The sequence below is a fragment of the Myxine glutinosa genome, chromosome 11 (assembly GCF_964187855.1).
Source record: "Myxine glutinosa chromosome 11, kmMyxGlut1.1, whole genome shotgun sequence".
Lineage (NCBI taxonomy): Eukaryota > Metazoa > Chordata > Myxini > Myxiniformes > Myxinidae > Myxine > Myxine glutinosa.
The window spans coordinates 5,237,289-5,309,377 of record NC_136271.1 but is presented as its reverse complement, the minus strand read 5'-3'; the positions used below and the strand labels follow the sequence as shown (position 1 = coordinate 5,309,377).

Here is a 72,089-nt window from a genome sequence, read left to right as displayed (position 1 = left end):
ACCGATCTGGGCTTTATGGCAGAGTGACCAGACGGAAGACTCTCCTCAGTGAAAGACACATGAAAGCCCACAGAATCTTGTTTCTCACAGTCTGAGAGTCCTTTAGGTGCTTTTTTGCAAACTCCTAGTGGGCTTTCATGTGTCTTTCACTGAGGAGAGGCTAGGAAGAGTCCTGGTTGTTCCAAACTTCTTCCATTTAAGAATTATGGAGGCCACTGTGCTCTTTGGAACCTTCAATGCAGCAGAGATTTTTTTGTAGGCTTCCCCAGATCGGTGCCTCGACACAATGCTGTCTCTGAGCTCTGCAGGCAGTTCCTTCGACCTCATGGATTGGTTTTTGCTCTGATATGCATTGTCAGCTGTGAGACCTTGTATAGACAGGTGTGTGCCTTTCCAAATCATGTCCAATCAATTGAATTTACCACAGGTGGACTCCAATCAAGGTGTAGAAACATCTCAAAGATGATCAAGAGAAATGGGAGGCACCTGAGCTAAATTTCAAGTGTCATAGCAAAGGGTCTGAATACTTATGTCAATGTGATATTTCATTTTTTTCTTTTTCATAAATTTGCAAAACTTTCTAAAATCCTGTTTTCTCTTTGTCATTATGGGGTATTGAGTGCAGATTGATGAGGGAAAAAATGAATTTAAACGATTTCAGCATAAGGCTGCAACATAACAAAATGTGAAAAAAGTGAAGGGGTCTGAATACTTTCTGAATGCACGGTATATGTATATATATATATATATATATATATATATATATATATATATATATATATATATATATATATATATATATATATGTATATATTCTATCTTCTATCTATTTTATCTTCTTCTTCTATCTATCTATATATATTTTTATTTTATTATATATATTATCTCTTCTCTTCTCTTCTCTCTTCTCTCTTCTCTCTTCTATTCTCTCGATATTATAAAAGAAAGTTTATAGTTTGTTTGTCTGCGCAAGCTAATCTCCTGAACGGTGAAAGATAGGAGGAAACCTCCAATACAAAAAATGTCGGGACGGGCCCCGGGAAGGTTTTAGGCTAGGTGGCGAGACCGGTCGAGGCCCACATCGGCCAGACTGGGCCCATTTCGCAATTGAAAGCTGAGCTGAATGAAAGTAGTCAATCTTCCACGGCTGTGAGTGAAAGCTGAATTATGGTAGTAAATTCATTCAAAAATAACTTAAAATGTCGGGACGGGTCCCGGGAAGGTTATAGGTGAGGTGGCAAGGCCGGTCGAGGCCGCTTCGGCCGGGCTGGGCCCATTTCACAATTAAAAGCTGAGCTGAATGAAAGTAGTCAATCTTCCACGGCTGCGAGTAAAAGCTGAATTATGGTAGTAAATTCATTCAAAAATAACTAAAAATGTTGGGACGGGTCCCGGGAAGGTTATAGGTGAGGTGGCAAGGCCGGTCGAGGCCGCTTTGACCGGGCTGGGCCCATTTCACAATTAAAAGCTGAGCTGAATTGTAGTACTCGATCTTCTACGGCCGCGAGTAAAAGCTGAATTATAGCAGTAAATTCATTCAAAAAGAACCCGGGCAACGCCGGGTGCTTTCGGCTAGTCTCTTCTCTTCTCTTCTCTTCTCTTCTCTTCTCTTCTCCTCTCTTTTTTTTTATAATATAAAAGAAAGTTTTTGTCTTTGTCTGCGCAAGCTAATCTCCTAAACCGTGAAAGATAGGAGGAAACTTCCAAGACAAAAAATTTTTAGGACGGGCCCCGGGAAGGTTATAGGCTAGGTATTGAGGCCGCTTCGGCCGGGCTGGCCCTATTTCGCAAATGAAAGCTCAGCTGTTTGAAAGTAGTCAATCTTCCACGGCCGCGAGTAAAAGCTGAATTATGGTAGTAAATTCATTCAAAAAACTAAAAATGTCGGGATGGGTCCCGGGAAGGTCATAGGCGAGGTGGTGAGGCCGGGCGAGGCCGCTTCGGCTGGGCTGAGCCCATTTCACAATTAAAAGCTGAGCTGAATTATAGTAGTCAATCTTATATGGCCGCGAGCAAATGCTGAATTATAGTAGTAAATTCATTCAAAAAGAACCCGGGCAACGCCGGTGCTTTCGGCTAGTATATATATATATATATATATATATATACATATTGTTACGGACACGGCTAAAGATGTTGCTTGACCGAGCGGAATGGCCGCCGTGTTCGTACAGTTTACCCGATTACCCCCAACTCACCCGATTCGCCCAGACGTTGGCCAAATCGCGCTACGCTAAATCAATGATTGGAAAGGACACAACGACTGGGATAAATGAAACGACGCAAGGGGTACAGTTCTCAGGACCTCCGGAGGAGGATATAATTAGTGGTGGAGAAAAGGGGTAGATTACAAGGTAGAGTGAGGTAAAAGACACAGAAGAGATAGGCACTTAGATACAATCTTATCTATCCCAGACAGACCACAGACAAACGGAACAAGGCTGACTTACACAGGGATTGATGGCAGGGAAGGACAGGTCGGTTGATAGCACAAGGTGCACCTTGGCTCGGGGACAGGATCAAGCACGGTCCAAAAGATGCAGGGAGGCCTCACAGCGCTCGGAGGTGGCGTCTTTCTTCTCCGAGCTCAGCGCGCATCTGACGTCACCTCTCCCTCTTCCTGCGCATGCTCAGCGGGGAGTCACACGCCCTCGGCTGGTTGGCTCCGCCCCAGATGGGACCGGTCCGCCGCTTCTATTGGGTGCGGGGGTTACCGGGCTCCGCCCTTGACGAGGAGCTGACAGCGAGCCCCTACTTGGTAACCCCGTCGAGCACATGTTCGATGGCGGCTCGTTGGAAAGGCCTGGTGCCCTCCCAACACCCCCTACCCCCCAAGCCGGAGTGAGGACGCGCACTCCCCGCGCCGCCGCCGTTGTTGTTGTTGTTGTTGTTGTTGCTGAACCATGAGGAAGAGCTGCGGGGAGGTATTGGGAGGTCCTAAACTTCCTAACGGTGCCATACAATCACATTCTGGTGCAACGAAGAGTCAGAATTAATGGAAACGAGTCCTTCACTGACATAGACTAAGAATAACTAGCAAGATGTCCTATAGTTGTCTACGTGAGATGCGGTGAACTTGGGAGCGACATTTAATGGGGGAAATAGGGGGAGGTCGGGTCTACAGAGTGTTGTTTACAGAAAATGGGACTAGGGAATGGGGGATTGGGGATAGTTGGGAAGTATTGAGGAAATAGGGGAATATTTACAAGCGGATATGGATGGATGCAAATCCCATATCCGCAACATTGCACCCTTCTCTATCTCGGGTCGTCGCGACCCGATAAATTTTTACCTACTTTAGTGTGGCACTCAGATGTAGTTCCCTCTACTATTAACTCAACCCTGAGTGCGACAGTTTTACAGATGTTCACAAATGAGTAAATATGTCCCCCTGCGACGTTGCACCCTTCTCCAAACAGAAACACACCCACAGGATAACCGAATCGCGGAAAGCATCCTCAAACTAAACATACAGCCGGTAGGGAGCATCATTTACACAAGACTACACTGATATTTACACTACGATCCAGGACCTGTTCTTTGAGGAACACATGCAGATGTTATGCATAGAGAGAGAGCACGCATGCCAGCATCGATACACCAACCCACGAGTGCCCTGTGGCCCTACGGCCTTTAATAATGTGCAGAGCACCCCGTCCAAGCACCAAAAGCACCACCACAGTGACGCACAGAGTCAGCACCATCCGGTGCACCAATAAAGTGTTCAATAAAAATGCACAATTAAGTGTCCATGGTCACCGGTGGTGTCGCAGCCGGCCGATGTTCTGCCGCTGGGCTTGCCTTCTTGGAGTGCACTTGGCCTTCTGGCTTCTTTAGAAATAAAGAAAGGCGCCAACCGCGTCCATTTCTAAATTGTGGCCGTCAGGGGGGCCAACTAAAAGTGGTTCACCTGTATGGCATAGGTGCCACGTTGACCCAGAGGTCCATCCACGGGTGGTGCTTGACCGCCAAAGAACTGCGGTCCATTGTGGGCGGCCACCAAAATTGCGGTCCATATGGTGTATCGATCCAGGCAGCAAGCAGCGGAAGTACAGGCCCACAACTGCGGAGCCAGCACCTCTCTCTCCTCTCTCTCTGCCCCAAAGCCAGATCCTCGGAGGTGGGAGACAAAAGAAGACAAGTGAGTAAGGTGGTAAGGGCGCAAAAGCACATGCAATTCAAGGTAATGCACACTGGGGGCACATGGGAACCAGGTGAGACAGGTACGTTCCTACCGTACGCCCCCCCCCCCCAACAGGTAACCTACATTGCCCCTCCCTTACCCCTTACTGTATCCACAAAACACAACACTACCCATAAACATCTACTTTACACATCAACAATGTCCCTACTGTCTTCCCCGTTCCTCCCATAAACCAAATTCGTCTTCTCTCCCTCCTAACCAATCAAATTTGCCATTTCCAACTCTCATCAAAATTTGCCATCTCCAACTCAACATCAAAATTTGCCATCACCAATTCATCATCAGTCCCTCCTAAGGAGGGAGAGATGGAATCACCCCAATGTCTCATCCACGTCGTGATGCGTCTCACAAATCCAACAGCAATTCTCATTTCCTGCAACACAGAACAAAGGAACACAGGTGTGGAGTCATCATCATCACCTCAGGTAAGTGGCTGTGTATGGTGCGACAGGTTCATCAATCCTAACTATTTCCTAAATGACTTTAACAACTTTACATTACCCGGGGTCTTTCCCTGCCAATCCATTGGCCAACTTACACTATGGGTTCTAAAAACCAATTCCCATTGACCAAACTGTGGTGCTTCTCAATTTGGGGTCTCACTCCCCCGAATCAACACTCGGTGCCCCCGCACAATTTTGGTGGCTGGGTCGTGTGCCGCTCCCAGCTGGTCTACCCACCGGCACACCTCCACCACTGTTGTTGCCTACCGAGCTCACCTGCTCCTCACCCTAACCTAACTAACTGGGGAAGGCCCTCTCGCACTCTCACCCCCTCAGTGCCCTCTCTGGCACGGGCTGCCCGATCCACACCCGGGATCCTCAGGCACCCACTGACACTAACGGCTCCCAGAGCCCACCTGCGCCCTCACCTGGCCGACATCTAACAGTGGCGGAGTGCCCAACCATTCACACTCATACTAACAGGCCACACGACCAGCCAATTTCACCACACCAATGCACCCATCCACAATACCATTCTGCATCCGCACCACAAATGCCAATATCCAACCACAATTTACCTATACCTTCTAACTATTCTTTAAACTACCCTCCCCGGGTACTCGTGAAAAGGGGTCCACTCTTCCCCCATCCACACCTTCGCACCATGCACACCACTCCATACCACTTACTCCAACTCTCTCCACACCACTCATTCTCTGCTCCATATATTCCACACACCTGTACTTGCACACCTGTGCTCTCATACTTGGTGCCGCCTGCACCCTTCTCTCCCCCAAGCGCATTCGCGCTGATCCACAACACTCACTACTCATACACTGCTCCACACACCTGTCCAGTTCTCACACAGCATCATCTCATCTAACTACTCCCCTCTGAAACTTGCGCTTCCCAGTCGTCCCTTTAAACTATTGCGCTCCCACGTCATTATCAAACACACTAAACTACCTGCGTCCCCACTACAGGTATCAGTCACTATCTAAACCTTAACGTTACATAATGTCATCTTCGCTAGATCCCTACACACAATATCCTAACCCACCCGGGCTAGTTTTCACTGCCATAAACCCCATAAACCTAGTGCATCTGCCCCCAGTTTGTGAGGGATGACAGAGTTGCCATCCAAACCACATCGGGCATCTCCCACTACCAATTTTGCACATCAAATTTCAACAAATCAAAAATTTGCCAATCACTACCCATCATCTGCCAATCATTACTGCCAATCCTTTGCCAATCATCAAATTTTGTTTTTCTAATTTCGGGGCCAAAACACTATCCTCGTCATTACAGTCTACTTACTAATGCCTCTCGGTGCGCCAATTAACTTCTAAAGCTCGGCTTCGTACAGCCAAGCCATGAATGCGGGTTGTTTGGTGCCAGCGGCTGGATACGTCCCGCATTCGGTGCAGGGAAGGAGGTTTACCCGGGCCGAGGTCCCACGCACCATCTCGGCACAGAGCCATCCCATGGCCCGATCTCGACCTGCCGGAATGCCTCAACAAAAAGTGGTCGCCATGACGACCCTTCCTATCGGGCTGCCCGCTCCGCCTAGTGGAGCACGGACGCGGCCGTTCAAAGCGAGGCCCAGCGTGGATCGCGTACGGCGGTCCTTTCGAACCCGCCGTGGCTCGGATCCCCGCTGGTTCTCGCGGTACGCGAAGCCCGGCACGCACCGAGGGCCCGATTCGGCTATAAGTCGCTCTAACCACTAACCCGGTTACCGTCGATGCCTCACCTGCATGCTCACACGCATACGCTACCCCTTTTTTTTTTTTTTTTTTTTTTTTTTTTTTGTTGTTGTTGTCGTATACAAGATCGAGGCTCGTGAAAGAGCGAACATTAATCACACAGAAGACAAACCGACACATAAAACATATAACATAGGGAGCGGTAGACAAGATGGGGAGAGAGGGGGAAGGACACAAACACAACATTTGAGAGCAGGGACCGAGAGACATGGAGACATCGAGAGATCTGAGAGAGGGCGAGGGCTTTGGGGGGGGGGGCGTGGGAAGGGGGCAGTGGGAGAGGTATAAAACATATGGACACTGCCAGGACTTCCAGGAAAGAAGTTGGAATTTCAAACAAGGTGGATCTGGGGTGAATTAGCGGGGGTAGAAAAGATCAAGGTTTTGGATGGGGGAAGATAAGAGATGGTGGTGAACAGCTGTTTTAAAGACCTGGAGGGAGGAGTGGGATTGAAGGGAGTGAGGGAGTTTGTTCCAGAGGCGGGAGAAAAGAGGAATGAAAGAGTGAAGGTGAGCGGAGAGCCGAGATTTCGGCAGTTTAACCATCAGAGGGTTGCTGGCAGATCTTGTGCGACCTGTAGGAATATTTGGGGGACAGAGCACAGAGAGAGCTGGGGGTGCAAGGCCGGAGAGGAGTCGGTAGAAGACAGAAAGACCACCTACCTGCCTGCGGTGAGTGAGTGAAAGGCCCTCAGAGATAGCTTCATCGCGGGAGATTCCAATAATTCTGAAAGCTTTGGTTTCAACAGCGTGAAGCCGAGCTAGGTGTGAGGCAGGAGCACCGGCCCATAGGGGAGAACAGTATTCCATTGAGCTGCGGATGAAAGCCTTGTATGTGGTGAGGAGCTCAGGTGTGCCGAGGAAGGACTTCGCACGACGGAGGATGCCCAGTCGGCGACTGGCTTTGGAGGCCAGCTTGGAAATGTGGTTTTCCCAAGAAAGATCATGGCAGATAGTGAGACCCAAAATCTTGAGCGACAGAACTTCTTGGAGAGGATTGTTGAGAAAGTAGATGGGAGGGTTGTCCAGTCGATCTTTTCGGAGAGACATAGTAAGAGTGTGAGATTTGTCAGGATTGAAAGACCCTTTCTTGCTCATACGACATACATCCAGCCGTTTCCCTGCTCTTGGTCATTGCACCTTCTCTTACACACCCAGGTACACTCATTCCACTCACAGACTTGGTCACACACCTGACCACCGAACACCTTGGCACACATTCGTCGCTCACACACTTCACCAACACACCTCTTCGCGCCCCCTCCTCGGTCACCTCCTCTGTGACGATCACAGGTGTGCTCTCACTCGCACACCCAACCACGTGCCTCACTACCAATTCCAGCGTGCATTCCCACACACGCTCTACCATTCCAGGTGGGCTTCCTTTCTCACCTGTCACAACCAACTCACGCTCCGTGTCACTCTTACTACTCTCACCTCCACTCTTGACAGCGCACTCACCCTTACTCTCGACAGCGCACTCTTTCCTCATGCACCCGTCCGTTACACACGTTTCTCGCGCACCCTCTCCCGTTACATCCTCTGTAACACTCACCACAGGCGTGCATTCTCCCTTTACACCCTCCGTAACACTCCTCACTACGCGCTTCCATGTGCTCCCTCGCACACGCGCTACGACCGACTCACTCTCGACAGCACCCTCACTCCTTGGCACGCACTTTTTCCTCGCACACCCCAGAGTCGGACTTTCTCGCACACCTCCTTTTTCGCACACCAGACCTGTCGCACACTTCACCAACGGCCTCTCACGAACACCCGGGTCCATCTCGACCCCCAAGCTTATTAAATCACCTGGCGCATCATACGCACGACCATATTGGTCACCACTTACACCGGGTCCTCTTTCTCTTCGCTTCTCCTCCATCACCTGCGAATTCCTCATCCGGTTAATGAGCACATCATCACGATCCGAACACAGACTTTGGACCAATTCTTTTACTTCCTCCTATATCTCTTTCTTATCCTCTCTCCGTCGCTTCTTAATTTCGCTCACCCCTTCTTCCACTTCTTCTAATTTCTGCTTCACCTCCTTCATCTCCTCGTGCGCCCCCTTAAGTTCTTCCTCTAACTCCACCTTATTTTTTTCTATGTGCTCCCGCACCTCCCGCTCTTTAACCTCCATCACCTCTACCACCTTGTTCATTTCCCTCGTCAGGTCCTCATGTACCGTCTGACACTCTTTTTTAATTACCCCTACGTCCTTTTTCATCTCCTTCTGTGTCGATTTTAAACCCTCTATTACCGCTGTGTTCTTCTTTACCTGGTCCCCCAACTCCTTTTGTCCCACTGTCAGTTGTTCTACTCCCAGCGTCAACTCCTCTATACCACCTTGCAATTTTACAGTCCCCTTTCTCACCTCCTTCTCCATGCGCTCCTTACAGTGCCTCACCTCCTCGCGCACTCCTCCGACCTCCTCACTCACACCTCTTCTGATCTCCTCTCCCATCACTTGCATCTCCTGCCCAGATGCCACCCTCATCTGCTCCATTTCCTCCCTGTGAGCATCCAATTTAGTTTCTACCCCCATTCTGACCCCCTCTATCTGCTGCCCCATTTTTTTAACTTCCCTTTCCGCTTGGTCCCTCATGTCCCTCAATTTGCCTTCCATACTGTTTTCTAACCCCTCTAACCCATTTTTCACTCCCTCTATCTGATTCTCCTGGGCAGCCATTCTATTTTCCACCCCCGTTAACCCCTCCTGTATTTCCCCTAATCTATTGTCTAATCCCTCTATTCTACTCCCTAACCCTCCGATCTGGGCCCCCATCCTTTGTTCTAACCGTTGGCTATTGGCCCCCATGTCCTCCCTCAATTTCTCGCTATTGGACCCCATCCTTTGTTCTAACCGTTCGCTATTCTGGGCCATAAGGGCCTTCATTTGTATTAAAAAAAGGTTCAAATCTACCAGCGGCGCTGCTACGGTCGCGGGCGCGGTCGCCGTAGCCATCTGCGAGGCGCCATTTTTGCGCGCCCGTAACCGTGCGCGAGGACGCCATTTTGCGAACCTGCCGCCCTCACTGCTTCGCTCTCCTCTTGTCCCTCAATTTGGTCCTGGATCGACCCTGCCTCACTCTCCTCTACCGGAACCCAGCCGTCTTGATCTGCCATAGCGCGACTTTCAAAATTCGGGTTTTTATTTTAAAACAAAACAAATTTCACAGTTAATAATTTCGAGCGCGTGAAGCGCGCTTCGGGTCCATTCTCACTTCCTGACACCATTTGTTACGGACACGGCTAAAGATGTTGCTTGACCGAGCGGAATGGCCGCCGTGTTCGTACAGTTTACCCGATTACCCCCAACTCACCCGATTCGCCCAGACGTTGGCCAAATCGCGCTACGCTAAATCAATGATTGGAAAGGACACAACGACTGGGATAAATGAAACGACGCAAGGGGTACAGTTCTCAAGACCTCCGGAGGAGGATATAATTAGTGGTGGAGAAAAGGGGTAGATTACAAGGTAGAGTGAGGTAAAAGACACAGAAGAGATAGGCACTTAGATACAATCTTATCTATCCCAGACAGACCACAGACAAACGGAACAAGGCTGACTTACACAGGGATTGATGGCAGGGAAGGACAGGTCGGTTGATAGCACAAGGTGCACCTTGGCTCGGGGACAGGATCAAGCACGGTCCAAAAGATGCAGGGAGGCCTCACAGCGCTCGGAGGTGGCGTCTTTCTTCTCCGAGCTCAGCGCGCATCTGACGTCACCTCTCCCTCTTCCTGCGCATGCTCAGCGGGGAGTCACACGCCCTCGGCTGGTTGGCTCCGCCCCAGATGGGACCGGTCCGCCACTTCTATTGGGTGTGGGGGTTACCGGGCTCCGCCCTTGACGAGGAGCTGACAGCGAGCCCCTACTTGGTAACCCCGTCGAGCACATGTTCGATGGCGGCTCGTTGGAAAGGCCTGGTGCCCTCCCAACACCCCCTACCCCCCAAGCCGGAGTGAGGACGCGCACTCCCCGCGCCGCCGCCGTTGTTGTTGTTGTTGTTGTTGCTGAACCGTGAGGAAGAGCTGTGGGGAGGTATTGGGAGGTCCTAAACTTCCTAACGGTGCCATACAATCACATTCTGGTGCAACGAAGAGTCCTTAACTGACATAGACTAAGAATAACTAGCAAGATGTCCTATAGTTGTCTACGTGAGATGCGGTGAACCTGGGTGCGACATTTAATGGGGGAAATAGGGGGAGGTCGGGTCTACAGAGTGTTGTTTACAGAAAATGGGACTGGGGAATGGGGGATTGGGGATAGTTGGGAAGTATTGAGGAAATAGGGGAATATTTACAAGCGGATATGGATGGATGCAAATCCCATATCCGCAACAATATATTGTTACGGATCTCAATGTCGGCCTCTTCCCCCTTATCAAGGGGGGATTAATCCCCTCGTCTTATGACTGACCGATGTGGTCCCGGGGGTATGACGCCACGCCCGGTCGGCGCTGGGTAGGGTATTAGGCCCAACCGTCCTATGACCTAATTACCAGTGCCTCCCGGCACGCAAGGAAATACTCCCGCTCACGGCCGCAGCGTAATGGATTGTTTGCGCCGAGCGAAGCGAACTGCGGCGTGAGCCGTTTATCACAACGAACCCCGATTCCTGTGCGTCGGCCGAATCGTGCCACGTACACTCAATTTGGAAACCTCGAAAGCGACCGAGCGAGCATGAAGAAGAGGAAGAAGGCAAAGTAGGGAATAACAGGGTTTATTATTAATTATATACAAATCATCAAAAGAACCAAGGAGGAGGAAGGATAAGAAAATAACTGGACAGAAAGAAGCAAGGAGACACAGTGCAAATATTAACTTAACTATACAAGCTTACTTAGTAAACCCCAAGACAATATGAAAGACGGACAACCGGGCAGACACATGATGGGGAAATTGCAGATGGGATTGAATGCCGGCAGGACGGGGCACGGTCCAGAGAGGTTGCTTCGAGAAGGTGTCGGGGCCGGTGGCGTGATGCTGGTTTCTCCCGCGTCGATTCCGCAGTCAGCTGGGCCCAAGACGACACGAGGCGGCGCAAGCTCCAGAGCAAGGGGGCAGCACGGCGAGGCAGTATGCGCACGTAACCATTCGCGTCCGCATCTCTCGTGTCGGGGGCGTCGTCGCACGTTTTATGCCACGCCTTCCCAAGCCATACCCACCGAGCCTGTCGTTGATCGTTCGGGGCTCCACCCTTGATGACGAGGTGCGGGCTATGCCCATAAGGTGGCTCCTCCCCCTTCTTCTCCGAGATTACCTCGTGGCTAATGGAGGGCGAATGCAGCAAACCTGGCATTTTGAAGATGCCATGGGGTCGTCAGAGGGACCTATCTTATTTAATTGATGCAACGCAATGAATTAGTGGACCACAGAGCCTTATACTGACATATATTAAGGACATAACTACCGAGGGGAAATCTATGATTTGCTACGTGTGTGCGATGGATTAACTAAGGGCGACCTTTGACCTTGATACTACAGAGGGTGATATTTACAACAGGTTTTACATCAAATTACACACACAATTCCCAAATCCTCAACACTGCACCCTCCTTCCTTACGGGACGTCCCGGCCCGAAAATTTTAACTTTAGTGTGACACGCAGGTGTAGTAACCCTCTACAATTAACCTGACCCTGAGTGCGACAATCCTAAAACACGAATAAATGTCCCGCTAATTGTGTTGCACCCTGCCTAACAGTTTCACACCCACAGCTAACCGAATTGCGGAATTATTTTCAAACTAAACATTTACGGTGGGGGAGCATTATTTACATTGACATTATTTTGACTATTTACAAAACGCAACCCAGGACCTGTGATTTTTCTTTTAGTCGGGTTCACTATGTTTTTTCGTTCAAAATCATGGTAGATTAGCAAACCTATACATTTTTGGAAACGTTATTACATGGAAAATCTGAAAATCAATGTTTACATTTGCCAATTCCGACCAATTCGATTCGACCAATTCGATTCGACCATTCGACCAATCGCTTCGATCGACCAATTCGATCGATTCGATTCGATTCGATTCATCGAATTCGATTCGATCGACCATTCGACCAATTCGATTTGCCAATCAATTTGACCGACCTTTGCTTGTGTGGAACGGACTGTGAAAACGATGCGGACTATATTGTCGGATACGACACACAGGACAGTGATGACGAACTCTAAATGGCATATTCTGTAATCGTGTATGTTTGATGCCATTGACTGCCTGTGTATATTTTGTCATTGACTGCCTGTGTAGATGTGAAGTTATACTAACTGCATGTGTATATATGATTTTGCTGACTGCCTGTGTATGTTTGGTGATATGAATTATTGTGACACATTTTGATGTTATTAACTGCCTGTACAAAATGATAACATGTATTTGATTATGCAACTTATCGCGAATATAAAGACAGTATTTTGCAATTCAAAACCTTTGATTCGTGTCTTACCATTCCCCATAGCACTAATTTGATACTTTCATTGGATTCCTTGTCCCTGAAAATATAGGTTTAGTATATTTTTAAAAGTTTTTAGGGTAATAGGAGGCAGAAATAGAACAAAATATGTATTTTACAGTGGCCATTTTGAAAATCCAAAATGGCCGCCATACGGGTATCTCTCCAAATGTAAACATTGATTTTTAGTTTCCTTATGCTATAACCTTTCCAAAAATGTATAGGTTTGCTAATCTACCATGATTTTGAACGAAATATAATTTATTGACATTGTGAACCTGACTATTTCAGGGAAACAAAAAGAAATTCCTGTTGGGAGGGAGGAGACAGCACGCATTGCATCGACGCACCAGTACTATAAGGAGCACCAATAAATACCAAAACTGCACCAAAAGCACCATTCGGTGCAACAGTCACCAGTTCATAATAATGATACACACAAAAAAAAAACTGGTGGTGGTCTTCCTCTTCTCTGCTGGGCCGATGGTCTTCCTGATGTTTCCTTTCTTCATGCGGCCTATTTGGCAATAATAAACAGCACAGAACGTGTCCCTTTTTATTTAGGGCCACAGGGGCAACTAAGGGTGGTCCACCTGTTTGGCATAGGTGCCACCTTACCGAGGTCCGCAAGCAAGACCCCGGGCCATCGTGGCCGGTTCCAGCAGAGGTGCCAGGCCCCAAAACGTGGGGTCCATAAAGTGGTGCTTGGCCGCAGAACGGCGGTCCATAAGTGGTGCATCAATGCAATGCATGCTGGTTGCGGGAGTTCTGGCACACAATGGCGGACTCCCGCATGCTCCCCTCAGTGCCCAGATAGCACAGTCCTCGGGTGGGAGACAGGGGAACAGAAGACAGGTGAGCGAGGGGTAAGGTCACAAGGGTACACATCAATTAAGGCAATGCAAGGTGTGGTGCGTCTGGAGACTGAGCGGAGAAAAGCGCATCCCTGATCGTACGTCACCCCCCTGTTACCTACTCTACCCTTGCCCTTACCCCATATTTACAAAAATCTACACATTTACAAATTCGTCGCTACCGTCACGTCTTTCCCATATTTCCCCTAATGCCAAATTCGTCACCACAATCCTTCTAACCAAATTTGCCATCACCAATTCATCATCAATCCTCATAAGGAGGGAGAGATGGAACAACAAAGCACAATGTCTCACCCACGTCATGATGCGTCTCACATTCCAAACATTTGCACAGAAAAATAACAAAAACAACCATGGCATGGTGTGGAGTTTTGTCACCTCAGGTGAGTGGATGTAGATGGTGCGAGGAGATTCTTAATCCTAACTATCCTCTAAATGACTTTAACACACTTTACACTACCCGGGGTCTTTCCCTGCCAATCCATTGGCCATCTTACTCTATGCGGTTTTAAGAACCAATTCCCATTGCCCAAACTGTGGTGCTTATCAATTTGGGGTCTCACTCCCCCAATTCAACTCCCTGTGCCTTTGCACAATTTCCGGGCTGAGTCATGTGGCTCTCCCAGCAGGTCTACCCACCTGCACACCTCCACCACTGTAGTTGCCTCCGAGCTTACCTGCTCCTTAACCTAACCTATCTAACTGGGGAAGGCCCTCCTTGGCGCTTACCCCACTCGGTGCCCTCTCTGGCACTGGGCTACCCGGGTCCGTCCTCTGGATCCTTGGGCCCCATCCACAACAACTCTACCGGCTCCCAGAGCCCACCTGCGGCCTCACCTGGCCGACATCCTAATAGTGGCGGAGTGTCCATTCAACTACACACACTAACAGGCCACACGCCCAGCCATTTCCACGTCACTAATGCACCCATCCAAACATCATTCTTCCACACGCACCACAGATGCCAATATCCAACCACAATTTACCTGTACCCTCTACCTAACACTTAAACTACCCTCCCCGGGTATTCGTGGTGGGGTCCATCCTCCCCATCCACACCTTCGCACCATCCACATCACTTCACAGTTTCCACACCATCCATTCCATACTCCGTATATTCCATACAACCATTCTCCATACACCTGCATTTGCACACCTGTGCCATTACTCGTACACCTGGTGCTGCCTGCACCCTCCTTCCTCCAAAGCCATTTGCTCAACACAACACTCAATCACCACAACTCAGTCATACACTTGTTCACTTGCACACCTGTGCAATCACACACCTGGTGGCACTTGCACCCTCCTTCCTCCCAGGCTCCCTCAATCATTCAATACAATGCACAATCAATTATTCTTCATACGCTGCTTCATACACTTCCACGCTCAATACAACTCACAATCACCTTTTCACAATACACTTCTGAGTACACTTCTAAACACACACACGGCATCATCTGACCTACCTGGTGCCCTGCTAAAACTCGCGCTTCCCCGTCGCCCCTTTAATTATTGCGCTCCCTCGTCATTATCATCCAACTACCCTCTCTATGTCCCCACTATCTGTCCAATGTCGCTTCTTACCTTACCGTTACCTATGGTAATCTCTTCTCTAGATCCCTATCATTATCCTAACCCTCCCGGGCTAGTTTTCACTGCCAAACCCCATAGCTATTGCTCCTTTGTGAGGGATGGCAGAGTTGCCATCCCCTCACATCGGGTATCTCCCACTATCAATTTGGCTCATCCAATTGCAACCAATCAAAAATTTTCCAATTACAAATTCCCTATCCCTACCAAATGTCCTTTAACTCGAGCCTCGGTGCGTCTTTACATGCTCAGAACTTGGCTTCGCCAAGTCGTGCAATGAATGCGGGTGGTTCGTTGCCGGCGGTTGGATCCGTCCGGCATTCGGTGCAGGGAAGGGGGTTCGCTCAGGCCGAGATCCCAAGGTCCACCTCAGCTCGGAGCCTTTCGGTCTCCCGCCTGATGACCCGATCTCGCCCTGCCGGAACGCCGCAACCAAAAGGGGTCGCCATGACGACCCTTCCGACCGGGCCGCCCTCTCCGCCTAGCGGAGCACGGACGCGACCGTTCGGAGCTAGGCCCGGCGTGGATCCCGTACGGCGGTTCCTTTGAAACCGCCATGGTTACGATCCCCGCTGGTTCCCGCGGCGCACAACGCCCGGCACGAACCGAGGGCTCGCTTCGGCTACAAGTCGATCTAACCGCTAACCCGGTTAACGTCGATGCTCCACTTGCATGCTCACACCCCGCGTTCCGTTCCTTGCTCACACATCCAGCTGTCTCCTTGCTCTTCGTCATTGCACCTTCTCTTATACAACACCCAGGTACACTCATTCCGCTCACAGACTTTGTCACACACCTGACCACCGCACACCTTAGCACACACTCGTCGTTCGCACACCTCACCAACACCTCTTCGTGCCCACTCCTCGGTCACATCCTCTGTGACAACCACGGGTGTGCTCTCCTCCGCACTCCCAATCACGTGCTCCACTACCAACTCAAGCGTGCATTCCCACACGTGCTCGTCCATTCCAGGTGTGCATCCTTTCATTCCAGGTGTTCATCCTTCCATTCCAGGTGTGCATCGTCTCTCACCTGCTACAACCAACACGTGCTCCGTGTCACTCTCACTACTCTCACCACCACACTCGATCGCGCATTCACCCTTACTCTCGACAGCGCACTCTGTAATCATGCACTCCTCTGTTACACACCTTTTTCGCGCATCCTCTTGCGCACACTCTCCTGTTGCGTCCTCCGTAACACTCACCACAGGTGTGCACTCTTTTGTTACATCCCCCGTAACACTCCCCATCCCGCGCTTCCATGTGCCCCCCCCCCCCCCCGCACATACGCTGCGACCACCTCACTCTCGACAGCACACTCACTCCTCGGCGCGCACTTTTTCCTCACACACCCCATAGTCGGACATCCTCGCACACCTCCTCCTTCACACTCTGTACCTGTCGCACACCTTACCAGCGGCCTCTCACGAACGCCTGGGTCTAAACCAACACCCAAGCCGACTGAATCTCCCCTCACACCATATACATTTCTGAGTATATCGCCACTCACCTCGGCACCTCGTCGTCTCTCCTCCTCCGCCACCTGCAAACTCTTTATTTGGTCAGTAAGCACATCATCACGATTTGAGCACAGACCTTGTACCAATTCCATCATCTCTTCCTTTATCTCCCTCTGAGTTTCCCTCCGTCTCTTCTTAATTTCACTCACCCCCTCTTCCACATCCTCTAATTTTTTCTTCACCTCTTTCGTTTCCCGGTGCGCCCCCTCAATTTCTTCCTCTAATGCCACCTTAGTCGTCTCTATGTGCGTCCTCACCTCCCGTTCTTTCGTCTCCATTGCCTCCGTTACCTCGTCCAACCTCTTTGTCAACCCCTCATGTACCATCCGACATTCCCTCTTTGTCGCTATGAGTTCGTTCTTTATCTCCTTCTGCGTCACCTTTAACCCCCCGATTATTGCAGTGTTCTTTTCCACTTGTTCCACGAATTCCTTTTGTCCCACTGTCAGCTGTTCTACTCCCTGTGTCAGGTCCTCTATGCCCCCCTGTAACCTAGCCGTATTATTCCTCACCTCTTTCTCCATACGCTCCTCACCTCGCTTTACCTCCTCGCGTACCCCCACGAACTCCTCGCTCACACCTCGTCTGATTTCCTCCCCCATTTCTTTGGTAGATGCTACCCTCATCTGCTCCAAATCATTCCTCTGGGCATCCAATTTAGTTTCCAACCCGATTTTCACCTCTTCTATCTGATCTCCCATTTGTTTAATTTCCCGGGCGGATTGTTCCCCTATTTCCCGCAATTTGCCTTCCATTGTATTTTCTAACCCCCCTAACCCATTCTTCACCCCTTCCATTTGGTTCTCCTGGGCAGCCATTCTATTTTCCAACCCCGTTAACCCCTCTATCATTTCCCCGATTTGGTTACCCACGTCATTCAGTTGGCCCCCCAATTTACCTGCTAGCCCTTCCAACCTGTTGTCTATCCCCTCGAATTTATTGTCTAGCCCCTCAAATTTGTTGTCTAAACCCTCAAATTTGTTGTCTAAACCCTCAAATTTAGCTTCTAGCCCCCCCGATTTGATTTTCCAATCGCTCACTGGTACCCCTTGCTTCGTTCCTCATTGACCCCCAATTGCTCACTGGTACCCCTTGCTTCGTCCCTCATTGCCCCCAATCGCTCACTGGTACCCCTTGCTTCATCCCTCATTGCCCCCAATTGCTCACTGGTACCCCTTGCTTCGTCCCTCATTGCCCCCAATTGCTCACTGGTACCCCTTGCTTCATCCCTCATTGCCCCCAATTGGTTTTCCAATCCTACATTCCCCATTTGGATGATTGCCTGTATTTGCGCCATGAGGCCCTGCATGTCAAAGCCCGCTGGTAGCGCGGGCTCGGCTACCGCACCCACGTGTGAGGCGCCATTTTGCGTCTCTACAACCACGTGCGTGAGGGCGCCATCTTGTGCACCTGATACCCCCACAACCACATCCTCATTTCTCTCCTCCTCCATTTCCTCCCTGTGGTCCTGGGTTACCCCTAACCCCTCTTCTAATTCCCCCACCGGCATCCGGTCGCCTTGATCATCCATGGCGCGATTTTCAAATTTGGAATATTAAAATTAAATTTCGGCCCATCGAAATTTTGAGCGCACTTCAGGTCCGAATCTCGCTCCTGGCACCAATTGTTACGGATCCCAACATCGGCCTCTTCCCCCTTATCGAGGGGGGATTAATCCCCTCGTCTTATGACTGACCGACGTGGTCCCGGGGGTATGACGCCACGCCCGGTCGGCGCTGGGTAAGGTATTAGGCCCAACCGTCCTATGACCTAATTACCAGCGCCTCCCGGCACGCGAGGAAATACTCCCGCTCACGGCCACAGCGTAATGGATTGTTTGCGCCGAGCGAAGCGAACTGCGGCGTGAGACGTTTATCACAACTAAACCCGATTCCTGTGCGTCGGCCGAATCGCGCCACGTACAATCAATTTGGATACCTGTAAAGCGACCGAACGAGCATGAAGAAGAAGAAGAAGAAGGCAAAGTAGGGAATAACAGGGTTTATTATTAATTATATACAAATCATCAAAAGAACCAAGGAGGAGGAAGGATAAGAAAATAACTGGACAGAAAGAAGCAAGGAGACACAGTGCAAATATTAACTTAACTATACAAGCTGACTTAGTAAACCCCAAGACAACATGAAAGACGGACAAACGGGCAGACTCACACGATGGGGAAATTGCAGGTGGGATTGAATGCCGGCAGGACGGGGCACGGTCCAGAGAGGTTGCTTCGAGAAGGTGTCGGGGCCGGTGGCGTGATGCTGGTTTCTCCCGCGTCGATTCCGCAGTCAGCAGGGCCCAAGACGACACGAGGCAGCGCAAGCTCCAGAGCAAGGGGGCAGCACGGCGAGGCAGTCCGCGCACGTAACCATTCACGTCCGCATCTCCCTTGTCGGGGGCGTCGTCGCGGGTTTTATGCCACGCCTTCCCAAGCCATACCCACCGAGCCTGTCGTTGGTCGTTCGGGGCCCCACCCTTGATGACGAGGTGCGGGCTATGCCCTTAGGGTGGCTCCTCCCCCTTCTTCTCCGAGATTACCTCGTGGCTAATGGAGGGCGAATGCAGCAAACCCAGCAAACCTGGCACTTTGAAGATGCCATGGGGGTGTCGGAGGGACCTATCTTATTTAATTGATGCAACGCAATGAATTAGTGGACCACAGAGCCTTATACTGACATATATTAAGGACATAACTACCGAGGGGAAATCTATTATTTGCTACGTGTGTGCGATGGATTAACTAAGGGCGACCTTTGACCTTGATACTACAGAGGGTGATATTTACAAGTTTTACATCAAATTACACACACAATTCCCAAATCCTCAACAATATATATATATATATATATATATATATATATATATATATATATATATATATATATATATATATATATATATATACAGTATATATATATATAATTTCAAAACACACCGGGTCCTTAGTTGAGGTCCTCGGCATCATCCAGTTTCGGCCCTTCAACCTCGATAGTCAGCCAAGGTGGGCCAGCAGGGGCACATACGCCTCCACATGCAGCAGCTACACCGGGATGCCTACATACCCCCACCCACAGCCAGTAAGGACACAGATTATAACAACAAAACCGCCTTCACTCCCAGAATCCACAGCACCCCACTCACACACTCTCACACACCAATTATTTTTATGCGTTACACACATATATACATATTGTGTCGTATACACACATGTTATATGTGGCATGTTGTATGTATAGTGGTATGTTGTGTACACTAATTTTGTGCATGACGTATTGCACATAATTTATGAACACACGCGCGTGCGCACACACACACACGCATGTTCGCACGCCCTTATGCACAAACGTGCACATGCACACAAACACATACACACCATACACCCACACATACACTCTAACGGAGGTGGATACTTTGAGACCTGGTAGATCTCAGTTCCATCTCCTCAGTCCCACCCACGTGTGGGGATAGCGGGCAAAAACAACTTGAATGCATACACACACACACACACACACACACACACACACACACACACACACACACACACACACACACACACACACACACACACACGTGTTGTGTCAAATCAAAATGCAAAACATGTCAAGTCCCCCCGAGAAAGATAAACTTGAAAATAATCTGTAAAGGAACCCAAAATAACACAACAAAGAGGCGGATTGGATCCAAAACTTGGAAGAAAAAAAAAACTATCTAAAGGAAATGTCTCCAGTGATATTTAAAAATATAAAGATATAAAAAAACAACTGGCAAAATGCCAAACTTTAGAAGCCCAGGCCCAGATGGAATTCCAAACTTCTGGTTAAAGATACTTGATTACTAGATGCTCTCCACAATCACTTCGCTTGAGCATTCAACAACAAACTTATTCAAGGGGAGGAGACCTTGGATGAGCGGCTCATAGTCGGTAACACCTTCATCCAAAGTCTGAAAAGACCCAACCAACTACCTCACAAATATAGACCAATAACCTGTCTGCAAACAAGGTGCAAACTTCTGATAGGAATCATCACAGAAATGATAGACGATCAGCTAACAAAAGAGGCACAACAGAAGGGATGTGAAAGAGGATGCTATGGAACGGTAGATCACCTCCTACTAAACAAGGCGAGACTCGAAAATTGCAATAAAAGAAGAACAAATTTATCCACAGCATGGATAGACTACAAAAAACCTTTTAATAGTGTCCGACATTCATGGATGATAAAATGAATGCAAATGTACAAGATCAACCCCCAAATGATCAGACTGATAGAGAATGCAATGGAGCTTTGGAATACCACATAATATTACACCACTCAGAAGAAAAATGCAAGTAGTGAAATAGCAGGAGAAATAATTAAAAACACGAAATTAAAATAAGGAATTAAATTAAATTTAGAAAAAAACGAAATACTGAAATACCCGGAGTGAAGATACATTGAGGAATCTTCCAGAGAGACAGCCTATCACCCTGCCTGTTTTGCCTGGCCCTGGAACCCACGAAGCAACCTAAATTAGAGCAAGGACCTGGATGCACCCAAACATCAAATAAGAGAACGTCCAGAGGCAAAAAGGTGAATCAAATAAGAGAACGTCCAGAGACAAAAAGGTGACACATCTACGTCACATGGATAATTTAAAACTCTTATAACCAAACGACAAAAAAGTGGCAACAAAACAACAACAACAACATCATGCATTTTAAGGCCATTTTCCCTGCTAGAGCGGGGGTTAGCCTTGCGGTTCCCATGACAATCTTCTCTATTTTGCCCTATTTTCTGCATCTCTCCTTGTTAACCCCCCTTTTCTTTTTTTCTTTTTTTTTGTATACAAGATCGAGGCTCGTGAAAGAGCTAACATTAATCACACAGAAAGACAAACCGACACATAAAACATATAACATCGGGAGCGGTAGACAAGATGGGGCGAGAGGGGGAAGGACACAAACACAACATTTGAGAGCAGGGACATCGAGAGATCTGTGGGAGGGAGAGGGCTTTGGGGGGGAGGCATGGGAAGGGGGGGGGGGTGGGAGAGGTATAGAACATATGGACACTGCCAAGACTTCCAGGAAAGAAGTTGGAATTTCAAACAAGGTGGATCTGGGGTGAATTAGTGGGGGTAGAAAAGATCAAAGTTTTGGATGGGGAAAGATAAGAGATGGTGGTGAACAGCTGTTTTAAAGACCTGGAGGGAGGAGTGGGATTGAAGGGAGTGTGCGAGTTTGTTCCAGAGGCGGGAGAAAAGAGGAATGAAATGGTGAAGGTGAGCAGAGAGCCAAGATTTCGGCAGTTTAACCATCAGAGGGTTGCTGGGAGATCTTGTGCGACCTGTATGGATATTTGGGGGACAAAGCACAAAGAGAGCTGGGGGAGCAAGGCCGGAGAGGAATCGGTAGAAGACAGAAAGACCAGCTACCTGTCTGCGGTGAGTGAGTGAAAGGCCCTCGGAGATAGCTTCATCACGGGAGATTCCATTGATTCTGAAAGCTTTGGTTTCAACAGCGTGAAGCCGAGCTGGGTGTGAGGCAGGAGCACCGGCCCATAGGGGAGAACAGTATTCCATTGAGCTGCGGATGAAAGCCTTGTATGTGGTGACGAGCTCAGGTGTGCAGAGGAAGGACTTCGCACGACGGAGGATGCCCAGTCGGCGACTGGCTTTGGAAGCCAGCTTGGAAATGGCATTGTTCACATTCCCCTTGCCCGCATTTCTTCTTCCACCATCTTTAGCCAAGTCTTTCTCGGTCTTCCCCGTCCTCTACTTCCTTCTACATTCATTTCTATCACTCTTCTCAACCAGTCACTTTCATCCTTCCTCAACACATGACCAAACCATCTCAACCTGTTCCTCTTCACATCATCAATCACAGGCTCTATTCCCATCATCTTTTGCAATTCATCATTTGTCTTCCTCTCTCTCAACGATACTCCGCACATCCATCGAACCATTGGCATTTCCACCCTTTCCAGCCTTCGTTGCTGCTCTACGTTCATGACCCATGTCTCACTCCCATAAATCATAACACTTCTCACACATGCAGCATTCACCTTTCCCTTCAGTTTCAACGAAACCCCCCTCCTCACGCCACTCAGTTCCCGAAACTTCTTCCATGCACATCTCACTCTCGCAAACATTGCCAAGTCTGATCCACCTTCTCCAATCAGAATGTCTCCGAGGTAGCAAAATGTTTTCACACCTTCCAGCTTCATGCCATCTCCAAGATCCAACTCAACATTTCCTCCATCTACAGCTCCCTCTGTGCACACCTTACACTTGAATGTAGCTGCCACACTGGTTAATGACCCTCTCAGACCACTACATTTTTGATGAACCCACTCAGCGCACATTGTACATTGAATGGAGTTCACTCCGACACCCTTCCTGCACACAGCACATGGCCACTTCCCAGTTCTTTCCACCTCACCACATGCTTTACCACTTGCCATCACCTACGTCTTTCCGATATTCACCTTCAGACCTTTTGTCTCCATACATTCCTTCCACCTGTTCATCTTTTCCTTCAGTCCATCCATACTTTCCGCAATCAACACCAGATCATCTGCATACACCAACTCCCACGGTAAACCCTCCTTTACGTTCTGAGCCAGCACCTCCATCACAGCTACAAATAGTAGTGGACTTAGTACCGACCCCTGATGCACTCCCACCTTCACCTCAAACTCACCACTCTTCCCGTCCTTCGTCCTTACAGCTGTGCGCGCTCTTTTGTACATTGCCATCGCGACTCTGATCAACCATTCCTCCACTCCTAACTTCCTCAATGCCCATGTCAATACTTTGTGTGGAACCCTATCGAATGCTTTCTCCAGATCAACAAACCCAAGAAACAACTTCTTCCTCTTCTCCATGTACTTCTCCTGCAACTGCCTCACAATAAAGAGCGCGTCTGTCGTTCCTCTTCCTGGCATAAATCCAAACTGCATTTCATCGATCTTCACCTTCTTCCTTATCCTCCTCTCCAGCACCCTTTCCAATACCTTCATTCCATGCTCCAATAACTTTATCGCTCGGTACGAGCCACACTCCAGAGGGTCACCTTTCCCCTTGTATAGAGCGATGAGGGTACTCAGTTCCCAATCCACTGGAATGCGGCCTTCTTTCACCGCCAGATTACAGATCTCTGTCATTCTCTTCACATCCCAACTCCCTGCTGCCTTCAACATATCTCCCACAACTCCCGTCGGCCCTCCCGCTTTTCTACTCTTCATTGCTTTTATAGCTTCCTCAACTTCCTTCTCAGTTATCTTCTCTGCCGGTCCGAAAACTGGGTTACTCTCTATGTTGCCATCCCATTCATTCTCTGTATTCAACAGCATTTCCCTATATCTTTTCCATCTTCCTTTAATTCCATCTGGGTCCACAACGATTTGTCCCACTTCATCCTTCAAGCAACTCACCCCCATCACATCACACCTCTCTTTCGCTATCTGCTTTGTAATCCTGAATACGGCTCTCTGACCCTCTTCCGAATACAAGCGTTCTCCGAACATTTTCCTACATGCCTCCTGCGCCTTTGCTACCTCTTTCTTTGCAGCCTTCTTGGCTGCCTTATAACTTTCATGCTCTGCTTTTTCTGCTCCCGTACCCTTAGCCTTCTGCCACTCCTTTAACTTCTTCCTCTTCTCGGCAATCCTCTTTCCAACTTCATCATCCCACCACCATATTTCCGAGTGCCTCGGTGGTCCTTTTGTCCATCCACATACCTCACCAACGGCTCCCAACAGACTATCTTTCATTGACATCCAACCACTTTCAAGCTCAACCACATCATCCGCTACCCTACTCAGCCTGTCTTTTAATGCCTCCCTTACTGTCACCTCTTTCAACCTCCACACCTTCATTCTCGGTTGGTACTTCACCCGCCGAGCTCTCCTCGCACCTTTTACGCTTATGTCGCAGACAACCAAGTGGTGCTGTGAAACAGCCTCCTCCCCGGGATCACCTTTGTGTCCTGGAGGTGCCGCCTATCTTGCCTACGCACCATCAGGTAGTCAACGGTTGTTGTCGACCTACCTGACGTGTATGTAACAAGCTTATTATCCTCTTTCTGGAACTGAGTATTACAAATCAGCTCCATCAGCAAACTCCAAAATCCTTTCACCTTCTCCATTTCTCACACCATATCCGTAACCCCCATGAACTCCCTCAAAACCGTCCATACTCATTCCCACATGTCCATTAGGTCTCCTCCTACCACAACAACTTCCTTATCTTTCACGTATTCCATCAGCTTCTCTATCGCACACCAGAACCTGTCCTTCTCTTCATTGCTCCGACCAACCTGCGGAGCATATCCCGAGATGACGTTCACCAAGAGCTTTCCAATCATCATTTTCACCATCGTCAACCTATCACTCACTCTAGTCACACTCACCACACTGTCAACAAACTCCTCAGAAAACAGGACACCAACACCATTCACGCCCTCCAGGCACCCTTGCCACACAAACTTGTATTTCTGTCCCTGCCTACCCTTCACCATTCTCACACCACTTCCCTTCCCTCTCGTCTCTTGCACACAACATATGTCCACTCTTCTTCTGACCAATACTTCCACCACTTCTCCTGATCTCCCTGTCATTGTCCCTACATTCCATGTCCCAAACCTCAGAAACCGATCTCCACTTCGGGCTGTACCCTGCCCATATGTAGTTGTAATGGTCATGTTTCTCTTTTTGAGGCAATGTTTTGAAGCTGGCTGGAAACTCACCTTCATTCCATGGAAACAATATCTCTCTACTCTCAAGACTGAACTATCAAACCTGTCTACCTCCAAATCCTGGTGGCGTCTGGTCAAATCCGTTTCTGGTGTTTGTTTCCCCCTCCATCCCCTCCCTTGCCTCAAACGGCTACACAGTTGACACCGCACGTGAAAAAGCCGAATGCCTCAACTCTGTGTTTGTTTCAAAATCTTGTGACCCAAACCCATCTCTCTCTGTTCCCACCTTACCCAGTCGAACCCAGCTGCTCCTGCACTCTGTCTTTCTCTCCTGACAAGGTGGAGAAGTTTTTGTCAAACCTCAACTCTGATTCTGCAACTGGACCTGACGGCATCAGCACACAGGTCCTAAAATCCTGCTCTGCTGCTCTTTCACACCCTCTCTCTGTTCTCTTCACCCTCTCTTTTGCTCAAGGTCATCTGCCATCAGATAGAAAATCAGCCAATATTACCGCTTTACACAAGAAAGGTGCAAAAACAGATCCTTGCAACTACAGACCAATCAGCCTGCTCCCAATAATCAGCAAGGACATGGAATCAATCATCGCTTCTGACATCAAATCCTTCCTCTTCTCCAATAGCTTTATCTCTGATCATCAATTTGGATTCAGACCAGGTCATTCTACTCTAGACATGCTGCTTCTGCTGTCTCAACAATGGATGGAGGTCCTCAATGCCAAACAGGAAATCAGATCTGTGTCCCTTGACAGTTGACATATCACGTGCCTTGGATACGGTCTAGCACCCTGCCCTGCTCATCAAACTCTCCTCTTATGGTATCCATGGTAACCTCCACGCATGACTCACGGACTTCTTCTCCTGTCATAGTCAACGTGCTGCCCTGAATGGAATTCTCTCATGTCCCCCTTCCTGTTCAGGCTGGAGTTCCTCATGGCAGTGTTGTGGGCCCTGTGTTTTTTGTAGTCTTCATTAATGATCTCTCCGACGCTCTCTAGAAAATCCTCTCTATCTTTTTGATGATGACTCCACTCTCTGCTACTCCATATCCCAACCCTCACATCGGCAGGCAGCAGGCTCCTTACTCTCTGCAGACCTGGACAATATCACAAGCTGGTCATCAAGTGGAACATGTCTTTCAATCCTGACAAATCTCACACTCTCACTATGTCTCTCCGAAAAGACCGACTGGACAACCCTCCCATCCACTTTCTCAACAATCCTCGCGAAGAAGTTCTGTCACTCAAGCTTTTGGGTCTCACTATCTGCCATGATCTTTCCAGGGAAAACCACATTTCCAAGCTGGCCTCCAAGGGCAGCGTCCAAAGTTTTCCTTTCCTGGGAAAACCTGCCCAACTGGGCATTCTCCGTTGTGTGAAGTCTTTCTTTGGCACTTTTGAGCTCCTCACCACGTACAAAGCTTTCATCCGCAGCTTGATGGAATACTGCTCTCCCCTCCGGGCTGGTGCTCCTGCCTCGCACCTAGCTCGGCTTCATGCAGTTGAAACCAAAGCGTGCAGAATCATTGGAATCTCCCGCGATGAAGCTGATTCTGAGGGCCTTTCACTCTCTCACCGCATGCAGGTAGGTGGACTTTGTCTTCTACAGACTCCTCTCCGGCCTAGCTTCCTCTGCTCTGTCTATGCTCTGTCCCTCAAATATTACTGTGGGATGCACAGCAACCCTCTTCTGGTGAAACTGCTAAAATCAAGACTCTCTATTCACCTTCACTCTTTCATTCCTCTTTTCTCCTGCCTCTGGAACAAACTCCCACACTCTTCAATCCCTCTCCTCCCTCCAAGTATTCAAAACAGCTGTTCACCACCACTCTCTTATCTTCCCCCATCGAAAACCTTGATCTTTTCTACCCCCCGTTAATGCACCCCAAATCCACCTCCTTTGAATTCCTTGTTTTCTTTCCTTATAGCCACTGAAGTGTCCATTATGTTTTTCCCGTGTACTCCGCCCCAGCCCTCTCTCTCCCTCTTGTCTCCTGCTCTCTTTATTGTATGTTCTATGTGTTAGCTCTCATTTGAGCCTAGACTATGTATACAAAAACTATGTATATTGTTATGAATTTCGGGTAGGGGGGGGGGGGGAATATCTAGATCCAGGTAGATCTGCATAGGTCGGTGCTCCGATGATCATGATAGAAGAACCATCTTGATGCACAGTAAGTCATGGAACTGTAGCCCGGATGTCGAATAAGTTGGATATTTGTCCCTGTTACGAGGGGGCAGGGTATGCTAATTAGTTTGGGGATTGTGGGTAAAATTCCCTTGTATGTCATCCCCCCTGTCGCTATCCAATTGTCCCTTTTGACACCACACCATAGACAATCAGCTAGGCCCTTAGCTGCACACGTTAATTCTTTTCGTTCCACCACAATAAGACTTACAGGAAGAACAGGCAGGAAGCCAGATCGGGGCACCGCCGATGGGGCCGCAGCCAGCCACATCACCAGCTGGCCACTGATTGTTGGAAGGAAGGTGGAATGAAGCAGCAGAACTGATTGGCGAGTTGTGGCATGAGACAGACCGTGACACGTCCATTGGTGGAGAGAGCGCTGATGTCACACCGCGAGTGACAAAACGACTTGCTCGCCGGCATTTTCTTCTTCTCGTTTTGGCCTCCTTCCTGCCCGGACCCCTTTTCCCTTTGCTGCCTCGTGATTCCGCTCCCTCGACCGCTTACCATTTTTCGCCACCTTTGCCCTCGACTCTCTCTCTTCCCTGTTGAAAACATTGGGTGCATTGCGGTTCCGGGCCGAGTCCAGGAAGATGTGGACGGATCCAGGCAAGGCCGGAGGAGCGAGCTGACATGACCTGTTTGAGTCGCGCGGAAGGCCTGTGGCACGCCGGCAGACGAGACCGGGGCAAACGGGTGGCTCATTGGGGCCTGGCAGCGCGCGAACAAGGTGACTGAGGCCTCCTTCCCGCCAAGCACGGAGCCGTGTCCGGACGGCGTGTTTGGGGCCTGGACGACTGCAGACAGAGATAACTCGCATTCACAAAAATAACAGTTCCTTCAATTTATTCTCTTTCCTCGTCCGTGTGCAAATCTGTGTGTAGGAGCGCTCATTCGGGAATTTAGTTATCGTCGCGTCCTTTGTTATCGGGTTTCGTTAATAAATATTCTTTTTGTACAATCTAAATTCCGTGTTCGTGTGAGTTTAATTGTTTGCAGGGGTGAAGACGCCTGCAGCCGTGAAGGTAAGTTGGCATTCTTCATTCCATCTCGCATATGATCAGCCATCAATGGGAAACGCCTCCAAGTAAGCTCAAATCCATCTGTGGATGCTCTGTCTTAACTGAGAGCCGTCCACACGACAATATATGTAATTAGCCTGGTGTTGGCTTAGCGGTTAGGGTGCTGATCCTGATGTTCAAATGCCGGTCGATCGTTGAATTAACACCAGGGGGGTTCACTCAGCCTGTCATCCTTCCGAGGTCAGCAAATTGAGTACCAGTTTGCTGGGATGAATGAGCAATTTGGGTATCTTGCATCGGAGTGGCGACCCATCCAGGATTGTCCCCAATGGCCAAGAAAACTGCTTCGGCAGCCATATGCATCTTCACGGTGCAAAAAGGAATGGTCATCATCATCATATATATTTTTGGTGCCCCTTTATGTGAACTTTTCATTACTTGGTTCCTCCTAAGAACACAAGGGTAGTCCAGTATGCACACGAGATTTTTTTGAATGCCCCTTATTTTCTATCATCTGGCATCTTCCACAAGCTATGGAATGTCCCTTATTTTCTAGAGTTTGTCACATCACACATACCATTATAAAGAGGCCTTTTCTATGGCCCTGGCATTTTTCCCAAGAATAAACATGAAGGGTGCACCCGAGCACATGCTTGCAGTCTGTAAGTATGCCCACTAATATACAAGTATAAAATATCACTTTTTTCTCTGTGGGTGTGAAAGGTAATGTTTCAATGTAATTGAAAGCGATTTTTAGTATATCACGCACACAGTGGAAGGATATTAATGTTTATGTCCCCAATGAGTCACTGATCAATGTTGTTTATTGCACTCCAAGGTTGATCTATCCTCTTTTTCCACCCAGATGGGCTTTTCCCCCCAGGTCCCAGGTTCCTATATAAACGAGCCGTCCTCACCTCCTCTGTTATTGTGACGAGACGTCATCACGATCACAGTGTGCACGTGAGTAATAAAATAAACACTTGTACATTTATTTATAATGTTTACAATATTTATGTATTTCAGAAAATAATCTCCGGTCTGAAGGACATGAAATAAATTATAGATTTTGGATCAACTTTGTGTCCTGTTTGGTGTTCCCATCTGAGTCAATGACTTGTGATGCTGGGATTCCAGGCTCACATTCCATGTACTATGAGGTTGTGTCCTGTTTGGTGTTCCCATCTGAGTGCATAACTCGTGATGCTGGGATTCCAGGCTCAAATTCCATGTACTGTGAGGTTGTGTCCTGTTTGGTGTTCCCATCTAAAGACATGACTAGTGTAATGCAGGCTCAAATTCCATGCACTGTGAGGTTTTGTCGTGTTTGGTGTTCCCATCTGAGTACATGACTCGTGATTCTGGGATTCCAGGCTCAAATTCCATGTACTGTGAGGTTTTGTCGTGTTTGGTGTTCCCATGTGAGTACATGACTCGTGATTCTGGGATTCCAGGCTCAAATTCCATGCACTGTGAGGTTTTGTCGTGTTTGGTGTTCCCATCTGAGTACATGACTCGTGATTCTGGGATTCCAGGCTCAAATTCCATGTACTGTGAGATTTTGTACTGTTTGGTGTTCCCATCTGAGTACATGACTCGTGATGCTGGAATTCCAGGCTCAAATTCCATGTACTGTGAGGTTTTGTCATGTTTGGTGTTCCCATCTGAGTACATAACTCGTGATGCTGGCTCACATTCCATGTACTGTGAGGTTGTGTCCTGTTTGGTGTTCCCATCTGAGTGCATAACTCGTGATGCTGGGATTCCAGGCTCAAATTCCATGTACTGTGAGGTTGTGTCCTGTTTGGTGTTCCCATCTGAGTACATGACTCGTGATGCTGGTATTCCAGGCTCACATTCCATGTACTGTGAGTTTGTGTCCTGTTTGGTGTTCCCATCTGAGTACATGACTCGTGATGCTGGGATTCCAGGCTCACATTCCATGTACTGTGAGGTTGTGTCCTGTTTGGTGTTCCCATCTGAGTACATGACTCGTGATGCTGGAAATCCAGGCTCAAATTCCATGTACTGTGAGGTTGTGTCCTGTTTGGTGTTCCCATCTGAGTACATGACTCGTGATGCTGGGATTCCAGGCTCACATTCCATGTACTGTGAGGTTTTGACCTGTTTGGTGTTCCCATCTGAGTACATGACTCGTGATGCTGGGATTCCAGGCTCACATTCCATGTACTGTGAGGTTTTGACCTGTTTGGTGTTCCCATCTGAGTACATGACTCGTGATGCTGGGGTTCCAGGCTCAAATTCCATGTACTTGTCCAAGTACAGTTGCTCACAATGTCGTTTTTTTTCAGTTCGATTTATGCATAATTTCCACCATTCGCCTAAACTCGTTCGAAAAATTAGTGGTTGCTGTTCTGTAAATACCGTATTTTATTTCAAGTATTGAAGGGTCTCATTAGGCCATGGTACACACCACACAACACACACACACACACACACACACACACACATGCTTTGAAATGGCTAAGAAGAGGTCAGCTCAAATGGGATCGAGCACAATTCATTATTAATTCTCAAGACCAAGGACACGACACCAATGGCTTTAAAAAGATGGCAGGACTGAGTCAATCGGACAAGTGTAGGTTCCGCAAGGTAGAAACAGAAAGTACGAGTCGCCTCCTATCGGGATGTAAGAAAAACTCATGTCAGAGCAGCTGTACATCCAAAGGCACAACAAAGTATGTAGAGTAATCCACTTACACATTCAATGCAGCGATACTCTAAAATCAGATAACATTTTGAAATGACAACTTCTCACATGTTTCTTTACATTCGATCTTCAGATGGAACATGTAATGTAACTTAAAGGATTAAAGCATATAACCTGTCCAATTATAATATCAATATAATATCAATAATATCACTTATTTAATATACCTGTGCATTATATCAATAAAGTATTAATAAATAAATGTATTATCAATAAATATTTGATAATAAATTATTATTAATATAAAGCGCGGCGTTATGCGCGCTGCTCGCGAGCAAGGAGGAAGTGGACAAGCGGTAACTTATAAGCGTCTTTATTTCAGGAGCTCACTGTAACACTGGCGCGCTCCGGGCTGCGCGCCTGGTGTATATCATGAGGCCACGCCTACCCCTCGGGCGTGGCCACCGCCCACTTGGTGCGCGGAATGATGTCACCACGCCAGTGGGCTTTTGTGTCCGCCACACGCGCCCCCCCAGAATTCCCGCGCACCTGGAGGGCCAGTTTGCGGGGCAGACGAATGACCCGGCTGAAGCGCCCCCTGGCGATCGGCGGCGTCCGGGGTGCAGGGATGCCAGGTGGGATGCCCCTGGCTGCCCCTGGGATGGGTGCAGGACCGGGGGGCGGCGTGGCGGCGGGGCTGGGCGGTGCCGGGGGTCCGCCCGCAGGGGGGCGGCCCCGACGTGGGGGTCGGGCCACTGGCGGTGGATGGTCCACGTCGAGGTGGGCCGACTTGAGGCGGTCCACCGAAACGCGGTCAGGAGTACCGCCGATGTCCAGGGTGAAGTGCTTCGCCCCGGTCTCCAGCACGCGGAAAGGCCCGTCGTACGGGGGCCGCAGTGGTGTCCGGTGGGCATCGTGGCGGACGAAGACGTACTCCGCCGTGCGAAGCTCCGGGGTGACGTGCGTCGGTGGGTGCCCGTGGCATGCCGTTGGCACCGGGGCGAACCTCTGGGCGGTCTCTTGCAGAGCGGAGCGCTGCTGTGCCGCGGACCATGGTGCCGTGGAGTCGGGGAGGAACTCGCCCGGCACCCGCAGCGGTTGCCCGAAGACAAACTCCGCCGCGGATGCGCGCAGGTCCTCCTTGGGCGCCGTCCGGAGGCCCAGCAGGACCCAGGGGAGCCTTTCGACCCAGCCGCCGTCGCGGAGGGTGGCCCGGAGCGCGGCCTTCAATGAGCGGTGAAATTGCTCACACAGGCCGTTAGCCTGGGGGTGGTAGGCCGTGGTTCGGTGCAGCCGGACCCCGAGCCCCTGCGCGACCGCCCCCCAGAGCTCCGAGGTGAACTGGGGGCCGCGGTCGGACGAGATGTCTGAGGGGGTGCCGAACCGGGCGACCCAGGTGGCGATGAAAGCCTGCGCGACATCGGCCGCCATTGTCGACGCCAAGGGCACGGCCTCCGGCCACCAGGTGGTGCGGTCCACCATGGTGAGGACGTAGGTGAAACCCCGTGAGGGGGGCAGAGGTCCCACCAGGTCCACGTGGACGTGGTCAAACCGGCGTTCCGGCACCGTGAACGGGGCCAATGGGGCCTGGGTGTGCCGGTGCACCTTGGCGCGCTGGCACGCGAGGCACATCCTGGCCCAGCCGCGGACGGCCTTCCGGAGGCCATGCCAGACGAACTTGTCGGCGATCAGCCTTTGGGAGGCCCTCACGCCCGGGTGGGACAGGCCGTGGATGGCGTCAAACACCTGGCGCTGCCAGCCCGTGGGCACGATGTGGCGAGGACGCCCGAGGGAGACGTCGCACAAGAGGGCCGCGCCCGCGCCGTCGAACGGCACCTCGGTGACGCGGAGGCCCGTAACGGCGGTCCGCAAGGCCTGGACGTCGGGGTCAGCGGCCTGGTCCGCTGCCATCCGGGCATAGTCGATGCCGAGGTGGACTGCATGGGCGATGGCCCGGGAAAGGCAATCCGCCACCGGGGTTGTCCTTCCCCGCGACGTGCTGGATGTCCGTCGTGTACTCGGACACGGCCGAGAGGTGACGCTGCTGCCGGGCCAACCATGGCTCGGTGACCTTGCCCATCGCGAAGATCAGCGGCTTGTGGTCGACGTAGGCAGTGAACGCACGGCCCTCGAGCAGATGGCGGAAGTGCCTGACCGCCAAGTGAAGCCCGAGCAACTCGCGGTCGAAGGTACTGTAATGGCGTTTCGGGCGGGCGAAGCTGCCGGCTAAAGAACGCCAGCGGTTGCCAAGGTCCACGCACCCATTGCTCGTGCACCGCGCCCACCGCGTAGTCCGAGGCATCGGTGGTGAGGGCGATCGGTGCATCGGGCGCCGGGTGCGCGAGCATGGTGGCGTTAGCCAAGGCGAGCTTCACGCCCGTGAACGCCGTGTCCATCTGCTCGGTCCAGGTAACGTCACCTTTGCCCGGCTTACCTCGGAGAGCTTCGTGCAGGGGGCGCAGGAGCTGGGCGATACGGGGCAGGAACCGATGGTAAAAGTTCACCATGCCCAGGAACTCCTGCAGCCCTCTGATCGTGCGGGGGCGCGGAAACCCCTTCACCGCCTCCACCTTGGCCGGCAGGGGGACGGCTCCATGCCTGGTGACACGGTGCCCCAGAAAATCGATTATGGCGGCGCCGAACCGGCACTTTGCGGGGTTCACAATCAGGCCATGCTGGCCCAGGCGTTCGAAGAGTGTGCGGAGGTGGCGTAGGTGCTCTTCGCGGGATGCACTGACGACGAGGATATCGTCCAGGTAGACGTAGACAAAATCCAAGTCGCGCAGGATGCTGTCCATCAGTCGCTGGAACGCCTGAGCCGCATTCTTCAGACCGAAGGGCATGCGCAGGAACTCGAAGAGTCCGAATGGCGTGATGACCGCCGTCTTCGGGACGTCCTCCGGCCTGATGGGGACCTGATGGTAGCCGCGTATGAGGTCCACCTTCGAGAAGAAGGACATGCCCGCCAAACGGGCGGAAAAGTCCTGAATGTGGGGGACGTGGTAGCGGTCGGGAGTCGTGGCATCATTGAGACGGCGATAGTCCCCGCACGGTCGCCATCCCCCGCCGGGCTTCGGCACGATGTGCAGCGGCGACGCCCAAGCGCTCTCTGAGCGCCGAACGATGCCGAGTCGCTCCAGGGTAGCGAACGCCGCTTTTGCCACCGCCAGCTGAGGCGGCGTGCCCGGGCGTAGACCGGTGGCCCGACGGTGGGGATGTGATGGGCCACCCCGTGCTTGACGGCCCCCGCCGAGAAGGTGGGCCGCGTGAGGGCCGGGAAGCCGGCAAGGAGGCGGGTGAATGCGTCCGCTGCCGGAAGCGTACAGACCAACGTGGCCGGAACCGAACCGTTTGGCAAGCCGCTTGGCAAGCCACTCGTTGAGCTGCTCGCCGAGCTGGGCAACGCACAAGCGAGCGAGCTGAACGTCTCGGCCTGGACAAGACGTCTGCGCTTGACGTCGACCAGGAGCCCATTAGCGCACAGGAAGTCCGCGCCAAGCAGTGCCATGGGCACGTCGGCGGTGACGAACGTCCATCGGAAAACCTGCCCTCCGAACCGCAGAGAGAGGCAGCGTTTTCCGTACGTACGGATGGGCGTCCCGTTCGCGGCAAGCAGCGCGGGGCCCCCACCCGCGGCGTGCTTGTCTGACGTGCCGGCGGGAACGACACTCACCTGCGCTCCCGTGTCGCACAGGTAACGGCGCCTGGAGAAGGTGTCCGTTATGAACAGCAGGCTTCTCGAACGGCCGGCGCTCATCGCCACTATTGAGCGCCGGCCCGGGCGTTTCCCGACCTGTTGAAGGAGCATGGCGGATGACACTGCCGAGCTTCGTGGCCGAACTTGGCGTGGAACCAGCACCAGGTGGTGGAGCTGGGGGAGCGCGGCTGGCTCCGCCAGGCCGGTGGAGTTGGCGGGTTTCCCCGCGGTGGCGGTTTTCGCTGCGGCGGTGGGCGGGGCGTGGCGGCGGTCACGAGGTGCGTATCAGCATGCTGCGTATGCTGTATAAGCTGATGCTGTGGATCAGCAGCATCAGCAGCATTAGCAGCATCAGCCACGAGGGCCGTGACGGCCACGCCGACTCTCGCCCGCGTTTCCGAAGCGGCGAAGTACTTGTCCGCCTCGGCCGCCAATGCTCGGGGTTCCGTTAGCCCGGTCCCGGCCAACGCGAGGCGAACCTGCGCTGGAAGTTGGCGATGGAAAAGCACCCGGAATAGAGAACCGGGGGCTTCGTCGCCCAACAGTGACAGCATATGGTCCATTCGGACCGACGGGCGCGTATCACCGAGCTCGGGGAGATCCAGGAGGCGGTCGGCCCGTGCGTCGTCCGTGAGGCCGAACGTGGCTAGGAGTAGCCGCTTGAGTGCCTCGTACTTGTGGCCGTCCGGTGGGTGGCGAAGGACGGACACAACTCGAGCGGCCGTGCCGGGCCCGAGGGAGGCGACGACGTGGCAATAGCGCGTGTCATCGCCGGTGAGGCGCCGAAGCTGAAATTGGGCTTCGGCCTGGACGAACCAGACTTCGGCCTGAGCCTCCCAAAATTCGGGAAGTTTGATGAAGTTGGCCATGGTAATGGCGTCGCGTGTGGAAGGATCGCTCCGGCAGATCCAACGTCGAGGGGGTCACCAGTAAAGCGCGGTGTTACGTGCGCTGCTTGCGAGCAAGGAGGAAGCGGACAAGCGGTAACTTATAAGCGTCTTTATTTCAGGAGCTCACTGTAACACTGGCGCGCTCCGGGCTGCGCGCCCGGTGTATATCATGAGGCCACGCCTACCCCTCGGGCGTGGCCACCGCCCACTTGGTGCGCGGAATGATGTCACCACGCCAGTGGGCTTTTGTGTCCGCCACAAATATATATATATATATATATATATATATATATATATATATATATATATATATATATATATTATTATTATTATTATTATTATCAATAATATTGTATGTATTATCAATAAATATTAATAATATTTATATTAATTAATATATCAGGTATAATATCAATTTATCTCCATACCTGCGCTCCATACTTTGGTCTTCCAAGGAGAGTATCGTCTTTGTTGGTCTAACTCTAAATATGATATCGATCATTTTCATATATTACATAATGGTGAAGAATTTGTATCACAAGTTCATCAGGAATTGAAAAACTTTGTGTCAAAACCAGGTGAATGTTTAAGGTGAATTCCCATTGGTTGTGCCTTCATGATTACACCTGATACCTTGTGGGTTCGCTGGCTTGCAGACATCCGTTTGGGACTGCTGAGAATCATGGCGCAGGTGTTTCTGTTAGGTGCTGTGGTAGTGTGCTCACTTCTGCTGCTGAACGAGGCCCAGGCAGCACAAGGAAAGAACTGGGTTGTGATCGTCGCTGGTTCCAATGGCTGGTATAATTATCGACACCAGGTGTGCTTTATATCAACTCGCAGCACCAATACCTACAGGCCTACACCGTGTCGGTTATTGTTTCTGTCCACATAGTCGAGGCTCGTGGAAGAGCTCGAATATTTCAGAATTGTGCTCATACATTGAAAGAGTGTGATGTAAAAGGAACTTGGACATTTGGGCCATCATACCTGTGCTTTATCAATACCACATGAATTTAATCTATCAGTTTATCTACCTTGTGTAAGTAGGTGGAGGGGATCAATGATTAGATGTGAGTAGCAGCAGATATTTGTCTCGTTCGCAAATTGTTATAATCATATCTTTTAACCCTTATTGCCTCATCGTATTATTGGTAGACTGGCAGAATATGTACGAGGTGTGCGCGTTGCTCACCTAACCTTAAGCTATCTCACCTTGGTTCGAATCTCAACCTCGTCATAAACTAGTTTCGCACACAGAGCGATACATCATTGTGTGTGTCGTCCCTCGGATGGACGTGTAACTAGGCGTCTCACCTGTTAGCGCCAGGTGGTGCACGTTAAAAATCACACGGCGTCCTTGGGGAAGAGTAGGCGAGTTATCGCCAGCACTTCAGCTCGTTTCCAAATTCCAAACCACCTTAAGTCGAACGTCAGGCCTAGCCAACAGGTTCGTGAAAGTCTTGAACCCAAAAACCGTTTTTTTTTTTACATATTATCATGTGGTTGTGTTGACCTTGTCTTTAACACCTCACTTGTATGGGTAGGTTCGTCCACTTACCTCACTTGTATGGGTAGGTTCGTCCACTTACCTCACTTGTATGGGTAGGTTCGTCCACTTACCTCACTTGTATGGGTAGGTTCGTCCACTTACCTCACTTGTATGAGTAGGTTCGTCCACTTACCTCACTTGTATGGGTAGGTTCGTCCACTTACCTCACTTGTATGGGTAGGTTCGTCCACTTACCTCACTTGTATGGGTAGGTTCGTCCACTTACCTCACTTGTATGGGTAGGTTCGTCCACTTACCTCACTTGTATGAGTAGGTTCGTCCACTTACCTCACTTGTATGAGTAGGTTCGTCCACTTACCTCACTTGTATGGGTAGGTTCGTCCACTTACCTCACTTGTATGAGTAGGTTCGTCCACTTACCTCACTTGTATGGGTAGGTTCGTGCACTTACCTCACTTGTATGGGTAGGTTCGTCCACTTACCTCACTTGTATGGGTAGGTTCGTCCACTTACCTCACTTGTATGGGTAGGTTCGTCCACTTACCTCACTTGTATGAGTAGGTTCGTCCACTTACCTCACTTGTATGAGTAGGTTCGTCCACTTACCTCACTTGTATGGGTAGGTTCGTCCACTTACCTCACTTGTATGAGTAGGTTCGTCCACTTACCTCACTTGTATGGGTAGGTTCGTCCACTTACCTCACTTGTATGAGTAGGTTCGTCCACTTACCTCACTTGTATGAGTAGGTTCGTCCACTTACCTCACTTGTATGAGTAGGTTCGTCCACTTACCTCACTTGTATGGGTAGGTTCGTCCACTTACCTCACTTGTATGGGTAGGTTCGTCCACTTACCTCACTTGTATGGGTAGGTTCGTCCACTTACCTCACTTGTATGGGTAGGTTCGTGCACTTACCTCACTTGTATGGGTAGGTTCGTCCACTTACCTCACTTGTATGGGTAGGTTCGTCCACTTACCTCACTTGTATGGGTAGGTTCGTCCACTTACCTCACTTGTATGGGTAGGTTCGTCCACTTACCTCACTTGTATGAGTAGGTTCGTGCACTTACCTCACTTGTATGGGTAGGTTCGTCCACTTACCTCACTTGTATGGGTAGGTTCGTCCACTTACCTCACTTGTATGAGTAGGTTCGTCCACTTACCTCACTTGTATGGGTAGGTTCGTGCACTTACCTCACTTGTATGGGTAGGTTCGTCCACTTACCTCACTTGTATGGGTAGGTTCGTCCACTTACCTCACTTGTATGGGTAGGTTCGTCCACTTACCTCACTTGTATGGGTAGGTTCGTGCACTTACCTCACTGGTATGGGTAGGTTCGTCCACTTGCCTCACTTGTATGGGTAGGTTCGTCCACTTACCTCACTTGTATGGGTAGGTTCGTCCACTTACCTCACTTGTATGAGTAGGTTCGTCCACTTACCTCACTTGTATGGGTAGGTTCGTCCACTTACCTCACTTGTATGGGTAGGTTCGTCCACTTACCTCACTTGTATGAGTAGGTTCGTCCACTTACCTCACTTGTATGGGTAGGTTCGTGCACTTACCTCACTTGTATGGGTAGGTTCGTCCACTTACCTCACTTGTATGGGTAGGTTCGTCCACTTACCTCACTTGTATGGGTAGGTTCGTCCACTTACCTCACTTGTATGGGTAGGTTCGTGCACTTACCTCACTTATATGGGTAGGTTCGTCCACTTACCTCACTTGTATGGGTAGGTTCGTCCACTTACCTCACTTGTATGGGTAGGTTCGTCCACTTACCTCACTTGTATGAGTAGGTTCGTCCACTTACCTCACTTGTATGGGTAGGTTCGTCCACTTACCTCACTTGTATGGGTAGGTTCGTCCACTTACCTCACTTGTATGAGTAGGTTCGTCCACTTACCTCACTTGTATGAGTAGGTTCGTCCACTTACCTCACTTGTATGGGTAGGTTCGTCCACTTACCTCACTTGTATGGGTAGGTTCGTCCACTTACCTCACTTGTATGAGTAGGTTCGTCCACTTACCTCACTTGTATGAGTAGGTTCGTCCACTTACCTCACTTGTATGGGTAGGTTCGTCCACTTACCTCACTTGTATGAGTAGGTTCGTCCACTTACCTTACTTGTATGGGTAGGTTCGTCCACTTACCTCACTTGTATGAGTAGGTTCGTCCACTTACCTCACTTGTATGAGTAGGTTCGTCCACTTACCTCACTTGTATGAGTAGGTTCGTCCACTTACCTCACTTGTATGGGTAGGTTCGTCCACTTACCTCACTTGTATGGGTAGGTTCGTCCACTTACCTCACTTGTATGGGTAGGTTCGTCCACTTACCTCACTTGTATGGGTAGGTTCGTGCACTTACCTCACTTGTATGGGTAGGTTCGTCCACTTACCTCACTTGTATGGGTAGGTTCGTCCACTTACCTCACTTGTATGGGTAGGTTCGTCCACTTACCTCACTTGTATGGGTAGGTTCGTCCACTTACCTCACTTGTATGAGTAGGTTCGTGCACTTACCTCACTTGTATGGGTAGGTTCGTCCACTTACCTCACTTGTATGGGTAGGTTCGTCCACTTACCTCACTTGTATGAGTAGGTTCGTCCACTTACCTCACTTGTATGGGTAGGTTCGTGCACTTACCTCACTTGTATGGGTAGGTTCGTCCACTTACCTCACTTGTATGGGTAGGTTCGTCCACTTACCTCACTTGTATGGGTAGGTTCGTCCACTTACCTCACTTGTATGGGTAGGTTCGTGCACTTACCTCACTTGTATGGGTAGGTTCGTCCACTTACCTCACTTGTATGGGTAGGTTCGTCCACTTACCTCACTTGTATGGGTAGGTTCGTCCACTTACCTCACTTGTATGAGTAGGTTCGTCCACTTACCTCACTTGTATGGGTAGGTTCGTCCACTTACCTCACTTGTATGGGTAGGTTCGTCCGCTACCTATATAAGAGAGCCGTTGGTGTGTGTGTGTATCAACATTTTTCTCAGAGATGGCTGAACGGATCTTCGTCAAACTTTCAGAGGTCCATCAGTGAGGGATTGGGAGTGTTTTTTTTTTTTGGGGGGGGGGGGGGGGGGGTGGGATAAATTTTAAAAAAAAAAGTTCGTTCTTTTGGAATTTTTTTTAAAATCTCTTTATCGTGCCGAAGCCTTTTTGATTAATGACAGTTATATACAAGTAAACATTCGCATAAATAAATACAAAACAGTCACCAGACATTTGAACACAAATATTAAAACAATTCCGTAAGCGGTTGAAGTTGGTTGTAAGGCTTCTTCTTCCTGACGTCATCATACTTAACTCAGAAACGTGATGAACGGCACATTCACCAGAATATATTCAACGAAAAGGTAAAATGATGATTTGATATTTGTGATGGATTCTGATTTGGATGTAATTGCTTTTCCACTATATTTTCTCTCATTTAAAATATGTTAATGTTTCTTTTTCGCTTGAGCAACGCCGGATACTCCAGCTATAAACACTTTTATACTTTACTGGGGGTACAAATACAAATACAAATACAAATTTGTCTGGGGGATAACATAGGCTATGTGGCCGCAGCCTCATGCAGTGGTGTGGAGGACCGGGAGAGGGGCGTGAATTCTCTATGTAAATGTGTACCGTGTAGCGCCACCTGGTGATGGTGGCAGAGGGTATTACAATTTCCTTTTTCCTTTTCTTTTTTTACCTGGGCAACACTGAGGTTAAAGCAGTGTTTGCACAGGTAAATTTTTCCTTCTTCCCTTCCCCCTCCCCCAAAACGGAGGAGCCTGTCAAAGCTCCCCCCCCCCCCCCCCCCCCCCAAATGATGTATATGTAGTATATATCTTTCCCCTCACTCTCCCCTCACCCCCCTCCTCCCCCTCCCCTCACCACCCTCCCAGAGCCGTAGATAGAGAGAGTTCGGTCAACCCGGTTTCAACTGGTCTGCCCTATGATTGGTTAAGCGCTGTCATGTGATTCACAGGCGCCATGTTGTTACCCAACCTCCGTAACTAGCAGAACGCGCATCGCATTGCATGCATTCGCTTAGTGGAAGTTGGGATGGATGAGGGGAAGGAGGGATGGATGAGTGGAAGTTGGGATGGATGAGTGGAAGTGGGGATGGTTGAGTGGAAGGAGGGATGGATGAGTGGAAGTTGGGATGGTTGAGTGGAACTTTGGATGGATGAGTGGAACTTTGGATGGATGAGTGGAAGTAAGGATGGATTTTTTTCGTAGGTTCGCTAGCAGTATGAGCGGAAGGATGGATGAGTGGAAGGATGGATGAGTGGAAGGAAGGATGGATGAGTGATGGATCTTCCACTCATCCATCCCTCCTTCCACTCAACCATCCCCACTTCCACTCATCCATCCTTCCTTCCACTCATCATCCATCCCTCCTTCCTTCCACACATACATCCATCCTTCCACTCATCCATCCTTCCACTCATCCATCCTTCCACTCATCCATCCTTCCTTCCACTCATCCATCCCTCCTTCCACTCATCCATCCTTCCACTCATCCATCCATCCTTCCACTCATCCATCCATCCTTCCACTCATCCATCTTTCCACTCATCCATCCTTCCACTCATCCATCCTTCCACTCATCCATCCTTCCACTCATCCATCCTTCCTTCCACTCATCCATCCCTCCTTCCACTCATCCATTCTTCCTTCCACTCATCCATCCCTCCTTCCACTCATCCATTCTTCCTTCCACTCATCCATCCCTCCTTCCACTCATCCATCCTTCCTTCCACTCATCCATCCCTCCTTCCACTCATCCATCCCAACTTCCACTCATTCGGAACTGATTAAACAATGTATGAAACTCAGGAACATAAAAATAAACCCGTCCCTAATAGCAGTAAGTTGCCAGCACGCTTGAACGCACGCGCGCGTGCACTTGACCATGGGTAACAACATGGCGCCTGTTGTTTAGTTGGCCAAACTCTCTCTATCTACAGCTCTGCACCCTCCTCCCCCTCCCCTCACCTTCCCTCCCTCCCCTCCTCACCTCCTCCTCCCCCTCCCTCCCCTCCTCCCCCTCCCCCCCCTCCTCACCTAACTGCCAACTTCACCAGGTTGTTGATAACTGGCAACTTCACCAGGTTGTTGATAGCTGGCAACTTCACCAGGTTGTTGATAACTGGCAACTTCACCAGGTTGTTGATAACTGGCAACTTCACCAGGTTGTTGATAACTGGCAACTTCACCAGGTTGTTGATAACTGGCAGCTTCACCAGGTTGTTGATAACTGGCAACTTCACCAGGTTATTGATAACTGGCAACTTCACCAGGTTGTTGATAACTGGCAACTTCACCAGGTTGTTGATAACTGGCAACTTCACCAGGTTGTTGATAACTGGCAACTTCACCAGGTTGTTGATAACTGGCAACTTCACCAGGTTATTGATAACTGGCAACTTCACCAGGTTATTGATAACTGGCAACTTCACCAGGTTGTTGATAACTGGCAACTTCACCAGGTTGTTGATAACTGGCAACTTCACCAGGTTGTTGATAACTGGCAACTTCACCAGGTTGTTGATAACTGGCAACTTCACCAGGTTATTGATAACTGGCAACTTCACCAGGTTGTTGATAACTGGCAACTTCACCAGGTTGTTGATAACTGGCAACTTCACCAGGTTGTTGATAAGTGGCAACTTCACCAGGTTGTTGATAACTGGCAACTTCACCAGGTTGTTGATAACTGGCAGCTTCACCAGGTTATTGATAACTGGCACCTTCACCAGGTTGTTGATAACTGGCAACTTCACCAGGTTGTTGATAACTGGCAACTTCACCAGGTTATTGATAACTGGCAACTTCACCAGGTTATTGATAACTGGCAACTTCACCAGGTTGTTGATAACTGGCAGCTTCACCAGGTTATTGATAACTGGCACCTTCACCAGGTTGTTGATAACTGGCAACGTCACCAGGTTATTGATACCTGGCACCTTCACCAGGTTATTGATAACTGGCAACTTCACCAGGTTGTTGATAACTGGCAACTTCACCAGGTTATTGATAACTGGCAACTTCACCAGGTTATTGATAACTGGCACCTTCACCAGGTTGTTGATAACTGGCAACTTCACCAGGTTGTTGATTCACCAGGTTGTTGATTCACCAGGTTGTTGATTCACCAGGTTGCATTCGTTGTATGACTTGATGGTGTTTTTCGGCAACGATGGACAGAGGAAATTGTGATAACGATAACGATAACGATAAGCAATTTTGTTATTTGCATTGAGCTTCACCTTCCTGGAGATCTAAGCTTGAGATGAAAAATTTCCGGTTTATAAATTATTTGTCGTCATGTGTTTTGCAGGCGGATGCTTGCCATGCGTACCAGATAGTGCACAGCCATGGCATTCCAGATGAACAGATTGTTGTCATGATGTACGATGACCTGGCCTACAACACAGAGTAAGTCACCCTTTATCAAGTTTACGCTTCTTTACTTTTGATGTGCTGTTTGTACTGCATCATGTTTTCTAATCTGGAAACTCTTCATCAAACTCGAGAGTTCACACCTTACTCCGCATCGTTGTGAGAAACAAGGACATGGGCGTGGTCTGCGAGCAGCAAATTTGATTGGTCAAAATGATGTAAAACGTCGTGATATTTGTGTTGACTGAAGATGTTTGAAACTGAAGCTAAACTGAAGATGTTTGAAAGTGCTAAAAGGCAATTTGTGTTGTACAGTGTTCAAGTAAACAAATCGATTTAAATCAAATGAAGATTTTAAAGAATGTAGAAAAAAATATTTTCAGAAGTTTACCGCCGTTGATGCAGCGTCGATTACACCGCCTTATTTATATTACCAGACATTGTGTCTACGCAAGTTATTCGTGCCTGTTGTTTGTGTCCTTTATGATGTCCTTAAAAACAGTAAGTTTCCTGTTTGGAATGATTTTCAATTTTGTTTAACTACCAGACAAACATAAAATCTCACTTCTCTTTACGCACGTGCGATCGGGACGAGATTCCATACAATTTCCCAAGTTCAGAGCCAAAGTACTGCGAAACTGCAGATTTGTGTTCTGATTAATGTTCAAAATATCACATAATATTGGAATTAAATTATCCCTCAATTATAAATGGACGTTTGGCAACAGACAGACAGACAGACAGACAGGCAGGCAGACAGACAGACAGACAGACAGACAGCCAAAATGAACCAATCTCCTAATCCCTGTTTTTGGTTTGCGCGAGCTGGGTTCTGATTATGGAATATCCTTTTTTCCATCAGCTGCTAACTTTGTTACTTGCAAAAGCGAAGATTTTTCCAGTATATTGGTCGGTTGCGTTTGTTAGTTTGTCTGTTTGTCTGTTTGTCTGTTTGTCACTAGCCTACAGGTCACAATTCTAAACCGATCGTCATGAAACTTCACCAAGTTGTAGAGGTCGTCACAATTGAGAAGCCTATCGATTTTGAGGTCAAAGGTCATCTAGAGGTCGAATTTCTAAAATCGCCATTGTCATCCAATTGACTTGAACATTGAACAGCATTTGCATATTGAGTCACGAAATAGGGAAACTAACTATTTTGAGGTCAAAATGTCAAAGGTCAAACTTCCAAAATCAATTTTCATCCGATTGACTTGAAAATTTAACAGCATTTGCATAGTACCTCACTGAATTGGGAAACCAATTATTTTAAAGGTCAAAGGTCAACTCAAGGTCAAACTTCTAAAATCATCAATTTTCATCCTATTGACCTGAGCTTTGATCAAGATCGTCAATTTTAATCTTGATGAAAGAATGCACAGTTTGATGGATCAATGGCAACCTTTTTGGGGGGAGGGGGGGGAGGTGGATTTTGCAAGTATCGTGCTCTGCATGACACCTTGTTACTTGGGAAAATCGAAGATTTATCAAGTATATTTGTTGGTCTTTTGTGTTATTCTGTTATTCTGTTTGTCTGTTTGTCAGTCGCCTACAGGTCACAATTTTCGAACAATCATCACGAAACTTCACCAAATGGTAGAGTTCGTCATAAGCAAGAAGCATGTTGTTTTTGGGGTCAAAAGGTCGATAGGTCAACATAGGCCAAAGGTCACCAACTTTGTCATATTTCAAAAATCCTCAATTTTCATCTGTTTGACTTGAAATTTGAAGAGGATTTGCATATCTGGTCACTGAATTCAACCCCAAATTATTTTGAGGTCAACTTAGGCCAAAAGGTCAGCATAGGCCAAAAGGTCAACATAGGCCAAAAAGTCAACATAGGCCAAATTTCTAAAATCCTCAATTTTCATCCGGATGACTTGAAATTTTAAGAGGATTTGTATATCTGGCACTGAATTCAACCACCAAGTATTTTTGAGGTCATCATAGGCCAACAAGTTATTTTAGGGATTTCGCAAGTATCGTGCCATGCACGACTTTTTTGTTGTTTTTTTGTTTGTTTTCCATACAACATCTCAGCTCATGGAAGAGCATGATTACAGAGGGTAAAAAGAAATCAATTGAAACTGGTCGTGGGGCAGCAATTGGACACAAGTAAAGGAATAAATGAATGGGGAAATTTGAGAGGGAAGAGGGAAGGAAACAATTTGAGAGAGAGGAGAGTACCATATGTAAGAGAGAGGGGTGGTTGGGTTCAGTGGCGGTAGAAAAGAATGTGAGTAGGGCGACGGAGGGGAGGAAACACTGCAACCTACAAATAAAAGGGTTGGGTTAGAAAGGGATAATGGGTTAATAAAGATGGGGGATGACGTGAGATGGAGATGTGCTGCCTCCTTGAAACTCTGAAGGAACGAAGAGGACGGCAGAACCCTGGGAAGATGTTTCCACGTGTGCAAGAATGGAGGAATGAAGAGTTGAGGTGTGCAGTCGGCCTGGGTTTTGGAAGGTTAACGAGGAGGTTGCTTGAAGAACACGTGCATCCTGGAGTTGTTGGGCAGAGACGGAGGGTTGAGAGATCCGAGGGAATGAATCTGGACGAGAGACGGTTTAAAAACCAGTGGCGACAGGAAGGGAGATGCGACTTCAAAATGTGATTTCCAAGAAGTATCGAGTCGGAAGAAAAGCTTTAAGTTATGAGTTAAAGTTTGTTTTTTAAGTTTTAAAAATGATGATGAAGACCGAGGGAAGGATGGAGTGATGGGGAAGAATGACTGAATGGGAAATAGTATGGGAGTGATGGGGAAGAATGACTGAATGAGAAATAGTATGGGAGTGATGGGGAGAATGACTGAATGGGAATAGTATGGGAGTGATAGGGAGAATGACTGAATGGGAATAGTATGGGAGTGATGGGGAAGAATGACTGAATGGGAAATAGTATGGGAGTGATGGGGAAGAATGACTGAATGAGAAATAGTATGGGAGTGATGGGGAAGAATGACTGAATGGGAAATAGTATGGGAGTGATGGGGAAGAATGACTGAATGGGAAATAGTATGGGAGTGATGGGGACGAATGACTGAATGGGAAATAGTATGGGAGTGATGGGGAAGAATGACTGAATGGGAAATAGTATGGGAGTGATGGGGAAGAATGACTCAATGGGAAATAGTATGGGTGTGATGGGGAAGAATGACTCAATGGGAAATAGTATGGGTGTGATGGGGAAGAATGACTGAATGGGAAATAGTATGGGAGTGATGGGGAAGAATGACTGAATGGGAAATAGTATGGGAGTGATGGGGAAGAATGACTGAATGGGAAATAGTATGGGAGTGATGGGGAAGAATGACTGAATGGGAAATAGTATGGGAGTGATGGGGAAGAATGACTGAATGGGAAATAGTATGGGAGTGATGGGGAAGAATGACTGAATGGGAAATAGTATGGGAGTGATGGGGAAGAATGACTGAATGGGAAATAGTATGGGAGTGATGGGGAAGAATGACTCAATGGGAAATAGTATGGGAGTGATGGGGAAGAATGACTGAATGGGAAATAGTATGGGTGTGATGGGGAAGAATGACTGAATGGGAAATAGTATGGGAGTGATGGGGAAGAATGACTGAATGGGAAATAGTATGGGAGTGATGGGGAAGAATGATTGAATGGGAAATAGTATGGGTTGATGGGGAAGAATGATTGAATGGGAAATAGTATGGGAGTGATGGGGGAGAATGACTGAATGGGAAATAGTATGGGAGTGATGGGGAAGAATGATTGAATGGGAGTGATGGGGAAGAATGACTGGGAAATAATTTGCCGTTTTTGTTAAAATATATAAATCCAGTTTTTTAGAGTTTTGGGTTGGAGTGATGAAGACTGATAAGGATGAGCTTGTGGGGATGAAGACTGATAAGGATGAGCTTGTGGGGATGAAGACTGATAAGGATGAGCTTGTGGGGATGAAGACTGATAAGGATGAGCTTGTGGGGATGAAGACTGATAAGGATGAGCTTGTGGGGATGAAGACTGATAAGGATGAGCTTGTGGGGATGAAGACTGATAAGGATGAGCTTGTGGGGATGAAGACTGATAAGGATGAGCTTGTGGGGATGAAGACTGATAAGGATGAGCTTGTGGGGATGAAGACTGATAAGGATGAGCTTGTGGGGATAAAGACTGATAAGGATGAGCTTTTGGGGATAAAGACTGATAAGGATGAGCTTGTGGGGATTAAGACTGATAAGGATGAGCTTGTGGGGATGAAGACTGATAAGGATGAGCTTGTGGGGATGAAGACTGATAAGGATGAGCTTGTGGGGATGAAGACTGATAAGGATGAGCTTGTGGGGATGAAAACTGATAGGGATGAGCTTGTGGGGATGAAGACTGATAAGGATGAGCTTGTGGGGATGAAGACTGATAAGGATGAGCTTGTGGGGATGAAGACTGATAAGGATGAGCTTGTGGGGATGAAGACTGATAAGGATGAGCTTGTGGGGATGAAGACTGATAAGGATGAGCTTGTGGGGATGAAGACTGATAAGGATGAGCTTGTGGGGATGAAGACTGATAAGGATGAGCTTGTGGGAATGAAGACTGATAAGGATGAGCTTGTGGGGATGAAGACTGATAAGGATGAGCTTGTGGGGATGAAGACTGATAAGGATGAGCTTGTGGGGATGAAGACTGATAAGGATGAGCTTGTGGGGATAAAGACTGATAAGGATGAGCTTGTGGGGATGAAGACTGATAAGGATGAGCTTGTGGGGATAAAGACTGATAAGGATGAGCTTGTGGGGATGAAGACTGATAAGGATGAGCTTGTGGGGATGGACTGATAAGGATGAGCTTGTGGGGATGAAGACTGATAAGGATGAGCTTGTGGGGATAAAGACTGATAAGGATGAGCTTGTGGGGATGAAGACTGATAAGGATGATCTTGTGGGGATGAAGACTGATAAGGATGATCTTGTGGGGATGAAGACTGATAAGGATGAGCTTGTGGGGATGAAGACTGATAAGGATGAGCTTGTGGGGATAAAGACTGATAAGGATGATCTTGTGGGGATGAAGACTGATAAGGATGAGCTTGTGGGGATAAAGACTGATAAGGATGAGCTTGTGGGGATGAAGACTGATAAGGATGAACTTGTGGGGATGAAGACTGATAAGGATGATCTTGTGGGGATGAAGACTGATAAGGATGACCTTGTGGGGATGAAGACTGATAAGGATGAGCTTGTGGGGATGAAGACTGATAAGGATGATCTTGTGGGGATGAAGACTGATAAGGATGATCTTGTGGGGATGAAGACTGATAAGGATGATCTTGTGGGGATGAAGACTGATAAGGATGAGCTTGTGGGGATAAAGACTGATAAGGATGAGCTTGTGGGGATAAAGACTGATAAGGATGAGCTTGTGGGGATGAAGACTGATAAGGATGAGCTTGTGGGGATGAAGACTGATAAGGATGATCTTGTGGGGATGAAGACTGATAAGGATGAGCTTGTGGGGATGAAGACTTATAAGGATGAGCTTGTGGGGATGAAGACTGATAAGGATGAGCTTGTGGGGATGAAGCGAAGTTGGACAAAAAGGGGGGGGGGGGGGGAGGGCAGAATGTGTTGGGTTTAAAACTCAGAAGCGTGCCAAGGCCTTTGAAGCGCACACTCGTCCAGATGATAAAGCTTGACAAAGTAACTATAGACAAGATGACAGGGAACAAATGGCAACAATTCGACAAGACAAGAGCTGCGGCGCAGTGAACTTGTCCTTTTTACAGGTTCTTGAAGAGCAATGAAAACCACGTGTATTCAAAATGGACGAACCTGGTTCAGCAGAATAACACCTTGTTATGTTTTTGTTCCTTGTGTGCAGGAACCCAACACCTGGAGTCATCATTAACCAACCGAATGGCCCCGACGTGTACAAAGGTGTCCTGAAAGACTACGTGGGCGATGTAAGTAAAAGTGTGATTGAAATAATTCTGCTGTGATTAAGAATTAAATGAAGTTTTTATTTTTTGTGTACAAGATCGAAGCTCGTGTAAGAGCTAACATTATCACAAAAACACAAACTGACACATAAACCATGAGCTAAAGAGAGCAGGAGACAAGATGGGGAGAGAGAGGGAAGCACACAAGTGTAACAGCAGAGAGCAGCGACATCGGGAGATATGTGGGAGTGAGGAGGCATGGGCGGGAGGCATGGGAATGGGGGGGGCCGGGGGGGGGGGAGAAGTATAAAACACATGGACACTGCGAAGACTTCCAGGAAAGAAGTTGGAAATTCAAAAAAGTGGATCTGGGGTGAATTAGCGGGGGTAGAAAAGATCAAGGTTTTGGATGGGGGAAGATAAGAGATGGTGGTGAACAGCTGTTTTAAAGACCTGGAGGGAGGAGTGGGATTGAAGAGAGTGAGGGAGTTTGTTCCAGAGGAGGGAGAAAAGAGTTAATGTTGTGAGGAAATGCAACAAGCACTTGGGGTTTACTTTTGGTAATTTGATCAGTAACCCTTTCCTTCATATAGAAATATATAATAGTGCAGTGTGTGCACGTGTGTCTGTGTGCGGATCCATGCGTGTACACCTTGGAATATTCATTATTTCTGGCCCACTGATTTGTTAATGAATGACGTCATTCAGAAATAATGCCTTTTTCTGGTCTTCATCAATGATCTCTCTGACTCTTGAAAATCCTCTCTATCTCTTTGCTGATGAGTCTACTCTCTGTTGCTCCAATCTTCATCCCTCAGATCGGCAGTCTGCAGCCTCCTCACTCCATGCAGACCTGGACAAAATCACAGACTGGGCAAACAAGTGGAACATGTCTTTCAATCCTGACAAATCTCACACTCTTACGATGTCTCTCCGAAAAGACCGACTGGACAACCCTCCCATCCACTTTCTGAATAATCCTCTCCAAGAAGTTCTGTCACTCAAGCTTTTGGGTCTCACTATCTGCCATGATCTTTCATGGGAAAACCACATTTCTAATCTGGCCTCCAAAGCCAGTCGCCGACTGGGCATCCTCCGTCGTGCGAAGTCCTTCCTTGGCACACCTGAGCTCCTCACCACATACAAGGCTTTCATCCGCAGCTCAATGGAATACTGCTCTCCCCTCTGGGCTGGTGCTCCTGCCTCACACCTAGCTCGTCTTCACGCTGTTGAAACCAAAGCATTCAGAATCATTGGAATCTCCCGCGATGAAGCTAACTCCAAGGGCCTCTCACTCACTCACCGCAGGCAGGTTGGTGGTCTTTCCGTCTTCTACCGACTCCTCTCTGGCCTTGCCCCCCCAGCTCTCTCTGGGCTCTGTCCCGCAAATATTCCTACAGGTCGCACAAGATCTGCCTGCAACCCTCTTATGGTCAAACTGCCAAAATCAAGACTCTCTGCTCACCTTCACTCCTTCATTCCTCTTTTCTCCCGCCTCTGGAACAAACTCACTCTCTTCAATCCCACTCCACCCTCCAGGTCTTTAAAACAGCTGTTCACCACCATCTCTTATCTTCCCCCATCCAAAACCTTGATCTTTTCTACCCCCGCTAATTTCACCCCAAATCCACTTTTTTGAAATACCAACTTCTGTCCTGGACGTCCTTGGTGTCCTTGTGTTTCATACTTCTCCCTCCCCCCCCCCCCCCCCTCTTCCCACGCCTCCTCCCCCCAAGCCCTCTCCCTTCCACACATCTCCCTGCTCTCAAATGTTGTGTTTGTGTGCTTCCCCTTCTCTCCCCATCTTGTTTTCCGCTCCCTCTTTTTATATATTTTGTTTGTCCGGTTGATTTGTTTGTGAAGTAAATGTTAGCTCTTTCACGAGCCTCGATTCAGTATACAAAAATAATAATAATAATAATAATGTGTTGTATGTAGGACGTGACTCCAGAAAACTTCCTTGCTGTGTTGCGTGGAGATGCAGAGGCAGTTCGAGGGAAAGGAAATGGAAAAGTTATTCACAGGTAGGTTTTGATGTTTCTGAAATGTAATATTTGGTTTTCCTCTTCATTCAGCATTAGGAGGATTGAGGTAACTCAAGGTAATCAAATACATTATGTTGGACTGTTTTTGTGTTGTAGTAAAGATGGATCCCCGTAACTAATCTAATGTTCACCTTCTGCCATTCTCCCTCCAGTGGTCCAGATGACCACGTGTTTGTTTATTTCACCGACCATGGCGCTCCTGGTTTGCTGGCCTTTCCGAATAATGAGGTAATTCTCTCGTCAAGACTTACGGATGAACATCATGTAGTACATGTAGTACATGTAGTACATGTAGTAGTACCAGTACATGTAAGTGTCATGTCATGAGTTCATTTTGCAAACTGCACTAACAGGTTGGTTTAAACCAGTATAAGGTTCAACAGTAGAATATAAATATATACATTGCATTCCCATCTGAGCACTTACCTTATGATACTGGGACCTGAGGTTCAAATACCATACACTGGTCTCTTCTTGAGGAACACTGCTTACTTATCAAAATTTCCATTGTACTGAAAGGTACGTGTGGACAATCCCATTTTAACGAACCAATACTCTTTGTAAAATAAAATAAAATAAAATGAAATAATAAGAAAACATTGTAATGTGGAATAATGTTTAACCCTCTGGAGTCTACTATTATTATTATTATTATTATTATTATTATTATTATTATTATTATTATTATTATTATTATTATACCCTCTGGAGTCTACTATTATTATTATTATTGTCCCCCGTCGCACCGCGGAGCAAAAGGGGGACTATGGCTTTCCCCTCCGTCCGTGTGTCCGTCCGTGCGTGCGTAAGCGAAGGACCGCATTCGAATTTGGTGTGTGGGTGCAACCCACGTCAAAATCCAAGATGGCCGCCGCCATGTATGTCTGATGCCATGTATGTCTGAACCTTGTGAGCGAAATATCTTGAAAAATAAGCGAAGTACCAACTTCTAATCTGGTGTGTGGGTGTATCTAGGCATGACGAAGAAAGCTATTGAAAATTGGGTCGCCACGTCAAAATCCAAGATGGCCGCCTTGCGTCTTCCACACACGTCCAACCAACCGCACGCACATCCAACCAGCCGCACGCACATCTAACCAGCCGCACGCACATCTAACCAGCCGCACGCATATCCAACCAGGTGCACGCATGTCCAACCAGCCGCACGCACATCTAACCAGCCGTACGCACATCTAACCAGCCGCACGCACATCTAACCAGCCGCACGCACATATAACCAGCCGCACGCACATATAACCAGCCGCACGCACATCTAACCAGCCGCACGCACATCTAACCAGCCGCACGCACGTCCAACCAGCCGCACGCACGTCCAACCAGCCGCACACACATCTAACCAGCCGCACGCACGTCCAACCAGCCACACGCACGTCCAACCAGCCGCACACATGTCCAACCAGCCGCACGCACGTCCAACCAGCCACACGCACGTCCAACCAGCCGCACGCACGTCCAACCAGCCGCACGCACGTCCAACCAGCCGTACGCACGTCCAACCAGCCACACGCACGCCCAAGCAGCCGCATGCACGCCCAACCAGCCGCACGCACTTCCAACCAGCTGCACGCACGTCCAACCAACCACACGCACGTCCAACCAGCCGCACGCACATCTCACCAGCCGCACGCATATCCAACCAGGTGCACGCACATCTAACCAGCCGCACGCATATCCAACCAGGTGCACGCACATCTAACCAACCGCACATCTCTGCCGATATTCCTCCCATCACATTGTTTTCAATGTGATGTTATAATCCATTTTGGGGTCTTCTAAAACTAGACAAGTATAATGAAAAAATAGGACTGCGGGTCCTGAAACTCACCTGGATCAGGAGCAACAGTCACTCAAACCCCCACTGACCCCTCAAACCCCGACATTTTTATGCCGTGAACAAACTGTGGTACAGCAGGGGCAATGCAAGTTGTGATCAAGTTTCATCAAAATCGCGTGTGTAGTTTCGGGGAAGATAGAAAATATCTATTTTTGGGGTCTCCATGCACCCACGTCCTGTTCATGTCATTGTTAGCATGGAATAACACACTCGATCGTATGTTTCATGACTTGTACTGTAAATCCATACACACGTGTATGTGTATGTGTATATATATATATATCTTATGTATACACATACTTGGTGTGAAACATGCTGAACATAAAATGGGATGATTTTTTGTGAAATGAAGATCGCAGAGAAGATTTGAGCAAATTCCAGTGAAGGAAACACAGATTGAAATGGTTTTGACATATTAAAAGGATGGATGAAGAAAGATGAACAGTAGAAGATCGGTGGAAGACCAAGAGCTATTTGGGAGTAAATTGGGGAGAAGGTTCTAATGGAAGATTGAATTAACATGGAAAAATCAAATGACCTCAGGATCTAGGCCAAGGTAGGAAAGGATGCAAACCTCTGGTTCAGGTGTTATGCTGTCTGTATAACATTGGGAAGAGAACCGTCAATATAAACAAAATATCACATTTATTTTGGAATTTTATGTTACTTAAAAGTTTGTTTTTCAACATTGATCACTTTTCTTTTTCAGTTATATGTCCAGGACCTCGACCAAACGCTCACACAAATGTATCAACACAACCAGTACAAAAAGGTAAATGCTCGTCTTCGATCAATAAAAAGTGAAATGTTTTTATTTAATTTTTATTCTTTGGGAAATTTTGGGAAATGAGTTTTAAACTTGCTCTCTCCGAATCAGATGGTGATGTACATTGAATCTTGTGAATCGGGGTCTATGATGGTCAATTTACCACCAAACGTCAATGGTATGTGAAACTTCTCATTTGAAGGCATACGTCACATTTTCGCAGTGACATACACACATACATATATGCATACGTACATGCACATACATACACACATATACACACACCACATAGACATCACATACACATACATACACACATACATACACACATACACACACACCACATAGACATCACATACACATACATACACACATACATACACACACACATACACACACACCACATAGACATCACATACACATACATACACATTCATTGACATACGTTTGTTTTTATACCATGGTGCGGTAGTGCGGTCGTTTTATTCTTGCAACAACTCATTCTGTTCTTCTGTTTCCCCTTTCTGCATATGTAATACATAGATGATACCTAAATGGGATTAAATGGAGTTATAGTTTATGGAATTTCATGTAATACATAGATGACACCTAAATGGCATTAAATGGAGTTATAGTTTATGGAATTTCATGTAATACATAGATGATACCCAAATGGCATTAAATGGAGTTATAGTTCATGGAATTTCATGTAATACATAGATGATACCTAAATGGCATTAAATGGAGTTATAGTTTATGGAATTTCATGTAATACATAGATGATACTAAATGGCATTAAATGGAGTTATAGTTTATGGAATTTCATGTAATACATAGATGACACCTAAATGGCATTAAATGGAGTTATAGTTTATGGAATTTCATGTAATACATAGATGATACCCAAATGGCATTAAATGGAGTTATAGTTCATGGAATTTCATGTAATACATAGATGATACCTAAATGGCATTAAATGGAGTTATAGTTTATGGAATTTCATGTAATACATAGATGATACCTAAATGGGATTAAATGGAGTTATAGTTTATGGAATTTCATGTAATACATAGATGACACCTAAATGGCATTAAATGGAGTTATAGTTTATGGAATTTCATGTAATACATAGATGACTAGCAGAGGTACCCGGCTTTGCACGGGAGTGGGAGGAGGAGGGGAGGGGGAAGAGGAGGGGAGGGGAACGGGGGGGAGGGGGGAGGGGAAGCGGGGGAGGAGGAGGGGAGGGGGAAGAGGAGGGGAGGGGAATGGGGGGGGAGGGGGAAGGGGGGGAGGGGGGAGGGGAAGGGGGGAGGGAAGGGTGCGGGGGTGCCCAGGGGAAGAAGGGCCCCTCCCCTCCCCCTCCCCCCCCTCCCCCCCTCCCCTCCCCCTTCCCCCTCCCCCTCCCCCTTCCCCCTCCCCCCCTCCCCCCTCCCATCCCCTTCCCCCTCGTTCCCCTCCCCTTCTCTTCCCCCTCCCCTCCTCCTCCCCCTTCACACCAGGGGGGTTGACTCAGCCTGTCATCCCACCGAGGTCGGAAGTCGGAACTCATTGTCGTCAAATAAATGTAGCCTGTATGTTTCACTCTTTGTCACATGCCGTTGGTCCCATGTCAATCGGATGAAGTTGAAAAATTAACGTTACGAAGGTTCTCTGGGCTCCCTCCCTTAGATTCCCTCCCTCTTCTGCTAGCGCTAATTACGCGTAACACACTAATTTTAAAACCCGAAGTTTTTTTAATTTTAAGGTGTGCTGTAGTCAGAAGCGCTAGAAGCGCTGCGCTCCCTCCCTTCGAATCCCTCTCTCTTCTGCTAGTGCTAATAATACGCTAATTTTAAAACCCGAAATTTTTTTAATGTTTATGTCTCCGTGACATTCCTGGGACCATCCCGAGTCGAACAGTACTTTCCGCTCGCAAATCCGTCCACGGGTTCTCGAGATCTTAGAGATCATAGATAGATCAGGATACAGACACAGAGGCCAACTCTACTTTATATATATATAGATACCAAATGGGATTAAATGGAGTCGTAGTTTATGGAATTTCATGTAATACATACATGACACCTAAATGGCATTAAATGGAGTTATAGTTTATGGAATTTCATGTAATACATAGATGATACCCAAATGGCATTAAATGGAGTTATAGTTTATGGAATTTCATGTAATACATACATGACACCTAAATGGCATTAAATGGAGTTATAGTTTATGGAATTTCATGTAATACATAGATGATACCCAAATGGGATTAAATGGAGTCGTAGTTTATGGAATTTCATGTAATACATACATGACACCTAAATGGCATTAAATGGAGTTATAGTTTATGGAATTTCATGTAATACATAGATGATACCTAAATGGCATTAAATGGAGTTATAGTTTATGGAATTTCATGTAATACATAGATGATACCTAAATGGGATTAAATGGAGTTATAGTTTATGGAATTTCATGTAATACATAGATGACACCTAAATGGCATTAAATGGAGTTATAGTTTATGGAATTTCATGTAATACATCGATGATACCAAATGGGATTAAATGGAGTCGTAGTTTATGGAATTTCCTGTAATACATAGATGATACCTAAATGGGATTAAATGGAGTTATAGTTTATGGAATTTCATGTAATACATAGATGATACCTAAATGGGATTAAATGGAGTTATATTTTATGGAATTTCATGTAATACATAGATGATACCTAAATGGCATTAAATGGAGTCATAGTTTATGGAATTTCATGTAATACATAGGTGAAACCTAAATGGCATTACATGGAGTCATAGTTTATGGAATTTCATGTGATACATAGGTGATACCTAAATGGCATTAAATGGAGTCATAGTTTATGGAATTTCATGTGATACATAGGTGAAACCTAAATGGCATTAAATGGAGTCATAGTTCATGGAATTTCATGTAATACATAGATGATACCTAAATGGGATTAAATGCAGTTATAGTTTATGGAATTTCATGTAATACATAGATGATACCTAAATGGGATTAAATGGAGTTATAGTTTATGGAATTTCATGTAATACATCGATGATACCTAAATGGCATTAAATGGAGTTATAGTTTATGGAATTTCATGTAATACATAGATGATACCCAAATGGGATTAAATGGAGTTATAATTTATGGAATTTCATGTAATACATAGATGATACCTAAATGGGATTAAATGGAGTCATAGTTTATGGAATTTCATGTGAGACATAGATGATACCTAAATGGGATTTTTTTTTTTTGAATACAAGATCGAGGCTCGTGAAAGAGCGAACATTAATCACACAGAAAGACAAACCGACACATAAAACATATAACATCGGGAGCGGTAGACAAGATGGGGAGAGAGGGGGAAGGACACAAACACAACATTTGAGAGCAGGGACCGAGAGACATGGAGACATCGAGAGATCTGAGAGAGGGCGAGGGCTTTGGGGGGAGGGGCATGGGAAGGGGGCGGTGGGAGAGGTATAAAACATATGGACACTGCCAGGACTTCCAGGAAAGAAGTTGGAATTTCAAACAAGGTGGATCTGGGGTGAATTAGCGGGGGTAGAAAAGATCAAGGTTTTGGATGGGGGAAGATAAGAGATGGTGGTGAACAGCTGTTTTAAAGACCTGGAGGGAGGAGTGGGATTGAAGGGAGTGAGAGAGTTTGTTCCAGAGGTGGGAGAAAAGAGGAATGAAAGAGTGAAGGTGAGCAGAGAGCCGAGATTTCGGCAGTTTAACCATCAGAGGGTTGTTGGCAGATCTTGTGCGACCTGTAGGAATATTTGGGGGACAGAGCACAGAGAGAGCTGGGGGTGCAAGGCCGGAGAGGAGTCGGTAGAAGACAGAAAGACCACCTACCTGCCTGCAGTGAGTGAGTGAAAGGCCCTCAGAGATAGCTTCATCGCGGGAGATTCCAATAATTCGGAAAGCTTTGGTTTCAACAGCGTAAAGCCGAGCTAGGTGTGAGGCAGGAGCACCGGCCCATAGGGGAGAACAGTATTCCCATTGAGCTGCGGATGAAAGCCTTGTATGTGGTGAGGAGCTCAGGTGTGCCGAGGAAGGACTTCGCACGACGGAGGATACCCAGTCGGCGACTGGCTTTGGAGGCCAGCTTGGAAATGTGGTTTTCCCAAGAAAGATCATGGCAGATAGTGAGACCCAAAAGCTTGAGCGACAGAACTTCTTGGAGAGGATTGTTGAGAAAGTAGATGGGAGGGTTGTCCAGTCGATCTTTTCAGAGAGACATAGTAAGAGTGTGAGATTTGTCAGGATTGAAAGACATGTTCCACTTGTTTGACCAGTCTGTGATTTTGTCCAAGACTTCAGAGAGTGAGGAGGCTGCAGACTGCCGATCTGAGGGAAGAGGAATGGAGCGGCAGAGAGTGGAGTCAACAGCAAAGAGATAGAGAGGATTTTCAAGAGAGTCAGAGAGATCATTGATGAAGACCAGAAAAAGCACGGGGCCCAGAACACTGCCTTGGGGAACTCCAGCCTGAACAGGAAGAGGAGATGAGAGAAACCCATTCAGGGCCACACGTTGACGACGACTAGAGAGGAATTCCGCCAGCCATGCGTGGAGATTTCCATGGATACCAAAGGAGGAGAGTTTGGTGAGCAGAGCGGGGTGCCAGACCGTGTCGAAGGCACGTGATATGTCGAGGGAGACAGCTTTAATTTCCTGTTTGGCATTGAGGACCTCCATCCATTGTTGAGACAGCAGAAGCAGCATGTCCAGAGTAGAGTGACCTGGTCTGAAACCAAATTGATGATCAGAGATCAAGCCATTGGAGAAGAGGAAAGATTTCATATCCGAAGCAATGATGGATTCCATGACTTTGCTGATAATTGGGAGAAGGCTGATTGGTCTGTAGTTGCTAGGATCTGTTTTTGCACCTTTTTTGTGCAAAGCGGTGATGTTGGCTGATTTCCAAGCAGATGGCAGTTGACCTTGAGCAAAAGAGAGGGTGAAGAGAACAGAGAGAGGGTGAGATAGAGCGGCAGAGCAGGATTTTAGGACCCGTGGGCTGATGCCGTCGGGTCCAGTTGCAGAATCAGAGTCAAGGGTTGACAGAAACTTTTCCACCTTGTCAGGAGGAAAGGACACGGAGTCCAGAAGCAGCAGGGTACGACTGGGTATGGTGGGTACAGAGAGGGATGGGTTTGGGACACAAATTTAAATGGAGTTATGGAGTTATAGTTTATGGAATTTCATGTAAGACATAGATGATACCCAAAATGGGATTAAATGGAGTCATAGTTTATGGAATTTCATGTGATACATAGATGATACCTAAATGGGATTAAATGGAGTCATAGTTTATGGAATTTCATGTAATACATAGATGATACCTAAATGGGATTAAATGGAGTTATAGTTTATGGAATTTCGTGTTATACATAGATGATACCTAAATGGGATTAAATGGAGTCATAGTTTATGGAATTTCATGTAATACATAGATGATACCTAAATGGGATTAAATGGAGTTATAGTTTATGGAATTTCATGTAATACATAGATGATACCCAAATGGGATTAAATGGAGTCATAGTTTATGGAATTTCGTGTAATACATAGATGATACCTAAATGGGATTAAATGGAGTCATAGTTTATGGAATTTCATGTGATACATAGATGATACCTAAATGGGATTAAATGGAGTTATAGTTTATTGAATTTCATGTAATACATAGATGATACCTAAATGGCATTAAATGGAGTTATAGTTTATGGAATTTCATGTAATACATAGATGATACCTAAATGGGATTAAATGGAGTTATAGTTTATGGAATTTCATGTAATACATAGATGATACCTAAATGGGATTAAATGGAGTTATAGTTCATGGAATTTCATGTAATACATAGATGATACCTAAATGGCATTAAATGGAGTTATAGTTCATAGAATTTCATGTAATACATAGATGATACCTAAATGGCATTAAATGGAGTTATAGTTTATTGAATTTCATGTAATGCATAGATGATACCTAAATGGCATTAAATGGAGTTATAGTTTATGGAATTTCATGTAATACATAGATGATACCTAAATGGCATTAAATGGAGTTATAGTTTATGGAATTTCATGTAATACATAGATGATACCTAAATGGCATTAAATGGAGTTATAGTTCATGGAATTTCATGTAATACATAGATGATACCTAAATGGCATTAAATGGAGTTATAGTTCATGGAATTTCATGTAAAACATAGATGATACCTAAATAGCATTAAATGGAGTTATAGTTTATGGAATTTCATGTAAAACATAGATGATACCTAAATAGCATTAAATGGAGTTATAGTTTATGGAATTTCATGTAATACATAGATGATACCTAAATAGCATTAAATGGAGTTATAGTTTATGGAATTTCATGTAATTCATAGATGATACCTAAATGGCATTAAATGGAGTTATAGTTTATGGAATTTCATGTAATACATAGATGATACCTAAATAGCATTAAATGGAGTTATAGTTTATGGAATTTCATGTAAAACATAGATGATACCTAAATAGCATTAAATGGAGTTATAGGTTATGGAATTTCATGTAATACATAGATGATACCTAAATAGCATTAAATGGAGTTATAGGTTATGGAATTTCATGTAAAACATAGATGATACCTAAATAGCATTAAATGGAGTTATAGGTTATGGAATTTCATGTAATACATAGATGATACCTAAATGGCATTAAATGGAGTTATAGTTTATGGCATTTCAACCACTTGTCAGTGTTACATTAAACAATAGATGAGTGTTCCCCGCTCTTCTTGCAGTATTTTCCACAACTGCAGCAAATGCATATGAATCAAGCTATGCATGTTACTATGATTCCGACCGTGGAACATACCTTGGAGACTTATACAGTGTGAACTGGATGGAGGACAGTGACCAGGTATGGTGTAATTCTAGACTCCTGACCAGGTATGGTGTAATTTTAGACTCCTGAGCAGGTATGGTGTAATTTTAGACTCCTGAGCAGGTATGGTGTAATTTTAGACTCCCTTCAAGAAAAAAAAGTAACACAGTTTTACAAATCCACAGTAATGGATCTCCACCGGATCCTGGTACTGTAGCTTTATTGGTTCAATAACTCTTATAAGTCACTTTGTGCCATTACCAGCAGAGCTATAGTCTTAGTCTTTTGGTGGACTTTAAAGATCACATGGTGTCTTCGCAAAGAGCAGGCGAGCTATCCCCGGCACGCTAAACAAATTACAAAGCTCTGCCCTAGCCTACAGAGGCCATTGCATCAGCCTCACAACCACACTCAGCCAATGATGCTACCCCGCAGCCTTGGACTACATATAAAAGAAGAAGAAGAAGATTAGGCTCCTATTTCACACTAGAACTATGTATATATAATCGAGGCAGCTTTTGAGGTGAAGAAAATCCGACATTCCTGTAAGAAGAAATCGACCCCATTATGGGGAATATGATTGGACTTAGAGAAGCAAGATGACAAGGAGGAAATTTTCTAATTGTTACTGCTCGTGTTCAAAAACTGCTAATGTTCATCTCTGCTGCAGCTTGATCCATGCTTGATCTGTGATGTGAAAATCTTTGGGGACATTTATTATCGAAATGTAAAATTGTCATCAATATAATTGAGAATGATCCTCAAGAATTGTATCCTTTTAAGAATTGCTTACATTTAAATCATGAATTTGGACATCGTTTATTCATCCCATAATGTATTTTTTACATTTTGTTTTTGGAAGGCCACTCATATGGCTGCTATATTCCTCACAGAATGATCTTTCATCTGAGACTCTACAACAGCAGTTTACAATTGTCAAAGAGAAGACCAGGGGTTCCAGTCATGTGATGCAATTTGGAGATATGGTAACCCTCACTCTCTCCTTCACTCTTCCTTCCTTTTTCCATGCACCTGCACCCTTTTTCCCTCATACCTGACCCCAATTTCTTACTTCCTTTTCCCCTTTCCTTAGCATTAAATATATGCAAAGTATTTAATAACATCAATATGTACAAAGTATTTAATAACTTATTCAATATGTACAAAGTATTTAATAACTTATTCAATATGTACAAAGTATTTAATAACTTATTGAATATGTACAAAGTATTTAATATCTTATTCAATATGTACAAGGTATTTAATAACATCAATATGTACAAAGTATTTAATAACTTATTCAATATGTACAAAGTATTGAATAACTTATTCAATATGTACGAAGTATTTAATAACTTATTGAATATGTACAAAGTATTTAATATCTTATTCAATATGTACAAAGTATTTAATAACTTATTGAATATGTACAAAGTATTTAATAACTTATTGAATATGTACAATGTATTTAATAACTTATTCAATATGTCCACTGTATTTATTAACTTATTCAATATGTACAATGTATTTAATAACTTATTCAATATGTACAAAGTATTTAATAACTTATTCAATATGTCCACTGTATTTAATAACTTATTCAATATGTACAAAGTATTTAATAACTTATTCAATATGTACGAAGTATTTAATAACTTATTCAATATGTACGAAGTATTTAATAACTTATTCAATATGTCCACTGTATTTAATAACTTATTCAATATGTACAAAGTATTTAATAACTTATTCAATATGTACGAAGTATTTAATAACTTATTCAATATGTGCAAAGTATTTAATAACTTATTCAATATGTACAAAGTATTTAATAACTTATTCAATATGTACAAAGTATTTAATAACATCAATATGTACAAAGTATTTAATAACTTATTCAATATGTACAAAGTATTGAATATCTTATTCAATATGTACAAAGTATTGAATATCTTATTCAATATGTAAGAAGTATTTAATAACTTATTCAATATGTACAAAGTATTGAATGCAGCAGCAAAGTATTTAATAACTTATTCAATATGTACAAAGTATTTAATAACTTATTCAATATGTACAAAGTATTTAATAACTTATTCAATATGTACAAAGTATTGAATAACTTATTCAATATGTACAAAGTATTTAATAACTTATTCAATATGGACAAAGTATTCAATATCTTATTCAATATGTACAAAGTATTTAATAAATTATTCAATATGTACAAAGTATTTAATAACATCAATATGTACAAAGTATTTAATAACTTATTCAATATGTACAAAGTGTTCAATATCTTATTCAATATGTACGAAGTATTTAATAACTTATTCAATATGGACAAAGTATTCAATATCTTATTCAATATGTACAAAGTATTTAATAACTTATTCAATATGTACAAAGTATTTAATATATTATTCAATATGTACAAAGTATTTAATAACTTATTCAATATGTACAAAGTATTTAATAACTTATTCAATATGTTCAAAGTATTTAATAACTTATTCAATGTGTACAAAGTATTTAATAACTTATTCAATATGTACACAACAACAACAACAACAACAACATGCATTTTAAGGCCATTTTCCCTGCTAGAGTGGGGGTTAGCCTTGGGGTCCCCATGATGATCTCCTCCATTTTGCCCTATTTTCTGCATCTCCCCTTGTTAACCCCCTTGCCCGCATTTCTTCTTTCACCACCTTTAGCCAAGTCTTTCTTGGTCTTCCTGGTCCTCTACTTCCTTCCACATTCATTTCCCTCACTCTTCTCAACCAGTCACTTTCGTCCTTCCTCAACACATGACCAAACCATCTCAACCTGTTCCTCTTCACAGCATCCATCACAGGCTCTATTCCCATCATCTTTCACAATTCATCATTTGTCTTCCTCTCTCTCTCAACGATAATCCGCACATCCACCGAACCATTCGCATTTCCACCCTTTCCAGCCTTCGTTGCTGCTCTACGTTCATTACCCATGTCTCGCTACCATAAATCATAACACTTCTCCCACATGCAGCATACACCTTTCCCTTCAGCTTCAACGACACTCCCCTCCTCATCAGCACGCCACTCAGTTCCCGAAACTTCTTCCATGCACATCTCACTCTTGCAACCGTTGCCGAGTCTGATCCACCTTCTCCATTCAGCATGTCTCCGAGGTAGCAAAATGTTTTCACACTTTCGAGCTTCACGCCGTCTCCAAGATCCAACTCAACATTTCCTCCATTTGCAGCTCCCTCTGTCCTCAGATAAACACACACACACACACACACACACACACACACACACACACACACACACACACACACACACATACAGACACACACCTCATCCATTTATAGTAGAGTGTGACTTGTACATTATCTCTGTTTTCCAGAATATGGGTGACATGAAGGTCATCCAATTTCAAGGAAATGCAGCAGCAGCAGCAGCAGCTCAGCAGATTGTATCCATCAAGCCATTTAAACATGCAATTCCTTCACCTGATGTCACCTTGGATATTCTTCAACGACAACTGCAAAAGGAAGAAAATGAGTACCAGTCCAATAACATTCGACAAAAACTACAGGAACTTTTCAAGGTAATTCTTCATCAAGTTTTTGTTTTTTACAGAAATCGAGCAATATTGTAGTTTTCCTCTTGGTAATAATGACGATATTTGATTGAGATAATCTGTTCGAACCAAACGGGTGAAGGAAGACTCATCAGGGCTGCAGGTGTAAGTTGTCCCCAGATGAAGCACTCCTCTGATGAGCAAATGCACATCATATGCAAACCTTAGGTCTCTACTCCACAATTCTCTGTTGTGTAGAAATGTACCATCCACCCATCCACCCATCCACCCATCACCATCCATCACCATCATCATCATCATAAAGTTTGTTTCAAACCACATTCCAGACATTTCTTGCCTCAAGTTGTGTCTCCCATTGACGCTCATACAAACAATAGCAGAATGAACGCAGTTACCCTTGACCTGTCTAGTGTGGGTTCGATTCCCTGTCCGACTATTCACCATCGGATTGGTGCTTTGCAGGTAAAGTGTTCCATCACAAAGTGCACCTTTGGATGAACATTAAGCTGGGTGTCTCATATGAAAAAAAAAAAAAAAAAACAGTTTGTGGATGATATAAAGACCCCATGCTCTGATTCACAGAGTTGGAAAATATAGTGATCTCCAGCACCCTGAATAAATTCCAAATTATTGGACTAAACGACAAAGGGCACTGCGTCAACGGCATGGCTGTGCTCCCAGCAGATATCCAAATCCACAGCCAAGTCCTGCACACGATCGGATGAATGAATCGCAGTGAAAAGTTTTGAGAATCATGTCTTCAGTGCAACATCCCAATGAGCATTACCTTTGTGTTCTGTCTGGAAACAAAATGTAAAACACTTGTGTTGTTTTCAGGTCTAAGAAATTGCTCTTTTGTTTTTCTAGATCCGGCAGTCGATGCAGCAGGTGGTAAAGAAGATCGCAGAGATGGCGACTCACTCAGAAGAGCAGAAGACGAGAGTACTGAATGCGCAGAGCCTGCTCAGTCAACATACCTGCTATAAGTCTGCGGTGGTGACTTTTAAAAATCACTGCTTTAACTGGAACATGCCAAAGGTATTGTGGTGCTCCCCTACGGTGCTTTCAGAAAGTATTCATACCCCTTGACTTTTTTCACAATTTGTTGTGTTACAGCTTGATTTTAAAATATAATAAATGGAGATCTTTTTTTACTGATCTACACATAATATCCTGCAATATCAAAGTGGAGATCTTTTATTTCTTGGAATATTTTACAAAATAATTTAAAATGAAAAGCTGAAATGTCTTTAGTCAATAGGTATTCAACTCAACCCCTTTGCTGTGACACTCCAAATTGAGCTCAGGTGCATCAAATTTCCTTTGATCATCGTTGGGATGTCTCTACAACTTGAATGGAGTCCACCTGTGGCCAATTCAATTGATTGGACATGATTTAGAAAGAAACACGCCTTTCTATACAAGGTCCTACAGTTGACAGTGCACGTCAGAGCAGAAACTCTACCATGAAGTCCAAGGAACTGTCCGTAGAACTCCGAGATACAATTGTGAGGAGGCATAGATCTGGGGAAGGGTATAAAATAATTTATAGAGCGTTGAAAGTTCCCAAGAGCACAGTGACCTCCATCATTAGGAAATAGAAAGAATATTGTATGACCCAGACTCTTCCTAGAGCTGGCCGTCCGACCAAACTGAGCAACTGGGCAAGAAGGACCTTGGTCAGGGAGGTGACCGAGAACCCAATGACCACTCTGACAGAACTACACAGTTCTTTGGCTGAGATGGGAGAACCTGCTGGAAGGACAACAGTATCTGCAGCTCTTCACAAATGTAGGCTTTATGGCAGAGTGGCCAGACAGAAGCCACTCCTGAGAAAAAGGCACATTATAGCACACCTGGAGTTTGCAAAAACGCAAGTGAACGTTTGAGAGCAAGAGGCAAATATTCTGTGGTCTGATGAGACGAACATTGAACTCTTTGGCTTGAATGTAAAGCACTATGTTTGGCGGAAACCTAGCATAGCTCATCACCCATCCAACACCATCCCTACACCCATCTAACATCATTAAGCATGGTGATGGCAGCATCATGGTATGGGGATGCTTTTCAGCGGCAGGGAAAGGGAGACTTGTAAGGATAGAGGGAGCAATTAATGGAGCCAAATACAGGCAAATCCTTGAGGAGAACCTGCTTCAGAGTGCAAAAGATCTTAGACTGTGGCGAAGACTTACGTTGCAACAGGAGAATGACCCCAAGCACACACCCAAAGCAACACTGGAATGGCAGCAGAATGGGAACATGAAAGTCCTTGAGTGGCGCAGCCAAAGCCCAGCTTCTATCTACTGTTTCTGCTGCCACTACCTTTTTAGGGAGACCATTCCATGCATTACCTACTCTGAGTGAAAGACCCTTTGCCTTATGACTGTCCTAACTCTCACCCTCAGGCTATGTGTCACTGTCTTATTGTCTATTGTTCTGAATAATTCTACCACATGTATTTTGTCTATCCCCTTCATTATATTAAACATGCGTAACATTCTTCTTTTTGTCATGTCGCTTAAAATGTGCCTAAAGATATATAATTGGTGTTTCAAGTTGAATGTTGTAAGGAACTGGCGGATCAGGTAATATATTCATCAATAACAATGACCGTCTAAGAGCAGATTATTAACGTTTTCCTTCTATTTCCAGTACGAATATGCTCTTCGCCACCTTTTCGTCTTCCAGAATATGTGTGAAGAAAAAATTGACCCTGAAAGGTAATTTAATTTAATATTGGAACATTTTATAATCAATAAATGTATCAACCTCGAGTTGTCTCTGTAATGTGTCCGCCATGAATTGTAAACTTGTTCCTCGTTCAAGTGGAGGAAGCATATGGAGCATACCATTGTCTTATGACTGTAAACTACGGATTAACCATGTAAATGGTGAACAAGAAGTAACTTTGTGAAATTGTACTTTCCGTAACTTGCTCAACTTGTTTTCTGATGTCAGGGCGCACGACGCAATGGTCATGAGAGCTTGGAGTCAAATCGCTCGAATATAAATGGAGTTTCCTGTCCTGTAACACGTCAAGTCTTACAAAATCGTTATTGTTATAGATCACCTGTCATAGTTAACGAAACAGGAACACCTCGATGTTGTAATAGACAAAAGTTTTTCTTTTTCCTCCAGGATTCAGCAAGCCATGTTGAAGGTCTGCGAAGGACTAAATGAATAGGACACGTTGGACCGACACCACTTCCGACACCCAACTGTTCACGTATTCAACAATCATTTCGATTTGATTTAATACTTTGATCAAACAGTGATTTGTCCATCAGCACTTTTATAAAATTGTGAATTTACGACTGAAATAATTTTATCCTTTTAACTGCTTCATCTTTTGCTGCTTTCTCGGTTTAATTAAATGGCTCCTCTGGATTAATCAACACGTTGTTGCAATCAAGGTTTGTGTTTACATTTGGTAACTAATAAATTCGTGATGAATCTGAAGTTTCTACTTTGACCTCTTTTAAAAGTTTCTGTGTTTATGGTGAAAAAATGCCAACTGGATTAAGCGTCTCTCAAGATGTAAAGTCTTTTACTTTTGTCCGATATTGTACTCGAATTAAATTTGATGAGAATAACTAAAGAAAATTCGAATTCTATTAATTGGTGTTCTCTATATTCTCATAGTAAAGGTTTGTTGAAAATTGATGACAAAAGTTAAAATGGTAAATAAATAAATAGAAGTGATTACAAAACCCAGCCGTCTCGTGCTGTTGTGCCCGGCGTGTTGCGGACGGGTTGTTAAGGTCCATTTCTACCTGCTGTGACAATTTTCCCTTTGATATTTTGACCAAGTTGTTAATTAATATTATTCAACTTTATCAACGTGTATAACTTCATTATAACTTTAACAAGTTATTAACTTTTTTGAAATACCAACTTCTTTCCTGGAATTCCTTGCATTGTCCATGTGTTTTATACTTCTCCCACTCCTCCCACCCCTCCCACCCCTCCCCCCAAATCCCTCTCCCTCCTCCCCCCCAAGCCCTCTCCCTCCCACAGATCTCCCGATGTCCCTGCTCTCACATGTTGTGCTTGTGTCCTTCCCCCTCTCTCCCCATCTTGTCTACCGCTCCCCTTATTATATGTTTTATGTGTCCGTTTTTTTTTTTTTTGTGATTAATGTTAGCTCTTACACGAGCCTCGTCCCTGAATACAAAAAAAAAAAATGATGTGGAAGGAGAGGGGAGGGTTCCATAGCTAGAATGGTAAAGTAAGACCATAGTATGGGCCATGTGATCTGCATAGCGTACATTTACTCTTATAACAGAGACCTGTCAAGAGTAAGGTGTTTTGTTGCATGTGACACTGAGGAGGCGGGTATGTAATTTATAGACTGGATAGTCAGGGTAATATGTTTAATGTGAGTAATGTTCCATGTAACAGCCCTCCTTGCACGATTCACTCACATGGAACATCTCCCAGCTCTCCTTACACTGTTCACTCACACAGCACAACTCACGGCCCTCCTTATACTGTTTACTCACACAGAACAACTCACACGTCTCCTTATACTCCACTCACACAGAACAACTCACGCCCCTCCTTATACTGTTTACTCACATGGAACATCTCACAGCTCTCTTTACACTATTGACTCACACAGAACAACTCACAGCCCTCCTTACATGGTTCACTCACACAGAACAACTCACGTCCCTCCTTATACGGTTTACTCACATGAAACACCTCACAGCTCTCCTTATACTATTGACTCACACAGAACAACTCACGGTCCTCCTTACACTGTTTACTCGCATGAAACACCTCACAGCTCTCCTTATACTATTGACTCACACAGAACAACGTACGGCCCTCCTTACATGGTTCACTCACATGGAACATCTCACAGCTCTCCTGAATCTGTTTACTCACACAGAACAACTCACGGTCCTCAGTACACTATTGACTCACACAGAACAACTCACGGCCCTCCTTATACTATTGACTCACACAGAACAACTCACGGCCCTCCTTACACTGTTTGCTCACATGAAACACCTCACAGCTCTCCTTATACTATTGACTCACAAAGAACAACGTACGGCCCTCCTTACATGGTTCACTCACATGGAACATCTCACAGCTCTCCTGAATCTGTTTACTCACACAGAACAACTCACGGTCCTCAGTACACTATTGACTCACACAGAACAACTCACGGCCCTCCTTATACTATTGACTCACACAGAACAACTCACGGCCCTCCTTACACCGTTTGCTCACATGAAACACCTCACAGCTCTCCTTATACTATTGACTCACAAAGAACAACGTACGACCCTCCTTACATGGTTCACTCACATGGAACATCTCACAGCTCTCCTTCTACCGTTTACTCACACAGAGCATCTCACGGCCTTCTTCACACTGTTAACGCACACGGAACATCTCACGGCCCTCCTTACATGGTTCACTCACATGGAACATCTCACAGCTCTCCTTCTACTGTTTACTCACACAGAACAACTCACGGTCCTCCCCGAGTAAAAAAAGAAATAGGGGAAAAATATATGGGAAATGTATTTTTTTTCCTATTTTTATGCATATGAAAAAATATATTTTAAATAGTGAGTTTTGGAACCAAAACAATTGGAGAAATATATATTAAATAGCCCACTTTTAAACAAAAAATAGAGAAAAAATACGAACATATATCTTAAATAGCCAGTTTTGGAACAAAAACAAAACAGGAAAAAATAAGAGAGATACATTTTAAATAGCCCTTACATGGTTCACTCACACAGAATATCTCACGGCCTTCTTCACACTGTTAACGCACACGGAACATCTCACGGCCTTCTTCACACTGTTAACGCACACGGAACATCTCACGGCCTTCTTCACACTGTTAACGCACACGGAACATCTCACGGCCTTCTTCACACTGTTAGTGTTAACGCACATGGAACATATCACGGCCTTCTTCACACTGTTAACGCACATGGAACATCTCACGGCCTTCTTCAAACTGTTAACGCACACGGAACATCACACGGCCTTCTTCACACTGTTAACGCACACGGAACATCACACGGCCTTCTTCACACTGTTAATGCACACGGAACATCTCACGGCCTTCTTCACACTGTTAACGCACACGGAACATCTCACGGCCTTCTACACACTGTTAACGCACACGGAACATCTCACGGCCTTCTTCACACTGTTAGTGTTAACGCACACGGAACATATCATGGCCTTCTTCACACTGTTAACGCACATGGAACATCTCACGGCCTTCTTCAAACTGTTAACGCACACGGAACATCACACGGCCTTCTTCACACTGTTAACGCACACGGAACATCTCACGCCTTCTTCACACTGTTAACGCACACGGAACATCACACGGCCTTCTTCACACTGTTAACGCACACGGAACATCACACGGCCTTCTTCACACTGTTAACGCACACGGAACATCTCACGGCCTTCTTCACACTGTTAACGCACACGGAACATCACACGGCCTTCTTCACACTGTTAACGCACACGGAACATCACACCTCTCACACCATTCACTCGCACAACTCACTCCACAGTTTTCCTTGATTGCTCCCTCAACCCACGCTATGTTAGTAAGAACAGAACAGAGTACCAAGTTTGGACCATGTCCAAACAGCTATTTTCGTTTATAAAAATAGAAACAGCATAAAAACATTTTATTCACTTTATTTTGTCTGGTCAAGATCTGGGGCCGGGAGCAAATGTCCCATTTGCCACTGTACTGTAATCCGCCATTGGATTCCGCTTGTTAATTATTTTTGTTTTACTCAATAACGTTACAATTTGGGCACATTCCTTAATTTTTTCTTTATTCAATATAATTGTTGGAACAGTAAAAAAAAAAGTTACGTTTAATGCTTTGGCAATGTAGAGAAGGAGGAATCACAGCCTTGCTGTCAGGTAGCGCACGACCGCATCGTGTGTAATTATAATACAAGCCAATTTGACAACAAGGAAGTTCTCATCGACAAGGGTACGGTGGTGTGATCGTATACAAGATTGTTCCCACGTGGAGCTGAATCCGACTCAAAGTTACCGTAC

At 46.3% G+C, this 72,089-nt stretch overlaps 1 protein-coding gene across 1 annotated transcript; it reads left to right on the top strand.

Moving 5' to 3' along the window:
- The first annotated feature begins 29,613 nt into the window (after window positions 1-29,613).
- LOC137436372 (legumain) lies at window positions 29,614-68,483 on the top strand. Its single transcript, XM_078786365.1, has 14 exons — window positions 29,614-29,746; window positions 36,698-36,858; window positions 43,902-43,999; window positions 49,811-49,892; window positions 51,807-51,892; window positions 52,066-52,141; window positions 54,478-54,540; window positions 54,646-54,712; window positions 61,354-61,472; window positions 62,330-62,422; window positions 64,827-65,030; window positions 65,892-66,062; window positions 67,677-67,744; window positions 68,163-68,483. Exons 2-14 carry the CDS (start codon window positions 36,724-36,726, stop codon window positions 68,206-68,208), a joined length of 1,308 nt encoding a protein of 435 aa, XP_078642491.1. The 5' UTR covers window positions 29,614-29,746; window positions 36,698-36,723; the 3' UTR covers window positions 68,209-68,483.
- The last annotated feature ends 3,606 nt before the right edge of the window (window positions 68,484-72,089 follow it).

Coding starts and splice junctions, on each gene's coding strand:
- LOC137436372 (XM_078786365.1), top strand. CDS start 36,724: ATGGCGCAGGTGTTTCTGTTAGGTGCTGTGGTAGTGTGCTCACTTCTG. Junction 54,541..54,645: donor AACACAACCAGTACAAAAAG/GTAAATGCTCGT, acceptor TCTCCGAATCAG/ATGGTGATGTACATTGAATC. Junction 67,745..68,162: donor GAAAAAATTGACCCTGAAAG/GTAATTTAATTT, acceptor TTTTTCCTCCAG/GATTCAGCAAGCCATGTTGA.